The sequence below is a fragment of the Lutra lutra genome, chromosome 15 (assembly GCF_902655055.1).
Source record: "Lutra lutra chromosome 15, mLutLut1.2, whole genome shotgun sequence".
Lineage (NCBI taxonomy): Eukaryota > Metazoa > Chordata > Mammalia > Carnivora > Mustelidae > Lutra > Lutra lutra.
In genome coordinates, this window is record NC_062292.1 from 1,932,586 (window position 1) to 1,998,098 (window position 65,513).

The following is a 65,513-nucleotide window of genomic DNA, read 5'->3' on the forward strand; positions in this document are numbered from 1 at the left end:
ATTTCACAGCACCTGGTGGCTCAGTGGGGTAAGCATCTGACTTCAACTCAGGTCATGATCCTAGGATCCTGGGATCGAGCCCCAGGTCTGTCTCCATGCTCAGCAAGGAGTCTGCTTCTCCCTCTCCCCCTCCCTCCGAGCTCCCCCCACACATGCTTCTGCTCTGGCATGTGTTGTCTCTCTCTCAAATAAACGAAATCTCAAAAAAAAAAAAAAAAAAGGATAAAAAGAAAGAAATTACAGGGTAGGGACAAGCAGTGATTTTTAATCTCTGGGCCTTAACTACCCTTCAGGCAAGAAGTCTTTTTTTTTTTTTTTACATCATCCATCCATACATCTGTGTTTTCTGAATTATTGGGTAGTAAAAATAACTACTATCTTGCAATTTTGTACCTTCAATGAGTGTTCCTCATAATAGAAAAATTTGGAAACTAGTCCTGTGGTTTTATGCTTTCTAGAGAGATGCTGATTTCTCTAGGAAGTTCATACAATGTTCCAGAAGTAATTAGCACATCATGCAAGTTACATGCCGCATCAAACATGCCTTCTGCCTATTAGGTCTAAATCCACGTGAAACAGGGTTTAGACCACATAATCAAAGTGAGCCCCCCCCCCGTCAGGTATTTTCAGAAACTTCTCAGCACTTTGAGACAAGGTTGGCCAGCCTGCATCAGGGTCTCTATCCAAATTGCATTTCTGAATCTACTTAGATTGCTTTCATTTAAGGAGTCAGAATTGAATCAAACCCACATTTTTAAGAGCTCTGAGTTTGGGGACTTTTCCTATTCTCAGTCTTCACCACTGCCTTTGTGAATCCAAAGCCATTTTGACTGTATCCTTGACTCAATCCTATATTAACAATAAAAGAGATACGTTCATGAAGGGGAAATATAACAAAGGAGGGACTTTCCTACAAGTTCTTTGAAAAAAAAATTTTTGCATAAACCATATTTAACCAGAACCTTTGTTTTACGTTTTTCCTTTCTGAATGCTTTGTTGCACTCCCTTGCATTTCCCCTCCCTGTCCCTCCACCCCAGCGAGTCAGAGACCAAAAGCTTCACACTGGAATCTTCCTGGCCCCACCCTAATCGTCAGGCTGGAATAATTACATTTACTGACGAGTCTCCCTGCTTCCGTTGCTCTCCACTCTTAAACCCTTGGACGTGTTCATCTTCCCAGAATATCACTGTGGTCCTGTCCCTTTCTTGCTCAAGGGTTCCCAGAAACTCCAGAATAAATTTTGCAAGTTTTCACCTGGGATTTAAAGCTGTTTTGTGCCGTTTTCATTGCTGGTCTTCTGCAAAGCCCATAAAGCCTGTCTGACATCTCTGCCTTCAACACTTTTGCTTTGGATACTTACCTCACCTTCTGGTTGCTAATTAGACCTCTATCAGGATCTGATTCTACCTATAAATTCTGCTGCCCTTTGCCACGTGGTCCCTGCCTCTCTGAACCGCAGCATCTCCTACTTGCACTCTTCAATACCCCATAGCACATGCTGCCTTGACCTGCAACTAGAGGTGCTTTTTCCTTCCACCTGATGCCCCATGTGTCCACAGCCTCTGGTAATCTGTCTTGTAAAATTCTTCTACCTTAGAGCCTTATCAAAAAAAGACAGTTTTTTCCTGATATGGTATGGACTTGGATGTCAAATAAGATAATTGGATGTCAACTAAAATAAATTGAAGATAATTAACAAATTTACAAAATCTCTTTACGAATTTACAAAATTTACAAATCTCTTACCCTACCAGTATCGTCATCATGGCAACTCCTGCTGTTACAACTATTAGTACTGGAAACGCTAACACTAGAAGTGTGGCTTGGACCAAGCTTCAGCCAAGGTCCGGAGTAAAGCTTAGTCCCAATTAACCTTTCAAGGTCACACAGACAAGACTCTACTTCATGGAATGCTGACAGCCTGTTAGATAAGACAAGACTGGTAAGGCTAAAGGGAAGTGAAAATCTCATTATTTCTGCTAATAATTTCCCTGTCCTTTGCCATGGGTTACGGGTTGTTTTGGTTCTAGTGACTTTTATTTCCCGAATGGGGCATGTAAACAGGGGAAGAATCAAATTGCTAGAGTCGAGACGGGGAAATGTTCAAGGAACTTTGTGGAAAAGACAAAATGAAGAGACAGATGGCAGAGAATAGGGTCTGTGAGGGGAAGAGCATAGACGTCTAAAGGATAACTTTACTAATCTTCTACAGTCTGATTTGGATGGGAAGGCTCTTACGGTGACTCATCTGTTTCTCATTAAATCGTTATGGAGCTGGTCTGTTTCAGACTGTGTCAAAGAACACAGCATAGTCTTGGGAAGGTCAAGGGTGAAAACTAGGGCGTATGTGGGAAGTGTGTGACATTCGGGTGACAGGTTTTTTTATATCAGAGCTAAGGTCATAAAATTAAATATCAATTTAAAGAGATATTTCCCGGGATGCCTGGGTGGCTCAGTTGGTTAAGCAGCTGCCTTCGGCTCAGGTCATGATCCCAGCGTCCTGGGATCGAGTCCCACATCGGGCTCCTTGCTCGTCAGGGAGCCTGCTTCTCCCTCTGCCTCTGCCTGCCATTCTGTCTGCCTGTGCTCGCTCTCTCTCCCTCTCTCTCTCTGACAAATAAATAAATAACATCTTTAAAAAAAAAATAAAGAGATATTTCCCTAGGAAACTGAATTAATATGACCCAGGCTCACTGAGCTCTGGTGAACAAATCCAGAGGAATGGGTAATTCTGTGTTTCTTGGACTCCTGTCAATTTCATGAAGGTTGGTATTCTGAGTTATGAAAGAAAGGGGTTATTTCGTTTAATCTGAAGCACAACTATGTGAGGAATATAATGGTAGTCCCATTTCACAAATACATCTGAAATCCAGAGAAGTGAATGACTTGTAGGGTCACCCCATAGAGGTAGAGGCAGGATTCCCACGGAGTGGGGCTCCCCAGCCCGTGAACTTCCGTGTCACTCCAGCAAGGGTGCAGGTAGCAGAGCTGACCTGTGGTGGGAATTTGAGCGCTGGGTTCCGATTTGAACATAAAGGAAGGACCCTCTGGTTTTTAAGCTTAGGACAAGTTCTCAGACCTGCTTCTGCTCAAGCCCATGCATAAGATCCAAAATCCTACACCAAGAAAGCACAGAAGGCAAGATTTTGGTGGAAAGCAATCTAAATTTAAGGTTCCATTCACAAAACAAGTTCCTACCTGACTCAATCATCGCAATAACCCCGGGAGGTAAAGAAGGCATGTTTCATTATGTTATAGGTAAGGAAACAGGAAACTAAGTCTCAGGGAGGCTAAACCCATGGTCTTTAGAAAAATTTATCTTACGAACCCTTATTTATTTTTTATGAGTGTTATGAATCTTTATCTAATAGATATAGCATGACATATTTCCTAGGATCTCATAGTAGCCTTAGGGCTCAACTAAGGACTGTGTTTTTAAGTCTAAATACACCTTATTCCCAAGAAATAGACACTAGGGCCGCTGTGTGAGTTTGTGCAGGTTGTGCACTGTACAACTCTAAAGGATATATCTTAAGCTACATGAATGTAAATAATATAGCCTTTTGTATAGTGTAGAACACAGAGAATTTTTTGGCAACAGCTCATATTGTAAAGCAGGATCTGAGATGGATTCGAGAAAAGAAAATACAATCATTACCAAAAAATCAAGATCATAACATGTATAATTTTGTGTGAAAGCGGTGTTGGCCATGGGGCAAGACGGGATTTCAACTGGCTTTTATCAGGTCCCTATCCTGTTGGAAGAAGTTAGCCACATTGGATGAGGTTCTGCTCGGGTCATCGTATGCATGGAGAGAGGTCCTGCGGCCACTCATACCAGCAGCACACTGTTTGCTCCTACACAATCTGTGCCTTTAAGGAAGGTAGATTGCCACTGGGAGAAAACATACACATGATGACTTTTAGGAATGTTAGGGAAAAAAACAACTAAGCACAAAACTGCATGTTGTAGACCAATCTTGCAGCAGGAGGCCACAGGTCTGGACCAGCTGTGAGAGGACTAGTTATGAAAGGAGTTGGGGGCAGGGGTGACTGAGATGGATCTTAAAGATCCAGAGAATCTCAGTAGATCGCTAAGAAGGTTGGGGTGGGAGGAATCTCTTTCCACTCGTTTAACCTGACATCAAAGTGTTGCCTGCAGCTAGCATTCTGGTGATTTTTAAAAATTAACAATAGAGTGGTCACTAAAAAAAAAAAAAAAAAAAAAAAAGCATCAAATACAAGATATCTTGGGGGGTCCAGTACAAAGAACAACACTGAAAACCAAAGAATAAAAAATAAATTTAAAAAATCAGTGCAGGCTATCTCTCTCTTCTCTCTTTTGATTTGGTCCTCATGAGATGCTCCATGTGGAAGCCAGCCAGCTGGGAACAAGAGACAGAATGGGGGGCAGAAGGTGGGGGGGTGTGGAGGCAGTTAAATAGGACGACCTTCATTTCCAGAAGGTGAGGCTACCGTACAAGCAGGACGTTCTCTGTTTGGAGCTGAACCCCATTACTCTGTTGGAGTTGGAAAGCAAGAACAACATCACTTTTATGAACTTATGTCTAAGAATGCACCCCTAGAGGCAACCGGAGGGCAAGGGAGATAAAACTTGCAACGAACAGAGGCAGTAGGAACACATGGGTCAGATTTCCACTGTATTTAAGGTCAGCAGGTACAGTGCAGAATTAGAACTGGAAATGGAGTCAGGATAGAGAGCAAAACTGGACATCTTTACATTCGATAGCAATCCTCTCCCCCATGGTCCATGAAAAAGAGAATAAAACACTGAGCTATATAATGCACAGCCGTAGGCGGGGCTGCAGGGGTGGGTGAGGGGCACAGCGGGAGCAGAAAGAGCTTGCTGGTCTCGCCAAAATCTTTCCAGATGCCCCGGAACAGATGCACTTCATCTTCAAAGTGGGAGACAACACTATGCGATACATTCTGGGGACGGATCTGAAGGGTCCAGTAACACCTGAGCAGCTGAAGAATTTTCTTCCACGAAGGGTGCTTTAATATGGATCATTGATGCTGAAAGAAAAACAGGGGAACAGAAATTAAAATAAGGAGCTTAAAAATTGCAAAACTGAACCGTGTTCAAATATCAGAAGAGGAGTGAAGGAAATGCCTTTCAGGTAGGTTTGGACAAGACATTCGCTAAAGCAAAGGAATGAGAAGCAAACCTTAGAGCAACGCTTCTCACACTTGCGGGTGCTTCCACCCAGAGGCGGTGTGAAAACGAGGACTGATTCGGTAGGTCTGGGTGGGGCCCGAGATGCTGCCATTCTCACGAGCTCCCTGGTGTTGTCCATGCTGCTGGTCCATGCACCACACCTAAAGACGTTTCTGGGGCACAGCCTTTGTTTTCAGATCGGATGAGTATGAGGGGCATTTTAGGTAGATTCTGAGCAGCAGGCAGTCAAGGAAAAGCGGTAGAAGATTACAATGCTCAAATAAAAAGGGAAATTAGAGAAAAATCAAAACTCACGCAAGGTACGGTGGTGATTCTAAATGCCTGATTCTGGTGGGCCATGAGTTAAGGAAATGGTGACGAATCTAGTTTCATGAAATAAACGACACCTTTGTGTGTGTGTGACACCGTTGTCTCCTTCTTGCAGGGGAGGGGAAAGGGTGGGGAGGAAAAGCTAAACAGAGCGGGTCTTAATAGCACCTTTCCGAGGGAGAACTGGATTCTGGGACTCTGCTCTCATGATGACCCGCCAGGGCAGACCACAGTTCAGCAGCTGCAAAAGCGCTTGCCAACGCAGAAATAAAAACGTTTCTGAAAACAAAATTTCACATATGCCCTCCACTGAGGTTGGCATCATATCTCCCTGCGTATCTTGGGTGTAGTTTTTACCCAGGCAGAATTTAGACACTGGAAACCAAATGAGGTGGTAAACAGAACCAATTTGCAGAACAGTGGAAACAACCCGACAAGAACTGAAACCACAGGTGCCCTAGGAGTCGGTCATTCACCGGTGAAGAGCTTTGGAGGATAAGCACCCAGGGCTGTGTGGGTTGGCGCCAGAGCTCTAGAAAAAAACGCTCCAATGTTTAGTGTGATGGTTCTCATTTTATGTTTGGCTTGTTCGAGAAACACGCTCAGCTTCTTCCGTCCCACCCATCCTCGGTGCCATCACAAATGGCTTCGGGGAGAAGAGTCATCACATCGCTGGGGGAGGAGGGTGTCTGGGACTCAGGACTCTTATCGGTGAGTCCAGAGTTCTAGAAGCATAAGGATGAAGAGCATGACCTTTGGATCCAGATGGGTACAAATCTCAGCTTTGTCATTCATTCGTGACCTCAGACTAGACGTTTTGTTTCTCTTTGCCTCTGTTCCTTTACCCGTAAAATGAGAGTATTAATAGTACTTTTCCCCGCCGGGCTTATAGGCAACACGGAAGGATTTCAGACACCTATAACACCTAGAGCAGTGTGCAGTGTGGAATTAACGCTTCGTAAATGTTTACAATTATCTTAACCATGTCACTAGCTCAGGGCCTATAGGAACGTTACTTAAATAGCTCAGTTATAAAGAGAGTTGGATCATGATGTCCATCAAGATCACTTCAATACCTAAAATTTTATAATTCTATGAATTGAAGTCACCTTGGTCAATAAATGAGAGTTGTCTCAAGGCACCTGGGCAAATAATGCTCCTTTGCTAGATCCTTCTAGAACATCTGGTGATGCATTCAGGACCTACCTTGATGGGGCCAACCTTCCTTTCCAACTTCTATTGACAGCTCCTCTGCACCCTGAACTGCCCCCTGAACACGCTGTGCCAGCCCCATGCCGTAGCATGTTTAAATCATTTCCCTGTAGTCTTTCTGCCCTGCTTCTCGCCATACACCTAAATGCCATCCATTCTTCAAAACCAACCCAGGATCTACCTTCTTTGTAAGATTTTCTGTATTGAAAAAATCCTTTAACACAGAGTTCATTGTCCATCACCATCCTCTGCCTTATATTTTTCTGAAAATATATATTTTTTTATTTTTCTGTCTTCACTACTCAGCTAGATAAAAATCTCCTTGAGGTCAGGGCTAAGGACTTACTCCTGCTGGTGTCTCAGTCAAGCTTAGCATTGTTCCAACACAAAAGTACACCATAAACAACTATTGACTGATTCATTGTCAGAATCAGTGAGCCATTACAATTTATATGGAATTAGCTGAGTGTGGTAATTAAATTAATGCTAATACTCTTCCTGCCAGCCTCTCTTCCTGTCCCCCAAAATCTTCTAAAAAGTTGAACTGGTCTGCTTCTATCTAGTGGCAATTAAAAAACAGGTGGTTCCTGTGATGAGAAAACAGCTCTGGGTAGATTGTGCCAGGAGAGACTTTCACTCAATGGGTGTGAGCATGAAAGAAATCTCTACATCTTGTGGATTTCCTGCCCACAGAAAAAGGGAGCCCAGCCCAGAGAAGGGTCTAGTTCCCCATTTACAGCACTGAACAGAAGATAGGACAATAAAATAAACTAGAATGTAAGAACCTCCACTGACCCCATGTCCTTATCCAGTCATCCACTTCCTGTCTCATCTAGCCAAGCTTTTAAAAAGAGATGGCTTACCTGCTCTGTCTCCACTTCCTCATACCCGCTGAACCCTCCACGCCTGGCTATCAGACTTCGGTCATGACCTCAAACACAGAACAGTCTCTGCACTGATACCCTTGTTACATCCAGTGGGAACTCACTGGTTCTCCCAGCAACCCTGGAAACCATTTCTGCTTCCTTCTTTCCTTGGCATTCATGACCCAGACTCTCCTCATCTTCCTTCTGCCTCTCTGGCAACTTCTCCCCATTCCCTTTCCTTCATCAATCCTTTCAATACAGATGTCCCCCATGTTCCTGCCCCCTCTCCCCCAACCTCTTCTGTTCTCCCACTCCACGTGCTACCCAGATGACTGTACCTGCTCCCAAAAGAGCAGTTAACCTCCTGGAATGTGAGAAACCCCAAATCCACTCTCCTGCCCCAAGGTGGCCACTGTGCAACCAATGAACTGTGGGTGAGCCCCAGACACCTAAAGCTCAACACAGACAGAACCGAACCTGTGACCTTCATCTCCAAAACTTCTCATTCTTCCGTGTTCCCTTCTCAGCAAATAGTACAGTATAGATAGTAACCACCCACCCGTTCCTGACCAAATCCATGATGACCTCTTTGATTTTTGTCTCTCTCACTTTGCCAATTAATTACCACATTCACTTGATTTTACCTCTTACCTCAGAACTCAAACTCACTGTTCTTTCTCTAGATGGGAACCATCAGCTTTAACCTAATAACTTCAAGTGCCTCCAGAACTGCTCTTCGCCTCTGGGCTCATCCAGCTCCCCTATTTGCAGAATGATCCTCGTAAGGTGAAAATTTCAGCACGGCATTCACCTGCTTTACCCCCAAAGACTTCAGAATTAAGTCCACACTCCTTAATAGGGCTTATAAGTTATGATCTGGCTTATGTTGCCTTATATCTCCCCTTTTTCTCATTTTTTAATATTTTATTTAAATTCAATTTAGTTGACATATAGGGTATTATCAGTTTCAGGGGTAGAATTTAGTGACACATCCGTTGCCTACAACACCCCGTGCTCATTATATCACATGTGCTTCCTTAATGCCCATCACCCAGTTACCCCATCTCCTCCCACCTCCATCCCCTCCAGCAACCCTCAGTTTGTTCCCTGTAGTTAAGAGTCTGAGGGTCAAGACCAGGCTAAAAGAAACTGCCTCACTGGGGAAGCCACAGGCAGAATTCATGTTCCCCACCTCTTCCACGTTTCTGAAGGTCAACACTTATCAGAGAAGTAGTCATTTACTTTCCTGTACCAGGCGTGGAGGCCTGGGGTCCAGAATTATACCTTCTTAGGGCCTGGGATTTATTGGTTTTTCAATAAATGCTTGATGAATATTTCACAAACACTGTATTTGGTATTGCCCTTATATTTTTCTAGGACAAGAAGAGACACACCGTCGTGCTTCCAATCCTTACAGAAAATTCAGGGATTATCAGAAAGAGCTCCCTTCATGTAGCTGTCCTTTCTTCACAGGGCATTATTTGTCCATTCATTCATTCATTCATTCTAATCCCTTGACCCTAAAGCAAAAACCACTCACACACATAGAAGCCAAAAGCACAGTTTTTAAAAGAGGCTAGTAGATTAACACTTTATACAGAAACCGCATTTGAATGAGACCTCATGTAGCTACCAAGGAGTTAACATGCCTGACTATAACGGGAAGTATCTCAAGGAAGGTGGAGAAAAGATCAACAGATGTAGAAACTTCTCGCTGATGAAACTTACCTTTCCCGGGACTCTTTACCTAAAAATAGAAGAAACAGAAAAATGGCATCAGCGAGAGCAGATATTTCCTTTTTTTTTTTTTTTTTTTTTTAAATTAAGAGCAAAAGCAGAGTCCCATTCCCAAAATTGGCTTTTGGGGTGTACTGCGTATTTGTTGGTGAACCCCATCTTTGTGTAAGGGGATTTGAGATGCCGGCTCTATGTGCTAATTCAAACAGTGTTGTATACTCGTGCGTAACAGACCCATTGACATAGATGCTTCTGCATTCCATTTCATCCTCTCTGCTGATCGTAAAGACAGAAGTCTAGCTCCAACTGCCAGACGGGCAGACCTGCTCTGCCCAGGCACATGCTTACCCCCTCCCGCCTGCCATCTCAGCCCACCTTCAGATTCTCCCCTAAGAGACTTGGGGGCTAGAAGTATGTGTCATTACGTCTCACACCACCTTGTCTGTGAGAATCCACAAAGAAATTTCACTCGGGTCCCAGTGGTAGGCATTACTCATTCATCTGAGTAACTGATGTGTTTTTAACCTTACAAACACAGTGACATCATGACCAGTTACACTCCCTTCCTTGATTGGCTGCCGGGATCCAGACCCTTTCCTAGCAAGTGTACAGGATTTCATGACCTACCTTCTTGTGTCCTAACTCCACCTCTTGATCCAACTTCTTTTTATGCCCTAAATTTTAGCCTTCCTTTTCTTACCTACTTTTAAACTGATTTTAACTTACTATGTGGAATGCATTTCATAAACCATCTTACATTGTTTCCAAAGACAAAAGAGTGTAACTAAGTAGATTAATGAACAAACTGCAGAGTTAGACTCCAGAGGAAATAAAAGCAAAAAAAGAAAAAAAAATTTTTGAGAAACAGACAAATCGCTGGGAAGCACTGTGCTTCTGTGGCGATTACGTGAAGCTCTAGAATCATCCAGTCTGGATGCAAACCCTGCTTTATCAGCTGTGCTGTGTGTCCGGATAGCGGCTTAGTCTCTCCGGCCACGGTTCCTCCATCTGTGAAAGGAGCGTGATAATCACATCTTCCACACCGAGTTGGTAAAATAAAATGTATTCCAGGTATTTAGGCCAGGGCCTACCACACACACAGTGCTCAGATGTTGTTTTAAGCATTTAAAATGTTAGACTTTATTCTTTTACACATTTCCTCCAAAATTCAGCCTTCTGATGACATGGGCTGAATACATTTGACCAAGGAGAATGAAATCTGAGCTAACTTCAGGCTCCGTATGTTTACCTTCATATAAATACATTTTCCTTTCAGGACCAATGGCACACATAACAATACGTGGGCAACAATCTGTTACTACTGAGAGAGGTCTGCTTGAAGAAAGAGGAACTAAGGGGCACGTGTTCAGTTTCGTGTCCTATTCTAACCCTGTGGGTTGGTTTGGGTGGGGAATTCTTCCAACCAAGAGAAAACATAGAGCCTCATTAATCTGAAGACTGCCAGTATTGAGGGCCTGTGAGGGTGGGGATCTGATCTCTGATTCTGGCCCCTGCTGATATGGGGTGTGAGACATCTGGCCTAAAATCCCTGCGTCAGTTTCCTTATTTACCAAAGGGGGCAATGATAATGACTCATAAGAGAATGATTATCTAGGGGAAAAACATGTTTCTAGGCAAGCCCATTCAGAGGGACATGCATTTCTGGAGCCTGGATTTATTTCTCTTCCAGAACAATGGAGCAAAACCTGGATATCAAGACAATTAGGGCAGGTGCCGAACTGTAGTTTTAGAAGATTTCTCTGAGGACAGGACAGGAGTCAAGAATCTAGTCGTTTCACTGGGTACTAGGTCTTAAATATTCGCCTGTCTTCTTTTTCCAGCTTGCTGAACCCCAAACACCTGTGACATCCTTGGAGTTGATAACTACTATACACATGAGACTTATTGCATTTCACTTTTTTCTTGTAAATGTGTCAGCTACACTGTCAGAAAAGCTCTGGGGGGTTAGCCTGGAAACCTAACCATCCTCCTAACACCGTTTCTATAGTAAAAACATTCTTCTTGTTGCAAAAAACTAAGTGACAACTACAATCTTTGGAAGATGAAGTCACTTGAAAATTGGAGCTATCAGAAGACGTTCCGCAGATGAAGTCTATTAAAATGCTACATTAAAGGCACCCGACTTCCCTACAGAGTGAGTGATTTTTGGGGCTTCTGTTCTCTTTGCTGGCATACGTGTATCTAGCCTCACTGCCCGTTATCTGTTTCCTGTTTGCCCCACACTTAATCCCACAGCAGGGGCATGTAGTTTTCACGTTATCAGTTTGAGATCTTGTACAGAAATGACACCAATGTAAAAAAGTGTAAAAACAACCCCACTGCTGTTCTCACCCCTGCTGAGAGAACCACCTTTGCCAGCCAACCCCCACCCTGCACCCCACACCCTGCTACTGAATGCAAGTGACTTCACTCTGGTCTTTTGATTCTACTAACAGTTATTAAAAGACTTTGGAATTTGGGACTATGCTCCTTACTAAGGTGACTCACAGCCCCCAAATCCTTAGAGGTTGTTTAGAGAACAGCCCCCGTCTCCCAGAGGGCAGTGTGTAATGGGCCACTGCATTCTCTATCCCTCAAGAGGACTCTGGGGTCAGGCTTTGGAGTCTCAGTGGAAAAGATCATCAGTGGTGGGAGGAAAAAAGCCCTCTTTCTTCCCATGCCTTAGAGTAGTACTTGAGTGTGTCATATCGCACTGTATGATGATGGGATCCAGTCTTAGCAGAACTCCCAAGAGCAGGAGCAGAGACATTCGAACTGCTTGGTGCCCTCCCTTGGCCCTAAGGAGGTGCTTGCACGTCAACAGTGTCCCTTCCATCATCTTTCTGGGTTGGTTATAAAACTAATCTAGTGTCATTCTTAAATTGGGGATGAAAGATCAGATCACAGGAGAAGACCATTAGGGTTGGGTCGATAAATATTCCTGCCACTGACGGTGAGGATGGGTGAGGGGCAGCCTTTATAGACCGCACTCACTGAGCAGAATCGAGTAAATAATCGATGGAAGTAAAATGAAAATGGCGATGAGCTGACTCCATAGAAAGGCAACACAAACGGCTGGTTAGCAGTTATTTCGAGGTCACCGATGGCCTCTGAACTTAAAGCAGGGAGAGCTCAAAAGCTGGTCTTGTCCCTGAACTTCCTAGTCTTAAATGTTTCTGCCAGGTAAGTTTGGCCAGATGCGGCAGTGCACACTCAGGGCCTGCCACACACGGTGGGCCCATAACCAGCAAGTCGGTCCCAGTTTAGGGTTTGGACACACTTGGGGGGAGGTGAGGGGAGTGGGGCTGTTGTTTTTCCCCGGGGCTGTCCCATGTGTTGTTCCAAGCAGCGGCTCCTCAAACAACCCTCCTTATTCGCTTTTCCTCTCCGGGCCGGAGTCGGGGGTGGGTGGGGGGAGAGAATGCTGTGCATTGGGTTAAAGCTGTATCCTCAGTGAATAGACACTGGGGAGAAAACGTGAGGCTTTCTTTCCAGGGACGATGCAATTCCCACACGTCAGAAGCCAGACAGGTATGTGACTCAGGCTTTGGGGAAGAGTGCCTTAAAAACCTTATTGGTCATTAGATTCCTCCTCTAGTGGAATTGTAGCACTGAGATCAAAGGCATTTAGGGTCTTAGAGGACAGAGATGATGCATCCTTTGTTCAGAATTTAAGAAGAGCAAAGAACCGTTAAAATATCTCACTTGTCTGTTATCACCCTGGCACGGTACCTTGAAGACAGTAGGTATTTTAAAGGTTTGTCAGAGGATAAGCACAAATCAGCCAACTTGTTGTCACGGACGTGTGCATGGCTGTTTCACACATCCCCAGGAATGCTGGCGACAGGACACAGAACTTGGTATCCCACTTCAGTTGAACTGACCATACTTAATTTCCTGTGGGTTTCTGTGTTGTTTTCCACTTTGAATTGTATTACTTTCTACGAAGGTGAACTCACATACCTTTCTTTAATCTTCTTGCCAGCCAAATGATAAATGCCAGCCCAGCAAAAGCAGTAACCATGACTGCCACCGGAATGAAGACAGGATTATAGTCGCCTTCCTTGATCATTGAGAAGCTCCTGTCCACTTCTGAAAGAGAGATACAGAGCATGAGACCACGGCAGTCCTCACTCAGAGCATCTCATGACGTTAGGCTTTGTTCCTCCCCACATCTCCTAGTAAGAGCCCACATGATGCCATTTGACAGATGAGGACACTGGCATGGGAAGGACCAAGATGAGTCTACAGCAGAGGTAGAGACAAGACAAGCTTTTCTACCCCAATGCCTATAAATTCTTAATCTCCAGATTTGCAGTTCGTGGAACTCCCAGAAGAAGTACCTAAAAATCTTGGCAAAAAGTGGTCATCGTTGTATTTATTTCCATGGTCTTGTTCAATAGTTGGGACTTGACGATGCTGAGAAGACCTAACATGTCTAATATGACTTTAAGAAAAATAAAAGCCAGTGATCTGAACCAGGTAACCTATCAGTCAATGGAAACTATTAATGCTTTTATTTTGAAACAGCTGTGCAAACAAATGTACTTGTTTGCATGGCAAGTACCTACACTAAACGATCTTTCAAGTGATGTGGCCTTACCAGGTATTTCTAGTTCCTTTACATATAAGTAGATGGATACAGCTCTATCCTCTTGAAAGAGTGAGCTAAGTTTATTTGGGAACTTTTATTGAAAAACTACCCATATGAAAAAACTATGTTCTGTTACCACCAATCAAATAAATGTACTTTTATATATTAGTAGAGGGTCTGTGTCCCTTATTCTTCGTGTTACTTTGATGAATCTTTCCAAGGTGCATCCACCTTCACACCCAAATGTATAATAGAAAATAGGCTCAAGTTCCCAGATGACCCAAACAGAGGACAACTTTTTTATTCACCTTATTTAGCAAGGGCACTGTGTCGAGTGGGGGGGGCCTCCATGGAAACGAGGAAGACATGGTCCTTCTCATACACAGATTAGGAAGGCATCAGCTTAGTGATAACGGAGAAATATCTGCTATTTTGGGAATTAGGGGGTCACTGGTGACCTTTGTAGAGACATTTAAATGGACTAACAGAAATGATTTAGTAGTGGAATGGAAGAATGAGTAAGAAATAAGTCCGAGACAGTGCCTAGCTGTTAAGATAAGAACATCTAACACTAAGCATCTAGTGCCTAGCTGTTAAGATAGGAGTTGAAAATCAGCTGAAGAGAGAAAAGGCTGCCGTTGAAGAACAGCCTAGGATCTTACAGTAAATTAATGTGTACAAATTTATCTTTAGGCCATACACACTTAACAATGAAATTTAAAGGTTTAATCTATCTTCCCCACTCTCTTCCCATTCACCAGTTCCATTTTTAAATATTCATTATATCAGGACAAATTTATCCACTTTGACATTTTGGACTAGGGCTTGACCAGATTCCAGATGATCCACAAAGAGTTTTCCTCTCCCCAATTAACTCCATTCCTTCTGAGCAGCTGAGGGTGCACGTGAAGGTAGAGCTGAAGTTCCCCAAGGGGTGACTACCGTCCATGGCCCCCAAATTAGGGGCCTCCAAAGGCTCACACTGAATCACTTTGATGAAAAAGGAAAGTTATTTCTGAGTATTTCTGAGCAGAGACCCTCCCTTGACCAAAAGTTTTTAACCAAAGTCTCTTGACTCAACTGTGGAACCACCTGGCTGAATCTAGACATTTATTATCTCTAAAAAGTTAGTTCTGATAATGCCGCTCCCAGACTTTATTTTCCTGATGGTGATGGAGAGTGGTGAGTCAGAGGGGAAGCCAAGGGCCCTGACAGCCCTTGGTGGGGGGAAGGTGGCAGAGGGTAGAGTTGTTGCTGCCCCAGTCCTGGTAATTCTCCAGCACTGCTGGAAGGGTGCCATGCTACATGGCCTTGGACATGACATGGAGAGGGACGAGAGCAGTCAGGGAATGTGCTCAGTGAGGGCACAGCATTCCCACCCTGTCACTTGATCTAAAGCAAGCAGTGTTGAAAAACACCCCAATTCTCTGAGGCGAGTCACTCAACTTTTATAAAATTCAGCAGGTCGCTCAACTTAGTTCTATGATTTCAATGTGATTTTGATAACTTTTTGAGAATTAAGCCAGTTAAAATTGTGACTCCATTGCATAAATGTAGAAAATGTAACCAAAACTTCACAAGTTCAGACGCCACCAGTTTTCTCCCATATAGGGATAGTCTTCTTGACAGTTAAAAAGAAAAACCCACCATATTTCAAATGAAAAAAAAAAGAGAGAGAGAGAGAGATCAAGAGACTGTGTTTTTGTTTTTCACAGCAGTTGTTATTCCCCTGAGAGTTCAAAGAGGAGGAAAGGTAAGAATGATTTTAAGAATAAACCAAATAAAACAATCAAAAACCCTACTGAGGCACCTGGGTGGCTCGGGTGGTTAAGTGTCTGACTCTTAGTCTCAGCTCAGGTCTTGATCTCAGTCAGGGTTGTGAGTTCAAGCCCTATGTTGGGCACACAGGGCGTGGAGCCCACTTTAAAACAACAACAACAAAACCCCCCAAAACCAGAACACCAAAATTGTCAACCCCCTGGGAAGGAATTTGGTTGGTGTTCAATAAGATGACACATAAAAAGGGTTACTGAGAGGACAGAACAACCAACATTTAACTGAGGTTCAACAAGACTGACTATTTATGCCATGACAATGAGAAAACTAAAATAAAACAGTATAATTACACCACGTATTATTATTTTTATTAACATATACTGTATTATTTGCCCCAGGGATACAGGTCTGTGAATCAACAGGCCTACACACTTCACAGCCACACCATGTATTATTGAAAATTATGTATATACTGTGAGATGGTTTCAGAGGTATTTGGCTGTTTTTTTGTTTGTGGTTTTTCTTTTCAATTTAAGCAACAATAATCCCTTTAAAAAACATCACAGTGTGATCTAAGTTAGATTAAACTGTGTTCCAAAGAGGACAGAGACTTCTTAGCAAGTCTCTACTGCATTTTCTTAGTCCGTAAACCCAAGGAGGCCATGACAAAACCTCTGGCTTGAAGAGTTACTCACCTTCACAGTTTGGTTCTTGAGATGACCAGTTTCCAGAAGGTCCACAAGTGGTTTCCTCAATCCCAACAAGCTCTGTTCCCTCAGGGCAGTTGAAGGTGCACCTGGAGGAATAGCTGAAGTTCCCCAGGGGCTGATGACAGTCCATGGTCCCCAAATCAGGGGCTTCCAAAGGCTCACACTGAATCACTGCAGTAAGAAAAGAAACAGCACTGGCTGGTGTGAAGAGGACTTGATGTCTGGGCTTAACTCCTAGCTCTGCCTTGGCACAAGGTGAATTAACCCTTCCAGGTTTGGTCTCTTTATCTGTGAAAGAGGAATCATGGGCACCTGGGTGGCTCAGTTGGTTAAGCCTCTGCCTTCGGCTCAGGTTGTGACCCCAGGGTCCTGGAATCAAGTCCCACATCAGACTCCCACATCAGGCTCAGTGGGGAGCCTGCTTCTCCCTCTCCCTCTGCCTCTCCCCCACCCCTGCTCATGCTCTCTCTCACTCTCTCAAATAAATAAATAAAGTCTTAAAAAAAAAAAAAAGGAAGGAAGGAAGAGGAATCATGATGACTGTATTAACTTCCTAGAGCTGGGGTGGAAATTAAAAGATCTAATGTAAGTCAAGGACTTAGAAGAGAACCTGGCTCATAGGAAGTCCTAATTAAACACTAAGCTAAGTCTTTTTATTATTGTTGGCATTATCTGGGGAGAGAATGTTTAAACCTACATAGGTTTAAATGGGAATGATTAGCTCAGTTTGGAAATAGCTGTCACATCAGAGTTCCTAGGTATATTAGAATGCTGGGAGCAGGAGATGTGGAAAAGAGTGGGGAGGCTTTAGGAAGCATCAGTCTTAAGTCTGTCTTCACCCTTTCTAGGTCCTACCTTCAGCCCCTCCAGAGTCTATGTCCCTGACTTGTGGTTCACAGTAGATCAAACTGATTTGTGGTTCACAGTAGATCAAACTGAGCCTTAGAAATAGTGATTTCACATTTGTAGGACCTGCCATGCCATTTGAGGAAGTACTTCAAGTCTTGTGTCCTATTGATGATCACATTTGAGCCATCATTGTGACCTTAGTTTTGAGATTTCAATGAAGAATGGACTAGAGGCATTAGAAAATTTTTATATTTTCCATATACAGTACAAGTCCAAATTAACTTACTTTCTCCAATTTAACTCATACCTGTAAGCACATGCCTAATATACTCCAGGCCTAGTCTCAATCTGCCATAGGAAGCAGTAAATAGTACTTACTGATCTCAAGCGTCAGTCTCCTAGGGACTATAGACAAGCGCATGGATGACTCCAACGAAAGTGGGGCAAACAAGAAAGAAACATGTGCAGCAATTGAAACAGGGAATAGGGAGACTTAGTTTGCCTTAGGGTCCAAAGAAAGCTTTCTGGAAAAAAAAAAATGGTTCCTGAACTATGTCTTAAAGATGAACAGGTGTGTTAGCCATGTCAAAATGAGAGAGAAAACCATGAGCAAGTCAGTGAGATACGAAGCACACATGAAAAGTGTGGAGAACGACAAGCTTTGTGATGTTACTAGAAGGAAAGAGGATGCAGGGGATGATGTAAATGAGATTAGAAAGAAAGGTGGAAGGGGCGCCTGGGTGGCTCAGTGGGGTAAAGCCTCTGCCTTCAGCTCAGGTTATGATCTCAGGGTCCTGGGATCGAGCCCCGCATTGGGCTCTCTGCTCAGCAGGAGCCTGCTTCTCCTCCTCCTTCTCTGCCTACTTGTGATCTCTGTCTGTCAAATAAATAAATAAATAAATCATAAAAAGAAAAAAAGAGAAAGAAAGGTAGGAGCTAAGGCAAAATGCGGTTATCTTTTTTCAGGTATTTAATGAGTACCTATTATGTATTAAGCATTTCTCTAAGCTTGAGAAGTTCAGGTTTCATCCTGTAGGACAAACGATAGTTTGATAGTTTTTGATTAATCAGCCTACCTATAGTATGAACAGTATTTTTAAGGGGAGCTAATTTAACGTTGTGGAACTCAACTAAGAAATTAAAGCAATAATCTAGGAGGAATGGGGGCACTAGTAGCAGCATTGATAAATAGGAGGAAATTAAAGAAACAGTAAGTTATAAAAATGAGCATTGTGTTCCTTTGCATAAATGTAAACGGAGGTGAACGAGTTTCATACCAGAGTACTCATGTAAATGGTGGTGTGCCCCATAATGAGATAGAAACACAAAAAGGAAAGCTGGCCTGGACAACTGATTTTATAATCTTTGGGGCATCGCAAAAGATATGCTTAGCATATCTGGAATTCAGGGCTGGACAAAGATTTGTCAGTCCAAAGCTCACATGAATCTGTGAGTCCACAGAAGTTGGTAAGTTTAACCAAAGTGGGGTCATGTAGAATCCCTGGACGAAAGACAGGATGACATAAAATGAGAAATAATGGTAGCATAAGGGCTTGGGTAAGTAAGTGCCCATGAAGAAACGCAAGGAGAAATGATTATAGGTAGAAAGAAGGCCAGAAAAGAATGGTAAAATGAAAGCAGAGACCAAAAAAAAAGTAAAACGTTTGAAAGAGAGTGAAATGGGCATGCCGATGATATAAGAATTAAAAAAATAAAATATAAAAATATTAAGGATACATAAATAATAAAAATAAACTTCAGCAGTAGAGTGAAAGTACTGGGTAAGAATCGAGTGAAATGAGTAAGATCTATTCCGGTTGGTTGACATTGAAATTTATTTGGGCTTTAATTCTTTACCCTTTACAGACATTGCTTTTCTCTTCTTATAATTTTCTATACTGTGCACCAGATGCTTCAACCATAGTTTTGAAACTCAATCAATATCAATCAAAGGATTTGATGTTTCTTTCAGTAGTGAGTTGACTGGGTCAAAGACTCCTTGACTTTGAGTCTATGTACTCTTTGCTTTCTGTTTCTATCACCATGACTGTGAATGATTTCAGGAGACTCCTACTGATTCTCTCCATCTTCTCTTTCTGTTCTCCAGTCCATCTTACACATTGCTTCTAGGAATAGTGTCCAAATGCAGGTGTTAAGATACTAAGTGGCCTCCTGCTGTCAAGTAAAGGCCAGATTCTTTCATTAGGTACTTAATTCCAACTTACCTTGCTTTCCATCAAATGAAATTATGAGCATATATAACTTCCACTAGCTGATTGCAAATCCTTTATGGGCAGAATCTATAATAGATTTCCTTTTCTATCCCCCCAAAATACCTAGCCCAAATAAATGTGTTGGATTTATTACCATATTTCTCTGACCTATATTTTGTATCATTATGTATGTGAACTTTTCTTTTCAGCCTCATCCTGTCATAATTTTGAGGACTACATAGAAATTAAGATTACCTAATAGGTAATTTACCCTCCTAACTATAAATGGCAATGTTTCTTTCAAGCTTTCAACTTCTAATGAATCTGACAAGTTGGCAGGATTGAGTCCCCTAAGAACAGGAATCTACCAACTGCCTTCTTTGGGCGGTTTGCTAGAAGTGGACTGAAGTTTCATGCTGACTTATGAAACCATTCAGGAAACATAACCACATTGTGCAAGTATACTCTTCTGATTGAAAGTTCTCATTTCTCGGAATGGCTAGTATCATTTTGTCCCAGTCAACCTCCACAAGCTACAGGGACCCCTGTGACTATACACAGCAAGAATCAAGTCAGGAAGGGGCTTACCAAATTGACACTGAGACCCGTAGAAGCCCACATCACAGTTGCAGGTGGAATTATTGATGGTTTCCACGCACTCTCCATGGTTGCTGCACGACCAGGGCTGACAAGAAGCTTTAAGGGGATGCGGGGGTCAGAAATAAATTATTTTAACATGATTACTTCTTAGTACTCATAGTCATTTCTTCAGGTATAGGTAAGTTTTTGGCTGCAACTATTTGAATGAACAGGAAAGGTTTATTTGCACATTCGTAGCTGCTTTGCAATAAAACCAAATGCTAGAATCTTTTAATTTATGGGATATACCGGCCGTATAGCCACAGACATATGCATAGAATGAATTTGCCAACACCAATACTCTATAGCATTTTGGGGAAACTTAGTGTCGTACTCTGAAACCCTTGGAATCACTTTGTTTTAAATGTTACAAGTAGGTTAGTGATGACCTAGCCTCAACCATTTCTGTAGTATGCCTGACAATCCCTTCCTTTATAGAAAGTACTAGAGAAAGAAAGAAGTCTACATTTGCTAAATCAGTAGAGAGCCCAATATACAAGAGAGCAAATGAACTGTGTTTCACTGTTGACATATGACTTGGGAAAACGCCGGCTGTTTTGGAACTGAAAACAGAAATTTCCATCCTCCACAAATAATGAAACACAGCAATGTTTTGTGCTATGGAATGATATAAGATTAAGCCAAGAAGGAGGAATGAGCATAAAGCCCCCGACCTTACAGCAAGGAAACAGAGGTCACGTGAGCCTGAACTCCCGGCCAGATCCATCTCTGCTTCCACTTTCCTGCCTTACTTCTTACACACACTTACATACTGACAGAAATGGATTTCGAGGTGTCATTTCTGGGTGTTAGGAGCAGCCTCACACACCAAGAATGCACAGAGATGACCTGATTTTTATTTTATTATTCTTTATTTAGAGGACTGGATTTATTTTGGAATGTGCTGGAAGCTGCTGCCCTCCCTGCCATCACTCTGGGATGAGGCCCATCGCTCTCCACACTTTGGCCCCTCCTTACCTGTGTAACAGAGGGCTCTCTTTTGTTTGTAGCAGGAGTCATCGTTCCACTTTCCTGCGTCTTTGACCCTCTTGATGTAGATCTCCACACAGTCCTCTTTGGACTTCCTGTTGTTGGGCTCTCCATTTCCCCAGTTCTCTGCTTCTTTGGTAAGAGACTTGTTGGTTCCCACCCACGTCCATATCCCTTCTACCTTCCGGATTCCTATCCAGTAGTAAGTGTGGATGAAGGGAAGTGTCCTCTCCAGGTACTCAATCTCCCCCTTGTTTTGTATGGCAACTAAATCCGTATAATTTTCCTGGCAGTACCTTCTCGCCTTTGCCCAGTTCATGGGCTTTTCAGAATAGTGGTAAGTCCAGCCTTCGGTTCCATCACGTGCAAGGAAATCTGCAAGACATGAGCGTGAATTATACGGCCTCACGGTTACAGCTGAAAAGAAGCGAGAAGTAATCCAGACTGAGCCTACCACTTAAAGATGGCAAAACCAAGACCACAGAATCAGTCATTTGCAGATTTGAGGTAGAACCTAGACCTTTGGGTCCTAATTACTTTTCACAGTAACATGTAATACTTTCTGCCCATTGCTCTATTTTAGACAAATTTGGTAGCTTCTAAGATTTTATTTCATAACCTCATTTTTCCCCAAAATTCTTCCAAGTGAAATTTAATCACCATATTTTAGAAATTCATATTTCTTTTTCTATTTCTGCATAATTATATATCCTTAAAATGTATTGCCCACTTCTTTTTATCATGGGATAATTTCCTAAAAGCCAACATTTATGTTTCTATGGGAGAAGTAATATAAGGACAGGAATAACAACATACTTTAAGTATTCTCTTTCATATCAAAAAGGTAATCTTTTACCACAGGAAGAGCTGCTTCTGGGAAATCCTCCATACATAGCTCAAGCTATAAAAAAACCTATTTTTTTAAAAAAAGAGTAATTTACAAAACTAAATGCTGCAGGATTATGAAATTGATTTAGATTGTTCTGTACACAAGGATACTCAGCTGATGGTGTTTAGTAATCATAGGATGCTTCAGATATGAGGGCTTTAACAAGACTGAAACAAACACATAATTATGCAATGACCTCATGGTATTATATGCCATTCGAAGCATGGTATGATCTATGTGAAACACTGTGCTCCCATTAAGGTAAATGTTTTTGTGGCCATCAATATCTATTGAGTTTCCATCGTGTAGCGCAAAAGCCATGGAGAAATACCAAAGAAAACATAGATCCAATCTTCACAGTCTCCTAAAGATTCTGAACAAGGAATAACAGATGTAAAGAAAACATAATTAATCTTGATCCAATTAAACATACCAGAAGTGAACAGAGAACTGAGAAACAGATATGATTAATGAGTAAAGAATGTAACAAAATACACATTTGGAACAGAGTTTTGAAGGAACATTCTACCAGGATATAAGTCCTTTTTTTTTTTTTTAAAGATTTTATTTATTTATTTGTCAGAGAGAGAGAGGGAGAGAGAGCAAGCACAGGCAGACAGAATGGCAGGCAGAGGCAGAGGGAGAAGCAGGTTCCCTGACGAGCAAGGAGCCCGATGTGGGACTCGATCAGGACCTGAGCCGAAGGCAGCTGCTTAACCAACTGAGCCACCCAGGCGTCCCAACCAGGATATAAGTTCTAAGAGGGAAGAAACTGTTTGGTTTGGTGTTGTATCCCCAGGGCCTAGAACAGTGTCTCGCACATTAGAGGGACTTGTAAAAACACTTGTTGAATGAAAAGAGCACTAGCTTTGCAGGTGACATGAGGTAGACATGGTGTAAGGAATGTGTCAGGGGCAGAGGAAAGCACATTTGCTTGGCCAGAGCTCAAAATCTAAGCTGGGGGTAAGAAGCACCAGCTTACTTAGGAAGGGGAAAGGAGGTTCAAGACAAGTGATGGAGAATCTTCAAGAATCAGACATAAAAACTCACCACACCAATAGGAGCAGAAATATATATATGCATATATATATTTAAAATAAATATATATATTTAAAATTACATTTATATAAATTTATTTATAAATTTAATATATGTTAATATATTATATAATATAATATATTCTATATTATCACTATATTAATTAATATATTATTAATATATAAGAAATACATTATACATTAATATGTATAAATTTATAAATACATTCAAAATTAAATTTAAAGGTTAATTTAAGTGATATATATATATATATATATATATATATATATATATATTCTGAGCTTCAGAAGCTCACACTTCCGTTGTAGAAATGACGCTGATGTGCACTAAACTACTGAAGGAAAACAAGAGCACCGAGCGCCCAGCTGGCTGAGTTGGAAGACATGTGATATTCTTGACCTTGACCTTGGGCTTTGAGTTCAAACCCCATGTTGGGTGTAGAGATTACTTGGAAATAAACTCTTAAAAAAAGAAAGAAAGAAAGAAAGAAAGTTCCCTGCTAAATATTTGGTATGGATTGTAAGTGTCTCATCAGGTATTTCTTAATTGACTTTATTTCTTCATAATTAAGACTTTTGTGGAATTATCAAGATCTAGACAGTCCAACAAAGGTGTGTCAGGGTTAGGAGGTTTCTGGGGGAGGTACTAAAAGTAACAGGAAGAAAAAGATGTTCATAAAAAGGATAGAACTAACAACTATCTACTTCATAATCTTCCCTGCGATTGCATGCACTCAGGGGATATTTAAGGAAACTAAGTAAGGTTAAAGAAGGGCTTAGCAATAAACAAATACCGTCACATACCACAGCAGAGCACGGCCCAGACCCACACCTTGACGGAAGTCCGCGAACCCCTCTGAAAGCCCTGACATCTCCATAGAAATATCTGCAAAGAAAATACAGAATTATAGTTAGATTTATATTCTTAAATCACAAGTTTACAGCACCTTAAGGAGGGGGTTGCAACCTTCTTAGAATTCAAAATAAAATACCTCTGCTCATGAACCCTGTCTGAAGTGAGAGGTTTCTTAGATGTGCATGAAAAAAGTAGCATTAAATTTGCTTCAAAACCGTTACAAAGTTGTAGCTTTTCTTTTGTTGCTTTTTTTCTACCCTTACCTTTTAGCCTCAGGTTGCTGATTATTACTACCCTGATTCTTTTCTACATTTCAATATTTTTTGTACTTTCTGCTGAGTTGTTAGATGAAACTATTTTATATCTAACATGTATATTTTTAAAGTGTTCTCTTTTTTTTTAAATTTTATTTATTTATTTATCTGACAGACAGAGATCACAAGTAGGCAGAGAGGCAGGCAGAGAGAGAGGGGGGGAATCAGGCTTGCTGCCAAGCAGAGAGCCTGATGCTGGGCTTGATCCCATGACCCTGAGATCGTGCTGAGAGCTGAAGGCAGAGGCTTTAACCCACTGAGCAACCCAGGCGCCCCTTAGAGTGTTCTTTGTTGTTTAATGAACTATTGATGTCTGAGATTTAAATGCTAAAATCTTAAACTAAATTACAATGGTTCAATGCTTCAAATACTTAAAAGTATTAGCTAGCCAGGCACCAGTAAAGAAAAGCAGTTCATTTCTTTTTCAATTTAAAAAGAAATACATTTTGCAGAATCCAGACCATAAGTTCTCTGCACACCTTAAAACCATATCTTCTGAATTTATTGCCTTTCAGGTAGCCCCAGTGTTTTAGCTGCAAAACTGCCCATTTCAACAAGATAGAATTTCCTCAAGGATCTCACCAGAAACAAGTCAATGAGGAGAAATCAGCACATCTGAGAAGAAAGATTCTAGAAGCACCCTTTAGACTCAGCATTTTTAATTCTTGGCTTTGTTAAAACTAAAAATGAAGTGTCTCGTTTCTTGTCCTTTGCCACCTGTCTTTGCAATCCCAAGGGGGTTCTATCTGAGCACCTGGAAATCTTTGAGGCTGAGAAGCTCACCATGGCTTTATTTGTCCTTCTTTAGTTCTTCTGGAATGCAGCCTCTCCACTCAGCACCAGGGTGTCTGGGTCCTCGCCCACAGCTGGGTGTGCTGCGTTTGGGGAGGCTGCGTGGAGGCCACCAGAAAGGGTTGCTTTTTTTTTCATTTCTCAGGCTGAGTCTTACATCCTCCTTCCCTCCCCTCATCCCCCCCCCCCCCCCCACACCGCCTTCTTGCTCCCCTTTCTCCACCCCTTTCCTAACCTGGCTTCTGTCATCACCCTGAGAGAGGAAGAGCTGCTGACTGGGACATGTTGTTAGATTCTCACCTCCTTCCCTCCTTCCCTCCTTGTTTCCATCCTTCCTCCCTTCCTGCTTTCCCTCCCTCCTGCCTTTCTTCCTTTCTGTCTCCTCCTCCTCCTTCTCCCTCTCTCTTCCTCCCTTTCTCCACTCCACTCCGTTCTCTCTCTCTCTTTCCCTCCTTTCTTCTTGGATAAACCCTGCACTACCTCTTGGCTATCCATGGTAACGGGTCCCAGATAACTGCAAAAAACACACGATCAAAACAGCATTTGGCACCAATTCCCGATGCCGGCCCAGCTTCAGTAGACGGTTCCTGCGCCCTCTTTCCTTGTGTGCCCCCTCCTGGAGGTCCCTGGCAATGGCACCTCCTAGAGTTCGGCCCTAAAGAAGGCAAAGCCCTGGGGAAGTGTTTGCCCTGGGAAATTTGGGGCCCTAGAGCATTTTTTATTTCTGGAGTGTAAAATGTGAAGGAAATAGACTGCATATGAAATTAGGACCTATATGATGGAAAGGAAGAGTGATGACAAAATTAGATTATATATATATATATTTAACATATAATGTATTATTGGTATCAGGGGTACAGGTCTGTGATTCATCAGTCTTACACAATTCACAGCACTCACCATAGCACATACCCTCCCCAATGTCCACGCAGCCACCCTATCCCTCCCACCCTCTTCCCCTCCAGCAACCCTCTGTTTGTTTCCTGAGATTAAGAGTCTCTTATGGTTTGTCTCCCTCTCTGGTTTCATCTTGTTTCATTTTTCACTCCCTGCCCCTATGATCCTCTGTCTTGTTTGTCAAATTCCTCAAATCAGTGAGATCATATGATAATTTTACCTCTCTGACTTATTTCGCTTAGCATAATAATCTCTACTTCCATTCATGTCTTTGCAAATGGCAAGATTTTGTTTTTCAGATGGCTGCATAGTATTCCATTGTATATATATACCACATCTTCTTTTTCCATTCATCTGTGGATGGACATTTAGTTCTTTCCATAGTTTGGCTATTGTGGACGTTGCTGCTATAAACATTGGGGTGCACGTGTCCCTTTGGATCACTACATTAGTATCTTTAGGGTAAATGTCCAGTAGTGTGATTGCTGGGTCATAGGGTAACTCTATTTTCAACTTTTTTTAGGAAGCTCCACACTGTTTTCCAGAGTGGCTGCACCAGGTTGCGTTCCCACCAACAGTGTAGGAGGGTTCCCCTTTCTCCACATCCTCACCAACATCTGTTGTTTCCTGACTTGTTAATTTTAGCCATTCTGACTGGTGTGAGGTGGGATCTCACTGTGGTTTTGATTTGTATTTCTCTGATGCCAAGGGATGTTGAGCACTTTTTCATGTGTCTGTTGGCCATTTGGGTGTCTTCTTTGCAAAAATGTCTGTTCATGTTCTCTGCCCATTGGTCTTGGCTGGACCTTCTTGCTGATCTTCTGCAGAAGGGCCTGCTGTGATTCTCTAATGTCTTTGCTGGAGGCGGAACCGCACCGCCCTTGCCAGGGGCTGGGCTCAGCAATCTGCTCGGGTTCGCGCTCGGGGCTTTTGTTCCCTGAGCGCTTTCCGTACCGCTTGGGAGGACGGGAATGAAGATGGCGGCCGCCCAGTCTCCCCCGGAGGAGCCCCGAGCTCGGCCAGCTCCTCAGTGCGACCTCGTAGAAAGGCTGTCAGTCCCTCCCGTCTCCGGGTCTGGTCTCCCGCCACGCTCCGAGCTCCTCCGGGCTGTGACCCAGCGTTTCTGTCTCTGGCGCGCGGCCCTGTGTGGAGTCTCCAAACCCAGCGGATTCGTGCCGCGCAGCCACGCTGTTCCTCCTGCGAGAGGACGGAGGGGGTCTCCCCGGATCTGCCCCTTTTGGGGTCCCCGCTCGAAGACCAGTGGCCCGACTGTGCCTCAGACCACAGTTTATGGCAACCCCGAGCTGAGAGCTCCCTCCTCGGCCTGTCTCCGCCCCGGCTGCCCCGCTCCGACACCGGGAGCTCTGCCGCCCTCGGACACGCCTGGTCCTTCTGTGGCCCTGAGGGTCCTGGACCACACGGTCCCCCGCGAGGGCTCCACGCACAACCCCGTGCCTGCTTAGCCTCTGGAGCGACGTCCCGCCGCGGCGCAGACTTCTAATCGGTCTGATTTCACCCCGCTGCTCTCTCCCCTGCCGGTAAGTGGATGACGGAGGCTCCCTCCACCCCGCGGTCTATCCGCCCAAATATCACCTCAGGTTCACTTCTCCGCGCGTCCGACCCTCCAGAAAGTGGTGCTTTTCTGTTCCTGGAATTGCTGCTGTTCTTCTCGTCGATCTCCCGTTGGGTCTGTAGGTGTTCAGGATGGTTTGGTAACTGTCTAGCGGAGCTCCTGGGACCAGAGGAAATTTAAGTCTCCCACTCCTCTGCCATCTTGCTGCTCCCCGCCCATATTTAAATTTTAGAAAAATGAGTAACAACAGCGGTAGCTGGAGAACTTGACCAACACAGTCCACGGGTCACCTTACTGAACATTCCAGAAGGCTAAGCACTGCTGCTCCCCAGCAGGCACTATCATCATCCCCATTTTATTTTATTATTTTTTTAAGATTTATTTATTTGACAGAGAGAGATCACAAGTAGACAGAGAGGCAGGCAGAGAGAGAGAGGGAAGCAGGCTCCCTGCTGAGCAGAGAGCCCGATGCGGGACTCCATCCCAGGACCCTGAGATCATGACCTGAGCGGAAGGCAGCGGCCTAACCCACTGAGCCACCCAGGCGCCCATCATCATCCCCATTTTAAAGCAGTCTCATGGAGCTTCAGAAAGTTGTGCTTGGTCACAAAGCTAGAAAGAGGCACAGCTGGGATTTTGAACCCAGGCCAGTCAGCTCTGAAGCCCATGATCCCGATGATTAGGGGGCACATCTTCTGCCAGGGCTCTGGAAGACAAATTGAAGCGGGGACAAACCTGGAGCCAGGGAGCTCCATGAAGTGCCTGTTCCTACTATCATACCCTGAAGGAATATCTACACTTTTATTTCTGAGTGTCCTCCTTCAAGTCTCTCTTGACCCTTGTCCAATCAGGCTTTCAATCACACTGATTCCCTGAGACTATTCCCACCAAGGTCCTCCACTTCAGAAAAGCCAGCAACCAATTCTCTGTGCTCACGTTATTTGTCCAGTCAGCCCCTGGCTCTCGTCCTACTTCATGGACTGTTCCTTCTCTGTGTCATTTGTTGGTCTGCAGTCGTCTCTCCACTCTGTAAACCTGCAGGGTGTTCCAGGGATCACCACGGATTTCTTCTTTTCTGACTTGGTGGTCCTAGCCATCACCTTGAAGAACATCTAAGTGTTTGATGACTGCCACATTTCTATTTTCAGCAAGGACTTCCCAGCCACAAATGCCTACCTGATCATCTCCATTCAGTAGTTTAAAAAGCCTCTCAAATTTTACACATGCCAAACTGAACTTCTGAATTCCTCTTCCCAAGCCTCTTGCCATTCAGTAATTATAATTCCATTCTTCAAGTGACATAAGCCAAAGCCTTAGAGTTCATTGAGATTCCCCTCTCCTTCTGACAAATTATACCCAAAAGGTCAACAAATTTTTTGGGGTATGCCATCAAAATATCCAATCACTTCCATTCTAGTATACACCCAAACAACCATCATCTTTCACGTCTATTATTGCAAAAGCCCCCCATCTAGATCCCATGGGTCTACTCTCTTCCTCTTATGGCCTATTTTCAACAAAACAACTTAAATGATTCAGTTAAAATGTGTATCAGTCAGGGTCCCAGCCAGAAACAGAATTCACCCCAGATGAGTTAAATCTTCACCCATTGAAGAGCCTTTACTAGAGGGACCACTACCACAGATTGGGCAGGGCTAAGAAAACCAATGAGAGGACAAGGCAACCAGAGACTGAAAGTAGCCAGAGGAAGTGGTATCCCCGGGACTGAAGATTCAAGGGAGGAGATGGTGTTATCAGGATCCAATGAGAATTGCAACCCATTAAGAGTCCGTAGCAGAGGAGAGATACAGCGGCTTCTAGAAAGAACACCTGCACAGGGAGAGGGTGGGTGACCGCTCTCTTCTCTTGCTCTTTGATCTCCTGTACAAGCCTCTTAGTAGTCAAACCAATCAGACACCAGCCCAGTGAGGCACTCTGCAGGGTTCAGCCTCTGGGGCACAGGGCAAGGAGGCCTGAGAATGGACGGGTAGCGAAGGAGGGTAGCAGAGGGGAAGAAAATAACTAGCATGAGAGAGCACAAGTGAGACCCTGCAGTGGCCTCTCATCCTACACAGAGTAAAATCTGAAGTCCTTACTCTGGCTCACAAAATCTTACATGGCCCAGCACCTTCTTCCTAATCATTTTTGTCCTCTGAGATTTCCATTCTTTTTTGTATGCTCAGTCATTTAAACAGGGTATTATAATCCACCTAGAAATTAAAAATATTACAGCAGGTGCGTTTTCAGGATATTCATTCTCTATATTTTCAGAAGCAGAAGGTCCAGCATTAATAAATGTCATTGGGTAAATGGGTAAATAAACCCCTTTTGGGTCATAAACTGCAAATATCCTTTTCTTTCTTAAGGAAAGACTTAATCTTTTTTGGTCTCATTATTTTGTTGGATATCTTTTTGTTCTATTTGTTTGTTGGACATTCTTATTCTTTGAAAACCAAGATCCAGGGCTTTCTTCAGAAAGCTGGTCTAGGTCATCTGACATTCAAGCTCCAGACTCACACCATGCTTATATGGTGCACCAGCAGGTCCTAGAAGGAGAGACCTTAGGTCCATCCAAAGTTGGATTTTAGAGGGAGGAGTTATTTAGTGACATTGTCAGATAGACAACTTTTCTATACATTTTTAAATTCTGGCCTTATATCAAGTTAGATTTCTAAAGGACTTAGGGGGCACCTGGGTGGCTCAGTGGGTTAAGCCTCTGCCTTTGGCTCGGGTCATGATCCCAGGGTCCTGGGATCAAACCCTGCATCGAGCCCCGCATCGGGCTCTCTGCTCAGCAGGAAGCCTACTTCCCCCTCTTTCTGTCTACCTCTCTGCCTACTTGTGATCTCTCAAATAAATAAATAAAATCTTCAAAAACAAACAAACAAACAAACAAATAATAAAATAAAGGACTCAGACCACAGCTTCGCCTCTCTGAAGGTCCTCTCACCGAGTCCATCGGTTCTGTGGGTTTTGGCTTTTATCAAGGCATTTTTCATATGGATGCTTTTGAGTCATACGGATGGATTTTTTATTGGTTAAAAACATTTTGAAGCTACAGTGAGAAATTTGGCTTAAATTTACTGCACATTCATCTATACCATGGAATATGATTCATCCATAAAAAGGAACAAAGTACTGATACACGCTATGGTGTGGTTGTACCTTGAATGCCTCACACTTAGGGAAAGATGCCAGACACAGAAGGCCAGATATTGTGCAATCTGTTCATATGCAATACCTAGAATAGGCAAGTCCGTAGAGATGGGAAACAAACTGGTGGTGGCCAGGGGCTGAGGGGAGAGTTGAATGGAAACTGACTGTTACTGGGTTTAGGGTTTTCCTTTTTTTTTTTTTTAAGTGATTAAAAAAAAAAAAGATTTTATTTATTTATTTGACAGAGATCACAAGCAGGCAGAGAAACAGGCAGAGAGAGTGGAAAGCAGGCTCCCTGCTGAGCAGAGAACCCGATTCGGGGCTCGATCCCAGGACCCTGGGATCATGACCTGAGCTGAAGGCAGAGGATTAACCCACTGAGCCACCCAGGCAACCCTGATGAGAATATTTTTAACTAGGTAGAGGTGGTGATTGTACAACACTATGAATGTACTAAATACCTCTCTGAATCATACACTTAAAATGGTTGCTTTCATGTTATATAAACTTTACCTCAATAATAAAATTTTAAAAATAGTGCACATTCAGTCTAAAGAGAAGGTGTGGGGTAGGCAAGGTCATGGGACATGTTAGCAGCCACCTGAAAGGGTGATCAGGAGAAGAGTGGTTATTTGGCTATTCTGTGGTCCCCAAAGGGCAGAACTAGAATGAGTAGGTGAACATTATAAACCATTGCAAAACCCCAGAGAGATTGAAACTAATGCTGGAGGGCTGTTTGCCACCATGGGATGGTTGAAGCAAGGGTCAATGAATACCTTCAACAGAAGAAGCCTTAGGTCCTTAGGAAGGACCACTGTCCTTCCCTTGTGCCCATCCCCATCACAGATGACTGGAAAGCTTGCTCACTGCTGCCAGTCAAGGTTGTGTTCACTGCAGTTTCCAACACAAATTTATCATGGGTAGAAGGAACACCCAGTCTCACACAACGACCAGGAACCCCACAGCCAAGGTGCCTGTTCTCCAATAGCATCCTCCTCCTCTCCTCCACTTGAACTACCTTCTCCCCTGGACACAGCCTCAACCTTGACCTCACCCCAAACTGTATCAACTCTGAAATCACATACTCCAGCACCCCACCCCCGTAGTTCACCCCCTCTTGTAGACCTAGTGCTCGACTACCTCATTGCAGCACTTGTCAATTGTACCTCGTTGAACCTCCAGGCCATTAACTAGCTCCTTCATTTCTTCTTCATTTCCATTCTGTTCTGTACTGTTGTCGAACCTATCTTGTCTCTATGACAGGATTTTGAACCTTGCCTTCTGAGACAACTCATTCCTTTTAAGAAAAGTGGATCTGCTCCTTATCGTGAGCACGTCTGCCTTTGTTTGTCCACTTATATTCGTTCATTCAAAACATATTTGTGGAGTATCTGTGGCATATCAGGTATATATTAAATCCCAGAAACACAGCAATGAACAAGATAATTTGCTCCTACCCTTAAGGAACTTAGAATCTAGCAGAAAAGACAGATATTAAGCAATTACTCAATAATTAGTTAATTAGAATTAAAGGAAGGAAGAAAAACATGGGCTGTGAGAATAGAATTTTTTTTAAAGATTTTATTTATTTATTTGACAGAGAGAGAGAGATCACAAGTAGGCAGAGAGAGGCAGAGAGAGGAAGGGAAGCAGGCTCCCTGCTGAGCAGAGAGCCCGATGTGGGGCTCGATCCCAGGCCCCCGGGATCATGACCTGAGCTGAAGGCAGAGGCTTTAACCCACTGAGCCACCCAGGTGCCCCTGAGAATAGAATTTTTAAGAAAGGACCTACACACAGAACTAAATATAAACATGTTTATTATCAAACTTTGTACTGCCATGCCAAACACAGAATAGGTATGGCATAAGCTTAAATAAATACATACTTTAAAAACTATAAAATATTTTAAATCATAATTTAAAATACTTTGTTAAACCCAAACACAGACCATATTTACATTTCACACAGCTATTTCCACTGCAGTATATATAAATATTTATATGTACAACATTTGAGCAATTTCAGAGAAAATAATAAGCTATTCCATAGGTAGCCTGCTTGCAGAGTTGTTTATTTTTTCTCTCCCTTACTCCCTAGAGTTCTTTTGCCCTGTCAAAATCTCTGACCTTCTGACCCTTAGCATGCCTCCCTGTTGACTTTTGTCTTTGCGTTGGCCAACATGCAGCCAGCACTTCTCCAAAACTGATTTTTCAGCACATGCCAGATTAGTGAATCTAGCTAGATTAGAGAGTTTTGATTCTCATATCATTGGCAAGATGGAGTGAGAAGCTCTGGTGATGGATGGGCCAAGAATTTCTCACTGCCAATGATCAACTGATAACTGAAGATTCCATAGGAATTTTAACTTCCCTCATAAATAAACATAAGTATTCATTCATACAGACTGTCCTTTCTTCATGAACACTCTAACAAACAGAATAACACAATTAAGGAATTAATATTAAAAACCTTCACTTAAAAAAAAATCCACTGGATAAATCCTTTTCATGGAGAGTTCTCATCACGAATTTAAAATCTTACGTCATATGCAAGAATGATATGTTGATGCATCGCATCTGATAAACATCTTTGTAGGAATGGAAAGCACATCCATTTTCTACCTGTTTTTTTTTTTCAACAAAGATATTCATGAAAGTGTACTTTTATTTGTTTGCATTTATGCTTTTTTCAAATCAGAACACTTGGCCTAATGGAAGTTTTTGTCCTAGAAAGCCACATCCTTCTGAAAACAAAGCTGACACTGTACAAGTGTATGCCATTGGGATTCTACTCTCCTGATACTACTCCTGTTTTTATTTATTTATTTTTAAAATAGGCTCCACGCCCAGCACGGAGCCCAATGCAGAGCTTAAACTTGTGACTCTGAGACCAAGACCTGAGCTGAGATCAAAGTCAGATACTTAATGGATTGAGCCACCCAGGTGCCCAGCTACTCATGTTTTTAAAAGTAACTATAGTAAAAATCTCGACTTTATACTGGTTAACAATATACATTGCTGGGGGACAGCATTTGCCCTTTTTTGAAATAAATTTACTACAGAACCTATTAATTAATAAATAAAGATCTAGTTTAAGTAACATTTACCCTAAACGTAGTCTTAACCTGCACATATTTTAAAGTCCCTACAATACTTACACTGAATTAAGAATTAGGGAAGGTTGTTCTTTAGCCAATGCAAATAAAAGAACATAATCTCTAGGAACACTTTATAAAGCACTGAATCCCACAGGGATAAAAGTGATTAAGACTGCTTAGTAATCTTTGCCCAGAGTATTAAATAGGATTTCCCCATGCACTCGCCTGTGGGCTTTTAAAAATGGTCATTTTTTGCACATTGGTAATAGAGTATCTTTGGCCCAGTTGTTTTGTTTTCCCTAAACTCCTGACGGTTATTCATCCCGACGACAGCAGCCATGTAATCAATCAGTAGTTGAGACACAGAAAGAAACAATACCACAAAATACCATGTTTCTCCACTGAGATCTCACAGTGAGCAGGGAGACAGTTAGAACAGGAATCCTGAGACGCTGGAGCCGGAGTCTCTTCACTTTTGTCCAGAAGAAAATATGCTTTTCCTCCATCAGCACTTTCCAGATGCTGAGAACAAGAAAGAGAAAGCTGAGTCTTGCTGGTGACAGGCTGGCCTTGCCCACTAGAGTCTGGGCCTTTGAAGTCCTCATGGGGTCCATGCTCTCAGCTGTCAAGGTGGCGGATATGGGAACTGAGAAGCACCAGAGACCAGAGGATCCCCTTCTGTCGCTGCCATCATCAGGCTATTGGTCTAGTCCCCTGGAGGTACGTGTGTTCCTGCAGACGAAGAATGCATACTGTCAAGGACCCTTAATATTCTGCATTAATAGCAACAACAAAATTCACCTTCTAGCCCAGACCACTGTGTTCTCTCTCACTGGAGAGTCCAAGCATGAACAAAAAAATTCTATTTAGTTAGGGCAGCAAAACTATTCTGTATGATACTGGAATGGTGGGTACACGTCATTATACACCTGTCAAAACCCATAGAATATACAAAACCAAAAGGAAACCCTAATGTAAATGATGGACTTTAGTTAATAACAATGTGTCTATATTGACCCATCAATTGTAACAAAATACCCCACTAACACAAGTTGTTACTAAAAGAGGACATAGAAGGGTCAAGGAGTATGTTGGAATTCTAGTTTCTGCTCACTTTTTCTGTAAACCTATGACTGCCTAAAAAAAATAAAGTCTATTAACTTACAAAATATATTCAGGGGAGAGCTGACCCTTCCAATTCTCAGAAAGCACAGCAGAGTGGCTAAGAACACAGATTCTGCCTGAGTTTGAATTCTGGATACGCCACTCACTAGATTTAAGATTTTAAACAAGTTTATGTAACTTGTCTGTTCCTCACATTCTTACCCACATGATAAGAAATTGGCAACAGTCCCTATCTCATACAATTCCTAGTTAGGACGTGGCACTTACTATCTAGGAGATAGTAAGTGCCACATAAGGGTTAACGATCATCATCATTATTATTAACTTTCACAAGTGAAATGACTCTAGGCCAAATCTTGTTTATGTTTTCTTTTCCTTCTGCAAAGAAATGAAATAACTTTTCATAAAACACCACAAAGGTGGTGATTCTCCCCCAAAGAACCAGCAGGTTTGGAGGGCTCAGGGAGCAACAGAACACGAAGAAAGGTTATGTTCTTTCAAAATCATATGGGATTTTAAGTCTTACCTGATTCCTTTGGACTGAAAATGACTACAAAGCCATGTGGAAGGATCCGTCGGATTCAAGGCTCTGGCAGCTGCTGTGGAACACACAAGAACACTAGATTAAGCTCTGTTTCCCAACACGAACAGAGAAAAATGTGTAGAATATTCAGTGGCATGCTTTGGACAAGAATGCAACTTACCTGGCAGGAACAAATTTCTTTGCTGCAAGAAAAAGAAGACCATTAATTTGGACTAATGGACTTTGAAGGACATATCACATTCAGAAAAAGTATGGCTCTATTCACCAGGGACTACAAGCTCCAAGCCTTCAGGGCTCCTGTGATAATCAGAGCACAAACACAGCTTGGGGCAAGGCGGGGATGTGCAAAGCACACACTCATCCTAAGGGCCCAGCAGCTTCCTAATGCTAGCGACAGCCGCAGGCTCAGCTTGCCGAGTTGATCTGCCAGTTTTTCAAGAGAAGTCCCAAACCTAGATTTTATGGGAGAGTTCTCATTTTTATAAATGTCAGAACTTGATTTTAAAAAGTGTTAAATATTTCATAAGCCAAACGAGCTGTGAGTGTGGCTATATGTGTTTGCAGGGGACAGTCCCCAGGAGATACTCCATATTTAAGCCTGTATTCCAAAAGAATGTTTTGGAAACATTTTAACCATTTCCTGGAAGCACAAACCCAAAGCCTCACGGCACAACGACCAGGGGAGATGCAGAATTCCCCGTGAATGGTATCTCTTGGAGTTGTCCACTGTTCAATAATGTGTATTTCCTAAAAATCTTCCTCTAAGACCACAGCTCAATTATACTGTTTATTAGTGTTTATCTGGTAACTCTAGTCTAATTATTGTTTAAATGTGCAAGAGAGAACATGACTCATCAATGAGAAAAAAATACATTTTTCAAAAACATTTTTGGAGTATGCTCCCAAACTCCCTTACCCTTCTTCCTCAGGCGTTTCAGGAGCCAGAGGAGAAACGAGGCTAATGTCAAGAAGGAGGTCCCAGCAGCAGCAAGTCCAACTGCCAGGGGAGCGCTGGACTCAGCGGGAGCTAGGGAAACCGAGAGGGAGGAACTGTCACGAGAAGGAACTGAATTTCAAGTCTTTCTGTTCTGTCCATTTGCCCTTTCCTTTGCACACTGATGAGCTACTTCAGTACACACAGAGGCACTAAAGTCCTCTGAGACAGACCCAAACCACCTGCGACAGCTTGTCTCCCACCACTGTCGGGAGCTCTCTAACCTGTCAAGCCCTTCCCAGAACCCACTGCACCTTGGTCAAGACTGCATGCCTGCTCTTTCCCTCACCTGTCTTCTGTTTCCCGACTTTGACCTCGAGCTCCCCTTTTTCCACTTGTCAGAATTCTACCCATTCCATCCACATGTCAGCTGTTCTGTTTTCTATCGCCATAAAACTAAATATTCACCAGCTTCTCAACCTTAAGAACCTTTCTTGTTTGAACGTAATGAATGGTTTGTTACTTTCCCCCTCTTCTCTCTAGCCTCCCAGACAGCCAGCACCAGTCAGGGCTTCACCTTCACAGGTCGGTGGGATCCCAGACCAGTGTCCTGTGGCATCACAGGTCAGAGCTGTAGTCCCATTGAATGTCCATCCTTCGGGACATGCAAACGTACACACAGCTCCAAACACAGGCTCCCCGCTGCAGCTCATGTTCGTCTTTCCGGAAACTGCCAGGCTTGAACATTGTACCACTGCAAATGATGGACACATGGGGAGAGGTTAACAAAGGTCTCCTGGAAAAGGTCTAAAACTGGCTGAAAACTCTTCAATAGACGTAACTTATAAGCATTACCTAATTTTCAGTGTGTAGGAAATTAGGGTCAAGCCCCATGGGCAATCTAGCTTCAGACACACATGAAGTATTTGACCTAACTCCTTAAAGTCTAAATTCAGCCCTACCTTGGCAGGAGGGGACCTTCTGCGTCCACTGTCCCTGAGAGGTGCACTCGAGCTGAGCTGACCCATGTAACTCAAAGCCGTCCTCACAGCTGAAGGCACAGGAGGACTTGTAGGTGAACTCTCCAACAGAGGAATGGGCACACCTCACCGAGCCATGCTGGAGATGCCGGACAGCGTCGCATTTCACAGCTGGAAGACACAAGTGAGCACATTAGAAGTCTGTATCAGAAAGCAACAGTTTTCTCAAGTAATCTAGTCCCTAGGTCTTCAATAGTTTTTATCTTGAAGTAAAAACAAAAACTGTACCTTCACATGTGGGCTCCTCACTGTCCCATTCGCCTGTGGGGCCACACTGGAGTTTTTTGGATCCTTTCAACACGAATCCCTTCTCACAGAAGAACTCACAGCTGGACCCACTTTGGAAACTTCCAGAAGCACTTGGAAGACAATTCATGTAGCCTTTCTCTGGGATGGACAAGGCTTTGCACTGAAAAGCTGAAACACCAAAATGATGGTCAGAAAATACTGCAGTGGAACTGGAGAGTTCATTCACTTGATGAATGAACCCCTTCGTTTTGGGCAAAACAATGTTTAGAGACCTCAAGGCTCTTCATTCCTCCCTGGACAGTTGGGAAGATGACTGTCTTCTTTGAATGCCAGTCCCTTCGTTGATAATGGCATTCAGTAAAGGACAACCTTTAATAGAACCAGTGTTTCCTGAGCGCTGTCCTGACATTTGAAAGAAGTTACATAGGGGATGCCTGGGTGGCTCAGTTGGTTAAGCAGCTGCCTTCGGCTCAGGTCATGATCCCAGCGTCCTGGGATCGAGTCCCACATCGGGCTCCTTGCTCGGCGGGGAGCCTGCTTCTCCCTCTGCCTCTGCCTGCCATTCTGTCTGCCTGTGCTCGCTCTCTCTCCCTCTCTCTCTCTGACAAATAAATAAATAAAATCTTTAAAAAAAAAAAAAAGAAAGAAGTTATAGTCAGGAGAAAGATTTTATGTAGTCAGAGAGCAAATTTTGGGTCCTGCATGCTAACAGATGATGCCAAAACACAGAAGGAAGGTAAGAAGACAGCCCATAAAATGTGTCTGCTTTGCAGTTTGGTTTTGGTCTTGTGGCTTCTTAACACTGGAAATCATTCTGTGCTATATTTGGTGACAAAAGTACCAGTATGTGATAATGAAAACTCCTTGTTTTCAGCATCGCTACTCTTGCTTTAAAGTGGGTTAAATTTTAGTGTGTTTATATATGACACCACACTTCGTACATTCTCTTCACTGCTAGTTATGAGCCGTTTCAGAAGAAAAGTGATTATAAGAGTTTTAAAATCATGTCATGTTCTCATAATGCTACTTTTAAGTGTTCTCATGTGATTTCCTCTTAGATTAGGGTTTCTGCCTACTCCATGCCAATGCCAACGAAACCATATTAGCACAGCACAGTGAAGAAACCAGCAAAACATCCCCTCTTAGTACATATAATCCTTCCCCTGGATAAGCAGTGGTTCTTTTATATGAAACTCAAAAACATAAGAAGAATGTTGCCCATCAAATCTGATTACTCTAGTTAAAGTGGGCATCTGGTTTCATTTTAACTGCCCTAGTTTGAAGACTGCTGCCCTTTAAGGAAGGGGTGTAGAAAGGAGATGCTCTTGGGCTTACCTTCACAAACTGGGACCTGCTGACTCCATTTCCCTTGCGCGGTGCATTGAAGTTGGGCTGCTCCCTGCACCAGGAAGCCTTCCTCGCAGGTGAAACTGCAGAAGGACCCAAAGGTGAACTCGCCCTCAGGGGAGTGGCTACAGCTCACAGACCCGTTCTGAGGATGGCCGATGGCCTCACATGTCACAGCTGTAACACAGACACCCATGAACATTAGCAGGTCTGGCCTGACCGTTTCAGGTACAGATTGAGGAGAAGAATGTTTACAGTGAATCTTGACATGGAGCAACTGTACCTTTACATGTTGGCTTCTTGTTGTCCCAGTTCCCAGATGAGGTACACTGGAGGCGCTTGGAGCCCATTAGTTCAAATCCTTCTTCACAAGCAAAGGTACAAGTTGTGTTCCATGGGAAGTTTCCAGAGCTTTCGAGACAGTCCACAGTGCCATTGGTGGGCTTTGTCAGTGCACTGCACTCAACCACTGGGGATTTGAACGAGTACCATGAATATGTTTACTTTCTACTGAGCTGGAACTTATAACAGGCAAAGGAAGCAGCTTTCAAACGGTAGATCCCAAAGTCCTAAATTAATTACTGGGGATATGCACACACATGATAAAGCTTTTATGCCTTTTTCATACTTCCATCTTCTCTGACTGATTTATACTTTGGCTATGCTAAGTGGTCTCTGATCTATGTTATCACATCTCTCTCATGTCTCTGATCTATTTTATGGAAGGCAAAAACAGAAAAAACCAGATTCTCGGTCAGGATTTATGATCGTTGTAATAACAAAAGTACTGACATACACGGGACATTCATTGATGTCCACCCAGCAGGACTTGGATGCAAAAAGTTTTCATCTCCAGCCTACAAAGATAAGCCTGAGAGAGAAAAAGCTGCTGGGACTGCTTGACTGCCATGGTCTTATTCTTCTGCTGCACGGAGAGAGGCCAAGTGGGAGAAGTCATGAAGGTTTCTCGAGTGTGGTCCCAGCACCATGGGCACTCTCTTACAAATCACAGAGCCTCAGAAGAACCCATCTCAAACCTGGTGGTTTTTCCAAAAAACCTCTCTGAAACCGAGCAGGCACTCTACTGACCACACCTGTTGGCTGGGAGAATCTTACTAAAAACAACAACAAAAAGAACTTTCCCTGGAGTTTTGAAAGTGCTGTTAGTTGCATTAAAAAAAACCGAGGCCACGAGGGACAAGTCAGAAGGTGGTGTGCGTTCAGAGGCATTTACCGTTGCAGGCTGGAAGAGGGGCGCTCCAGTCCCCCACAGAAGTGCACCGCGCAGCCTCTGTGCTGCTTGGGATGTAACCCTTTTCACAGTGGACGGAGCACGAGGAATTGTAGCTGAAGAGTCCCAGAGGGTGGGCGCAGACCAGGCTTCCGTGCTCAGGGTCTTCTTGCGCTTGACAGGTCACAACTGAAAGGAGAGACCGCATCAAATCTGCTCTCTGTGGCCCAGCATGAAAGGAAGAAGCCCTGGAAACTGTCACTACTGTTTACCGAATGCCTCCTCTCTGCCGGGCACTATGGTCACTCAATTAGACCTAACCATGGGGTTGACACCATTATCACCCTCATTTTGTGGCGAGAAAACTGGTACTCGAGAGTTTAACCACCTGATCAGGGTGTCTGAAGTCACAGTGGTCAATCTGGGATTTGAAACCAGGGCTCTTAACCATCACGTGACACTACACGTCCCAGGGAAGGGAGGATGGGCAGAGCGGACACCCAAGCCAGCTGGGCACGGACGGCGCTACCAACAGGAGGGAAGGAACGGGTGAGGCGGGGACTCACCTTGCTCACACCTGAGTCCACTGAAGCCGGGGTGGCACTCACAGGTGTAGTTGTTGACGGTCTCCACACACTCACCGTGGCCACTGCAGGATGTAGGGGTACAGGCAGCTGCAGAAAACAGAACGAGGAAGAGGATCGTCATCGTGCTTACAATGCCGTCCTTTGGGTTCAGGAGCAACAGTGTATGACAGAGAATTCACCAGTTACAGGGACTGCCGGAGATTTTAACTAAAGGGCTTCGCCCAAGGACAAAGCTGGGTTTGAAGCTCAGCTTTTAAACCTTGATGTTCATGTGCAAGTGTCGGGGGTGGAGCCGTTATTGGCATCAAGAACAGAAAATGCCCTTTCTCACAGACTTTCAAGACCGCTCTTCTACAAATAAATGAGTGACTCAAGTATGCGTTGTATGAGCACATACTACATGCGTGTCGACCTACCTCGGTACGTACATTCTTCCCTACACTCACACAAAGAAGCAAAAAGATGTAATTTACCAAGCAGGTGGTTTTAAAATGGTATTTTTTTAGAGCATAACGTTACCATGGTAGAGACCAGGTTTTGCAGACTGTCAATAATTTGGCAAGAGGCCCACAGCCCGACATGCCCTCCCACGGCTGCTGCGAGCCCCGTACCTGTGTAACACAAGGCAAGCTTCTTTTTGTCGCATCTCTCGTCATTCCACATGCCTGTGTCCTTGTCTCTCTTGATGTAGATCTCCACACAATCTTCATTGTTCTGCTTGTTGTTCGGTTCGCCGGGAGCCCAGTTCTTGGCTTCTTCGGTCAGAAGCTTCTGGGTCCCTATCCAGGTCCACTGCTGATTGACCTTTCTTATTCCGATCCAGTAGTAAGTAGGTGAATGGCTGAACACGGAGTTCAGGTATTTAATCTCTTCTTGGTTTTGAATTGCCACCAGATGCGTGTACCTTTGCTGACAGTAAGCGCTGGCTTCGTCGAAAGTCATGGTTTCTGTGGACGCATTGTACGACCAGGCTCCACTCTCTTCAAACAGGACAAGTGCTAAAGGGGAACACGGGGAAGGCAGGAGAGGTTAGTCCTGCTGTAGTTCGACTCTATCCACTGGGCTTTTTATAGTCTTATTTTCATCTACCAGGGGCCTTTGGAAAGATTTGAATTTTTTTCACCTTTTCCAAAGTAAGAAGGGGTCTGGAGGGAGAAACTGCTGTTGTGCATACTTTTGGGGTTTGGGCCTCCCTGCACTCACCCACCACAATCTACCAGGATATCCCTATAGTAGTGTAATCGTCAGAATAAGTAAGGTTACCGAGCACTTGATATGCACTTCCAAGCCCTGTGTGAGGCCCTTTCCATGACAGTGGACCCTCACGACGCCTCTGGGAATAGGCCACTTACGATCAACACTTAACGCATCAGGAAGCGGAGGCACGTGGAGGTTAAACTGCCCCTAACCCACAGCGGACTACACTGCGCAGAGAGGTCAGAGACGCTGCTAAACACCCTAAAACACACGCCCCTCCCCACCCCACCCACAAGGAGGAATTATCCTGCCTGAAATGCCAGTGGTGCCCAGGATGAGAAACCCTGATCTAATGAACGACATTGACTTACCAAGAGTGAGAGCAGAGAGAAGCTGTGAGGCGATCATGACTTCTAGGGCTCTTTTTTATCAGAAGTTCAGTCTTGAAATGCCTTTCTGGGGGGGGGGGGGAGCACAAAATTAATTACAGAAAGAAACCCTAGGCAGCCAGTTACTGAGATCATTCTACATGATGTTTTCAGCAGCATCCTAAGATTTCAGGTAAAGAGTAACAGTGCCGTCGTCTTTGCTTGTTTCAAGGAAGTTGGCTGGAATGAATATATACAAAATTAAAGATTTTCATCATGGAGGTGAAAGAGAAAAACCAGAGTTTAACTCGTCCGGATACAACAAGGAGGTGCACAGGTCTTTTATCAAAGGCTTTCTGCATCTCTCTTTGTACTGACAGCCCTGGTTCAAGGTCAGCCTTGCAAAGGCTCTTTGCACTTACTGTTCTGTGATGTCCTGGCTTCGGTGCCGCGTTGGAAATCCTGCTTTTGTTCCTGCTACTTCTGTCTCCTTCGGTCAGCGGTTCTGGTGTGAAGTCAGCCGAGAGCCGCAGAGCACCGCTCCTCCTGGAGCGCCTTTATAGGGAGGCTGGTTTCCTGTGAGTAATAATACAAGGATGTGTCCAAACCCAGTGAAGAGGAATTCCCCAGCAGCATCCAAAAAGTTTCCCGGGAATATCCACGACTCCAAAAAATTTCAGTGATGTCAGACTCTAGTCCTCCAAGCTAATTCTCCTTTGTTCGTGTCTTTTAATTTTACATCAAGGCTACTAATATGGCACAAATGTGGGGTTTTAAATTCTAATAACACCAAATCGATGTCTTTAAAAAGTTTGAAAATGTTGCTTATTAGTAGCATCTCTCCTGTAATTGTAATAACCAGAATTTCATGAACATAAGCTAACTCTGCGTTGGTTTTAGTAACTGTGGACTGCCGTTCTTCGTTTCCCATCTGCGCTGTCAACAGTGCACCGCAGACAGTCTTCTGTTTTTTCTCTCTCTCACTTACCAGTGCAACCCATTTTAAGGAATGCTGTCTCACAGGAACGGGTCAGGAGGTGTAAGCTAATCTTCAGATTCTGTGCATGGCTATAGCTAAATTACTAGAAATAACATCTCCCAGATAAATGTTTGAAATAATGCCTTCTTTCTTTAAAATAACAAAAATGGGAAACAGACTTAGTTGCCCATGTCTGGAAAATGTTTTTTCATGATTTGTTCAGTGAAAAAAAAATAAGGATGAAAACTCTATGTACTAATATTTACTTGACTCCAATTTTACTTAACAGTTTTAAAATATGAATGCACAAAGAATAACAAAACTGAACCAGGATGTTAACTGTGGCTGTCTCTGGACAGCAAGACTTGAGGCAACTTTTATATTTTTCCTGGTTATTTTCAGCATTTTCCAACTTTGACAATGGCCCTCTGTTACTTTTAGAGGAAAATTACACAGTTTGAAGAATCCTGAGTCGAAATTCAAGCGAAGGAGATATATATAATGTCACTTCTTCTGTTCTTCATAGTGACATTTCCTTGGGGTGATAGCCCCAAACGTGCCTCTTGTCGTTCTCTCTGTGGCTAAATTTACACAGAGAGAGCCGCGGGGAGAGAACCCAGCACATGAAGGAGGGTAAGAGAAATAAGGCATGGGAGGAATTTGAAAGTGAAGATAATTCATCTTTATCAGAGGTGTGACATTCCACACCCCCTCGCATCCTCCCAGAATATGCCCCTGAGGTGGGGCCGGCGAATCAGACACGTGGGGACGGGGAGCTGAGTGGCTTTCTTCAGGCTGCAGGCCTTTGGCAGCGGCCGTGAACAGACCCGTCGGCCTCTCGTGGAGAGACTCAGCACAGTGAGGGGGGGAGGGACGACAGTGAGGGGAGGACCTGGTGAGGCCCCACTTGCTGGAGGTGCAGGATAGTTGAAGACACGGAGTGAGAACTAACTATTTGGGGGTGTTGAGTGACTATCATCTCCCCCTCCTCAAATAAACCTATGTTTTCTGAGGAACAGGCTGAGGAGAAGTGCCTCAAGACCCATAGAATCTTCCAGGCTCTGAAGATGCAGCCTGCTGTCCCCAGAGTGCTGGGTTTCAGCTCTGGCTTCATATTTGCAGTTTCCACTTGGGGGAGGGGGTGCTGAGGGAAGAGGAAAGATGGTGCAAACGGGTTCACCCCCAGGTGCCACCACCAGAGCTCTTTTGTCTGTGAGCGCCACACTTCCTGGCGTCTTCATCCCTTTTCCTGGAAGTCGTTTGTCCTCTCCTCTCCAGCCTTTAATGGGCATTAAGGACTTTACCCACCTTCCCTTCTGTGCCCAGGTCCCCTCGGCATCCCCAAGGGAGTGAGAGATGGCCAGGAAGAGGATTTGGGGGTTGCCGAGACAAATGTCCCATTTTTATCCAAAGCCATCCTGTATACTACCAATAGCTAGGGACAAATGAAAGCTACAGACAGGAGACTACTGGGTTTAACGGGAGGTAGCACCAGCCATAACCACAGGGGCAAGACCAACGGTCAAGGTGTGAATCTGGCTTTGGTTCCTCACTGCTGAAGGGCACTGCGAGGTGGGGCACCGGCCTTCCTGAGGCTCTTGGTTTGGTTCCTTTACGTCTGAGCAGTTTGACTGGGTGTTTTGTTTTGTTTTTTTTAAAGCCTTGATAGCTTCTGCCAAAGTTCTACTCTGCCAACAGCTACTGTACATCTGCAGAGTCTACTGTAGGGAGAAGAAATCCCAATATGGATATAATTCTATCTATAGAGTAAAAATGTGGTATGTCTCGCACACCCAAAATGGTGAAATGAAATGAACAGTATCATGGTATAAAATGGCATTTCTTGTTTGATCAGAGCATAAGACCATTTGATGGAAAACCAGTCTGGTCCCCTCTGAACTAACTCTGCGGGAAGGCATGTTCACTCATTTCACATTTGTAGCTGTCTCAGAACACCTGGGTCAGGCAGGAGCCCCAGGCTGTCTCAGTCTGAGCCCCCATCCCACAAGCAGGGAGCTTGTTTAAATGCAAACCTTCAGGTCCAGCCCTCAGAGACTCTGACCCAGGGGGTCTGGGTGGGCCCAGGAATGTACAGTATCATCGGACATCTCAGGTGATTCTGAGACATAAAGGTGACTTTGAGATGTAACAGCCCAGGCCCACCGCATGTAGGAGAGGATATCAAGAAGGCCCTATAGTTGTGCTCAATTACAGGTACCTTATTTTGACCAAAATGTCACTGTAGGTAATCCTGAGATCCTCTCTGCTGGAAGGCTTGAGGCCCCACTGGTAGCAGTGCTGGGCCCAAACAAGGAATATTTGGGATGAGTGGAAGCTTTGGGTTCTTAGACATGAAAATTAGGTGGGTTTTAGCCAAAACTGCTAAAGATGTGATATAAGTATGGAGACATTCAGTGAATCTCTTATCTCCCTTCCAAAGGAGCCTGCAATTCCTCTGATTCCCCATTGTGAACTTCCTAAATGATTCTGAGACTTAGACATTGATGTGTTTCCTCGCTTCCTCTCTGGCAGCGCCTTACCCTGAAGTTTCCGTTTTCTGTTTGGGGATCTAAGAACGAGCTAATGGGAATATCTCCAAAATGAGCCAACTGCGGTGAATTCCCACAGCGGAAGAAACAAGTGTGGGCAGCCCGGTGGACTGACAGAGCTTTTCCTGAGTGTAGCCAGACTGTTTGCCGACACTGGGTAACTAACTGCAGAAAATGTCCCTGGGTTTCAGAAAAGTACCCTCACTTGTTTTCCTTGGACCCAACGCTGCTTATTCCGTAACACAGAGGTTTCCTAAAGGGCTATTCTTAGCTTTGCTCTCCCGGCTTCATATCAGAAAAGTTGGGGTCTGGTCACTATTTGCATACCCAGGATTGCTCTCTCACTCCAGTTAGCCCTCTGGCCTGGAGCAAGATGTTTGTGTCTCTTAAAGCCCCAGATTTCCCATCTGAGAACCAAAGGTGCTTCAGTGAAGTCCTTGCTGCTGTAATATATGACACCATTCTGCGTAAATCTAGGAAAAGGCACCAGTTTAAACCCATCTGTTCATTATTTTTCCTAGCTGTGACGCTATTAGGTACTAATCAATATTGACACCGTATATAAATCACCGACTGGATACCAAGTGCTTCACATGCATCACTTCGTACAAACTTCACGAAATAAAAGGAGACATTATTAATTTCATTTTAGAGGACAAAACACAGACCCGGAGAAGTTAAACAATGTGTCTGTGGTGTTTTTGAGTTCCTTAAGTGGTCAGCAGGGACTCAGATCCACGTTTGTGCTCTACTAAGGACCACGTCCTTTGTGTTCATTCCATGCCTGCTCAGACAGAGAGCCCAGCAGGAAATACACCTTAGTTTTTGCGGTGGGGGGAAAGAATGTTAAAGCAACCTCTTTCACTTCCCATACCCCAGCTGGCCCTGTAAGTTCAGTGTCTTTGGTTGGGATCCTTTCAAAGTAGATCCTAAGACAAGGATGTGGGTGAAAGTCCTTCATTTGGGAGATGATCCCAGGAAGCACAGCGGGAGAGTGAGGAAGTTAGACAGGGAGAGGAAGGAGCCTGGTAAAGGTATGCTGATAAGCAGGTTACCACCGTGGGATCACAGCCTCAGCCCTACCAGGGAGCTCTGGAGATAGCTAATAGCCCCAAGGTGGGTTCAGGAGCTGGGATGGGCCCACCCATTCCAGTCTGTCAGGGGCTAAGGGCTGACCCTGGGAGGACGTAGTTAATCCCCCTGCCCCTGCACTTCCGGGTGGATTTCTGCGGCCGGACAAAACCCGCCACAAAGAGTGTCAGGTGCTTGCAGGTGGAAATGACATGACCTGAACTGTCTGTCATGTTGGGACAAGACGGCTGTGTTCGTTTCCTATCGCTGCTGCAACGAATTACCATAAATTTGATGGCCAAAACAACCCAAATTTATTAGTTCATAGTTTCTGTAGGTCAGGAGTATGGTAGGTGGTTTCTGTGCTCTGGGTTTCACATTGTCAAAATCAAAGTGTGAGCTAGCTGGGCTCTTCTTGGGAGACTCTGGGAAGAATCTACCTCCGAGGTCATTCAGATGGTCGACAGAATCCAGTCTTTCGTGGATGTAGGACTAAGATCGCTGTTTCCTTGCTGGCTGTCAGCCAGGAGTTCACTCTCAGCATCTAGGGGCCACCTGCATGCCCTGGCTTATGACCTCTTCACCTTCCAAACTCAGTGGTGGCTTGAAGCCCTCTCGTAAATCTCTCCAACTTCTTGGAGAGCCTTGTTGCTCTTCTGTCCACCACTTCTGCATAGGTTTGAAATAGGGGAAGACAGAAGACAGAAGAACCAAGATCCCAAGGCCATGTTTTTTGTTGTTGTTGTTGTTGAAAGTACTTTAAATGGGGTGCCTGGGTGTCTTAGATGTTAAGCATCTACCTTCAGCTCAGATCCTAGGGTCCCAGGATCGAGCCCCATGTCGGGCTCCCTGCTGGAGCTGAGAGCTTCTCCCTCTCCCTCTGCTGCTCCCCCTGCTTGTGCTCTCTTGCTCTCTCTGTCAAATAAATAAATAAAATCTTAGGGAAAAAAAGAAAGTGCTTTAAAAAAGGAAAATTATAATTTTTATTTATATTATATATATATATATATATATATATATACATACATGTTGTTAGAGTTCAGCCATTTTTAAGGATATCAGATGACCTAACCAAACGTGTGCGTGTTTTTTTGTCCTACTTCTGACTCTACTTATGGTGTGACCATATTTGCTGAAATCTCAAAGGAGAAAAATAAAACATATTTAAAAAAGCAAACACAACAACAACAACAACAAAATCTTATTCTGAGCATTCCGTAACTTTTTTGTGTGTTTATACTTAGCTGTCCTATCAGTAGTGGTTTGTATAAATGGTTAACAAGGCTGAAGATAAAAGTTTCTTTTTCTCTATGATCTATGAACTTGCTGCTTATTTTTTGGCCTGTGTGATATGTGTGTGATGTTGTTGTCCAAAAATAAACTGGAATTTTATTTTTGCTGAGTTCTAAATAAGAGGCATATGGAAGGACTGACTGACTCAATAGAGTCATTTTCTAACACAAAATGTTTGCTGTAACCCAGTTTTATTTATTGCCCATTAGTGCTGGTGTTCAAATTTTTACTGAAAAAAGGGGGTGGTTCTGGACTTCATAACGATGCCTTCTCATAGAGTATTTTATTTGTTGCTGCATTCCCCAGCTCCCAGCTAGGCTGGCTTTTACTAAATGACCATAGATATTTGTTGAATGAATGAAGTCACTTGAAATGTAAAACACTTGCTTTTGTGTCCTAATCATGGATTTCAGAATAGTTGACATCCTAAAAAGGAAGTGTTCTTATTTATTAATTTATTTATTTATAACATATAATGTATTATTTGCTTCAGGGGTATGGGTCTGTGAATCATCAGTTTTACACAATTCATAGCACTCACCATAGCACATACTCCCCGCAATGTCCATCACCCAGCCACCCCATCCTTCTCACCCTCCTCCCTTCTAACATCCCTCAGTTTGTTTCCTGAGATTAAGAGTCTCTCATGGTTTGTCTCCCTCCCTGGTTCCATCTTGTTTCATTTTTTCTGTCCCTATCCCCCACGATCCCCTGCCCTGCCTCTCAAATTCCTCATATCAGTGATATCATACGATAATTGCCTTTCTCTGATTGACTTATTTCACTCAGCATAACACCCTCTAGTTCCATCCACATCATTGCAAATGGCAAGATTTCATTTTTGATGGCTGCATAGTATTCCATTGTGTATATACAGCACATCTTCTTTATCCATTCATCTGTTGATGGACATCTAGGTTCTTAATTAAGGACAGTGTAAAGTTAGAAAATCATATGGGAAAAACTGCCAGCCTCAGTATCTCCTAGTACCAAACTGAATGCCAACTTTGAGAAGCTCAGTGAGAGGTTTGATGACGCTTATGTACATCCCTCTTCATGCTGAGTGCTTACCTGTGGTCAGATCATAGGAAAGCAAGAACTCCTTTAGGGGAACATGTCCATACTGAAAATAATAAGGCTCAATTATTAGAAGTGTTTTTATTTCTAAAAAGCAGTAGGAGATTTTTCTCAATAAGGAATCATTCTGAACTATAGCATTTACAAACCTTCTTTAAAATATCCTAAAATCCTGGGGTGCCTGTGTTAAGCATCCGACCCTTGATCTCAGCTCAGGTCTTGATCTCAGGGTCATGAGTTCAAACCCTGTGTTGGGCTCCATGCTGGGCATGAAGCCTACTTACAAAAAAAAAAAAAAAAAAAAAATCTTAAAATTTTACTAGAATATGTGGAACCTTCCCCAACTAATTCTGGGAAGTTGTACGGATCATGTCAAAATGCAACAATGCTAGAACAAAAGTAGGAAACCAATCTCTTTTATGATAAGGATGTCTAGAAAGAAGGATCCTGGTCTGGACCTTCCCACACCAAGCCAGCCATCCTGGCCCTGCCTCTGTGTGTGCACCACTGTGCCTTTCCCACAGACAAGAGCCATCTGTGTATGACCCAGGAGTCGGGTGGTCAGCCTTATCCCCTTCACCTTGCTTGCCAGTGGTGCAGGGGCTAAGTTAATGTTTGTGTGGATCAGAGCATGCAGAGGGAAGAAATAATAAATCTGACAGTGAGAGCATGCAGGCATTGTCCAGAAGGAGGACTGCGGAAGATTTGGGGCTAACTTTCCAAACAGAATTTCCTTGCTCTCTGGACGTTGGCTCCCTTGACCTTGGATGGTTAGAGGTTCCTTTCCTTGTTCAACAATGTTGATTTTGGAGAGAAAATGGAGCTCAAAAACCCACAGGTCATCCCCTGGGGAATGTTACAGGAATAGAGAGGGCCGTTTCATAAACCAGCAAGGCCTCATCTCTGCTTCTAGTAGATAGGAAGAGAGGAAGAGATGAACAATACCTTTTTAAGAAGCTCAGTTTTATCGCTTTATCTTACAGAAAGATGCCTCCAGTCAGTCTGGCTAAACGTAATTAGCATGGGAGCGTCTTTATGATTCTAACAAGTGGAATGTTTCCCTTAATTAAGAGAGCCTCCTCTGACTTAGGGAAATGAAACACTTTCTCCAATGGGAGTGTGAGCCGGCCATAATTCCCACCAACAAAAAACTCAGAGAAATAAGGCAGTTATCTGGAGGATCAGAAATGAGTCACTTTCCTCCCTTGAAATATTCAGAAAAGTGAAGCAAAAATACATTCTTTTGGGTTTTCTGTATCTAATAGATAATTGACTAATGTCTTGGCTTTGCTCAGTTACTGGGAAGCAGAGAGAAGCAGAAGAAAAATCTGGTCATTGTAGTTATGCACATCAGCAAAACAAACATTTTAGATGATGCCACAAACGGGCCGTGATTTTCAGTGAGATATTAAATCTCTGAAGTTCAGGTTCATCATCTGTAAAATAATATGGTATCTGTAAAATGGAAATTCTTTCTACATTGTAATGTTGTGGGTTTTTTTTTTTTAGAGTAAAAATACATGAAGTAATATAAATAAAGCACTTAGCATATATATAGTCACTCAATAAATAGTACCAGGTAAAATACTGCTAGAAATGTTAATTTTATTTTATTCGGGGGGGAGAGGCAAAAGGAGAGAGAGAGAGAGAATCTCATGACCCTGAGATCATGACCTGAGCTGAAATCAAGAATCCGATGCTTAACCAACTGAGCCACCCAGTTGCCCCTAGAAATGCTAATTTTCAGGAGTGGCTGACCTGGCTTTGCCAGATGGCAATTGAAGATTTGCCTGGCCTTTATACCAGGACTAAATAATTGTTCGCAAATGCCAGAATCCTAAAATAGACTCTATCCACCTGGGCAGGCGAGAAATTTCCCCGCTAGCGTTGTGAAGCCCTTTCCTTGGGAAGCAGATCCCGGATGGAATGAAGGAAAAGAAATAGGAAAAACTGCCCGTGGTAGAGCAGTACAGCGGTCTGGAAGGTCTGGAGAGGACGGATTGAACTCTGGAGGGAGACGCTGACCTTCCTGTGAAGCGGGTATCAAGGCCAGCCAGAGTTCCCAGCTGTATACTTGCACCACAGCAAAATATGTCGACAAACTATTCTCCCCAGAACTCTACTTTCCACAGATGTGGAAAAAAATATCACAGGCAAGTAAGTTTGGAAACACTGAATAACGTGGCTCTCTTCTTGAAGAGTCTTGAAGAACATGTTAAAGGCTCTGAGAAGTCCTTCAGAAGAGTGGATGTGTGTTCCCAATCCTCTTGATTATAGATACTTTCCCCCTCCAACCCCATTCTCTGATGCACCTCTAACAGTATGAAAAAAGTATGCACGTGGTTATTCACTATGGCCATAATTTTTAATAGCAGAATATTGGGAACAATCAAAATTAAAACGCACTCCTTAATCTATGTATATATAATTAAAACTCACTGAGCCCTAGAGAGAATGACTCAGCCACTAGCGAGGGGACATTCTACCAATGTGTACTTGCCTTTCTTGTGTGCTGTTAAACCATTCAAATTCCAGTCTTAGCAAAATTATAAATTACCAAATGGCATGTTCATTCACTCAAATCTGCAAATAAATTGCTTTTGTAAGCTAAGGGCCCACTGTATAGACAAGCATTTCTGTAAACATTGGTTCTCTTCTAATGAAAATAATCCTGTTGTTAAAAATAAGGAAAACATTTTGTACAAGAATAAGATTCTCCAACCTCCTACCTACATAAGCAGAAATATAAAATGTTTTCCTATCATTTTTTTCCCATCAGTCTTACAACCTGTGGTGTTGGCTTGGAAACTCATTTTCCCTTTTGTACATAGTCATGTAAAAGTTCAAGGCAGGAGAAACTTATTTTGAGATTTGTTTTGCTGAGTGATTGATACCAGAAGAAATTTGGCTTTGCTTTTGCAAAGTTCAGCATAATAGCGTGTGAATTTTTCAGAACTAGTCATTTTTAGAAGTGTTCTTATTTGTTTGGATGTGCTCAGACTATGCAGCAGAGCCTTCCTGCCTTAGACCAAACTAGGTACAAACAAGCAGACTCTCTCAAATGTTGCAGATGCAAAAATTCCAAGGCAAGTATGATAGACTCCTCAGGTTGTGCTATTTCTGAAGAGTTAACAGAACCAAAGTCCTAACAAAGCAAAAAGGAATTATGGAAGGTGGCAGGAAGAAGCAGAATTGGGACGATATGAGATTAAACTATTTGAAGAGATGGGAGTCTCTCAAAAGCTTGACAACACACTCTTCTGGTGAGGCTGAGGGGAAACATCATTTTCCTATGTTGCTCGTGCAGATGGGACCGCCCTTAGAGAGGGGAATTTGACAATATGCAGCACAACTACACAATGCATTTATTCCTTAATTAAGCAATCTCACTTCTAGGAATTTGGGGTAAAGATACTCTTCAACAGTATAAAAGTATATATGCACAAGTTTGCATGTTAGGGTATAATTTTAATGGCAAAATATTGGGAATATTCTAAATGGACAAAAGAGGAAACAATGAATAGACAATAATACATCTTTACAATGGAGTATTTTTCAATTATGTTGCTAATTTTACAAACTCAAGGTGCCAAGGGGTGTATAGTATGCCACCTTTAGTGTAGAAGAAGGGAAATAAATATGTGTGCATCTACTTTTTTTGCAGTAGTAGTCCAAGAAATTAAATCAGAAACTAATGAGATTGGTCATCTCCTTGTTGTTAGTGGTGATAGAGTGGAAGAGAACGAGGCTTCTTTGAATATGTGTCTACATATGGTTTTGAATGGGAGACCATACTTACATTTGCATATTCAAAAATAAAAATAAACTAACATGAACTCAAAAAAGAAGAAAAAAGAGCCAATCCAATACCAGTGGAACATAGTACCCTGACTGTCCATGCTCAGTGGATATAGTCTAAGGACAAAAAAAATTACAAAAGTATCTTGAACTTTAGCTTGTAGGATTTTATTGGTAATAACACTGATGCACTAATCCAGAAACTGCTTTTTGTGTAGTACAGGATTGAGTAAATGAATAAATGCATTGAAGTTATCAGGAATTAAAATTATCACTGTGGGAGAAGAAAAATATAAATGTGGATTTGACAAATGAGAGAAAGACCCTGTGGTGAGATATCCATATAGAGTCATTGTTTAAAAAAATACATCTCCTAGTTCTATCCACTGATGGGACCTAGACTCAGTGATATCCTACTGGAAATAACTTGATTTCTAAGTTGCATGGAACTTGATTTCTAAGTACATTTCTTTAAACGGAACAAGGTTTCCCTGGGGAAATGACTGACTTCAGGTCTGGAACAAGTAATGTAAGAGGTGAGCCTGGAATTTCTTGCTGTGCCAGAAATAAGAAAGTACACAAAATCTTACGGAAACATGTCAAAAGGACACATGAGACAGCTTGAAGTATTCCTCACTGGTGAAATTTGGGACAATTTGAGCATTAAAAAGAATATTGAGATTAATAAATTATAACACTTTGAATAAAAAAGAATCCAAGGCCCATAGAGAAAAAAGGAAGGGGAAGGTCTCACTTACAGAAGAATATTAAATAATAAATAAAGAAGAAATGACAGAACTGGAGGAATAATTGTTTTGCAAAAGACAATTATATTAATCAACACAGGCATTTTATTTTATTTTATTTTTAATTATTTTTATTAACATATAATGTATTATTTGCCCCAGGGGTACAGGTCTGTGAATCGTCAGGCTTACACACTTCACAGCACTCACCATAGCACATACTCTCCCCAATGTCCATCACCCAGCCACCCTCTGCCTACCCTCCTCTCCCCAGCAATGCTCAGTTTGTTTGTGAGATTAAGAGTCTCTTATGGTTTTTCTCCCTCCTGATCCCATCTTGTTTCATTTTTTCCCTCCCTAACCCCCAGAAACCCCCCGTCCTGCCTCTCAAATTCCTCATATCAGAGAGATCATATGATAATTGTCTTTCTCTGATTGACTTATTTTGCTCAGCATAATCCCCTCTAGTTCCATCCATGTCATTGCAAATGGCAAGATTTCATTTCTTTCGATGGCTGCATAGTGTTCCATTGCAATACAGGCATTTTAAAGACATATGGATACACATATAAAACCTTCTGTTTTGTAAAAAGAATAGATAATACCATATGCCAAGTGTTTTTTGTTTTTGGTTTTTTACGAGAAACCTTATTTGTCTGTTGGTAGATCAGGTCGACCACATTTGAACCCGTTGATTGACAGCTAAACATTCACACACCTCTTGATGTGATGGAATAGGAAGTAAGCGCCATCATGTATGAAGTATTCTTGACTAAATAAATGAACCGGAATCTAGAACAAGCCTCCAGATCTAATCATCAGCTTACAGAAAACACGATCCCATCTCCACTGAGATGATAGAACTTGGTCAGTCTGCCCATAGCAAGCTTGGTGAAGATATGGAATGTTGGAAAGTCTCACATCCTCCTGGTAGAAGTGCAAATGGGTTGAAACAGTTTGAATTTGACAATAGTTAAATGATGGGAAAAAATCACCTCCTTTCAGGCAAGAATACTATTAATGGCAGTATTATCATTGAGTAAAGATAGTTGGGGACAAGGTATTCATGCAGTCTCAAGATATACCCTACAGATAACTTATTAATTATCAATGAGAAAGATGCCTTTTCAATGGAGAAATCTGATGGATACTGCCTTATTCTAATGATCAAATGCAACATAACCAAATGATCAAATTGAATCATGTGTCTCCTAAAATGATACATTGGGAAGAATACAACCCCGTCAATGTAGTTTTTTTTCGTGTTGAACAAGCCACCTAAGGCGAAGACCGGCTTTGTTACTTACTTTTGGGGGTTGTTGATTTTAATTTGAGGATGTTAGATTCCTTATTTTCTTGTCAGGTCAGTAATTTTTTAAAAATATTTATTTATTTGACAGAGATCACAAGTAGGCAGAGAGGCAGGCAGAGAGAGAGGAGGAAGCAGGCTCTCCGCTGAGCAGAGAGCCCGATACGGGGCTCGATCCCAGGAGCCTGGGATCATGACTTGAGCCGAAGGCAGAGGCTCAACCCACTGAGCCACCCAGGCACCCCTGGGTCAGTAATTTTTAAGAAGATAGTTCTCATATTTTATTCAGTCTGTTAGTTACTTTAATTTGGATGTTCATCGTACTGCCAGAAATGGAAAACCGCAGGGTTTCTTTTGAAAATGTCTAACTCTACATTTACTTGCGTGTGTTACTTAGATTCATAAAGGTCTTTTCCCTAGTAATGTGGAAAGGGCTATAAAAAATGTTTATACCCTTCTATTCAATAATAAGACTCTTGAGAATTTATTCTAAGGAAATAATAAAATAGTAACAAAATGCTATTAGCACAAAACATAATAATTTGATTTGGGCAACCAAATACTGGAAAGAACCTAAATGTCCATTAGGGAAATAATTTACTATGCTGCCACTAAAATGTCTACTATGAAGATTGTGATAATGTGGAAGGTAATTCTGATGCTAAATTTTAAAAGCAGAACATAAAATTTGTATGCATCCAATTACAACTTCTAGCAAAATATGTGTACCTAAGGATACACAAAAAGTAGTTGTTAGAATGAGGAATTATGGTTGATTTTGCTGTTTTAATTTTTTCTTTAATACTTGATGCACCATTTTAATTTTAAAATGCAAAAGAATTTATCACTGCAAGGGAGAAAGAGACAGGTTTGATTATTCCATTCTTCCTGAATTCTGGCAGTTTCCTTGTGTGTAAAATGAGGACATTAATTCCAGTTTTGATGAGATGATATTAAAGAATCTAGTTTAGTCACTATCACATGGAAGGTAGTAAATGGTTATCAACTTTTTTTCTCATACCCAAGCACGGTAAGGCAAGGGGTGGGGGGGATCGGTGCGCCCTGGGAGGTCCAGCATGGAGGTGGCAGCACCAGCCACTGGGAGAGAAAGCATCTTAGGAAAGACGGCTGTTCCAGAGCAGATAGCCACGCGAGAATTCAGAAGCAGATGCCTCCATCAGGAAGAGCTGTTGGCTAATTCCTTCCCACCCAAGTTCTCCCTTTTCACTGTACTTTGCTTACCGTTCCAGGAGTGGAGGAAGAGGAGAGGCAGCCAGCTTGCTCCTAGCTGCTCGCTGTGCTGTTTAACCGGCCTTCCCTCTTCCTCGCCCAGTCAACGGAGTGGAGGTCGGCATTGAGTTCCTGTTCTGCCATTTACAGTGTGACTCTGGGCATGTTGTGTTCTCTGAACCTGTTTCTTTGTCTGCAAAATGGGAATATTAATCCATACCCCACTGCCTCTCGAGGGCTCGTAAGGTCTATAGGGCAAACACAGGAAAATTGTTATCATTATGTTGGTAAAGTTATTCGGAGACACCACCGGAGAACTGTTGGTTTAACTCCACTGGCACATTCCAGGTTCAGAGAGTATGGACTTAAAAGAAAGGTCTATCCTGAAATATGACTTTCAGCCTATTGTTTCTTTTCCATCCTGGACCACCGAGCCCACGGGAAGTGCTTGACTTTATACGGTTAAAAAGAAATCTTGCTTGGTGTCTGACATGCACATGTTCACACCATCTCCTGGAAAACCGGTTCTGTTTGTAGGTCACCGGCAAGCTAGAGATTTGGACCTATTATATGCAGAACTGGGGGCTCCCGCTCCCTAGATATCTCATTTTCTGGATTTCACCTTTCCAGCTCCTGTGACGGCCCCGAATTCTGCCCTTTGATTCTTTTTTTTTTTTTTTTAAAGATTTTATTTATTTATTTGACAGACAGAAATCACAAGTAGACAGGCAGAGAGAGAGAGAGAGGAGGAAGCAGGCTTCCTGCTGAGCAGAGAGCCCGATGCGGGGCTCAATCCCAGGACCCTGAGATCATGACCTGAGCTGAAGGCAGAGGCTTTAACCCACTGAGCCACTCAGGCACCCCTGCCCTTTGATTCTTTAGGCAGATAAGATTTTGGATTTTTCTATCTAAATTTTAACTTGCTCTGAGGTAAAAAAAAAATCTGGAAAAAAAAAAAAGGAAATGTTTTTCACCTTTGTGTCCTTCCTCCCTCCCGTTGCAGACTCTGCTGCGATGCCCACCGGCACAGGCCGCTCTCCAGAGTCCGGAGCTATGGTCGTTTTCTGGGGGAGAGTTACTCGGCTAGACCTACAGCTCCGTGGCTGGAAGCTGGAAACCTCTAAATATAACTGGTTTCTGAACAGCATTTTTCTTTGGAAAGGGCTTCCAGCCACTTCCTGCGTACTTCCTTATTTCCTTTTCTCCTCAGCCATGTTCTTATTTCCTTATTTCCTACGTCAGATTCTTCTGTGCTTGTAGACTCACTGACTATGATCAAGTGTCCCCCATGTTGTTAAGTACAATGTCCCCTTGTGCTATTTCTAAAGAGGGAAAATACTGCTGTGTATTAGTAAACAGTGGCCTATAGTATAAAAGAAAAAGCACTGGTCCTTGTAGGCAGGTAGTTCAGGCTCCAACCTTTGATTCTCACTTATTAGCTGAATGGCCTTAAGAAATTGATTTAATCTCTACCCATAACAAGTTTCTCATCCGCGGAATGAGAATAACAATGCCTGTTTTATCGGATGGCCGGGAAGACGAGAGACAGCTCACGTAGCCCAGCCCGGTGTCTGGCATGGAGCAGGTGCTCCGGAAACAGCAGCAATAGCGTTTTTAAAAACAGATTTTATATTTATTTTGTATTTTTAAAAAATATGTATTGTAAGATTTTATTTCTTTCTTCATTTGCCAGAGTAAGAGAAAGCACACGCAGCGGTGAGCAGCCAGTGGCGGGAGAAGCAGGCGCCCCGCAGGACACTAGCCCACACTGGTTGTGCCCTCTTCAATCTGCAGATGAGCTGACGCACAACTTCCGCTTCAATTAAATGGACTTGTGCTCTGCCCTGACATCAAACCACCTTCTGACCTGTACTGTAAGGTCTCAAAGAGCAAAGCCTATGGACGCGTGCGAGCATGACCCCGTGCCACATATGGAAGTTTTTATGTCTTGTTCCGTGAGTTCTTTCTGAATTAAGGATCACTCCCTCGACAACACTCCCACATTACCAGCTCACGTCACACCCAGGCCCTCACCTGTGAAAAGTGAGTCGGATCAGCATGGGGGTCAGGGAAAGATAATCACGCACCAGTACTGTGGTTGTCTGAGGGTCTCCCCCCTCATCAGCTCCTTCCTGGTCCTCCTCTTGTAGACGGCATGAGTACGGCTCAAGAGGACATTCAGGGGGTAGGTTTTCTCAGTGCACAACCTCTCCATCGCTTCTCACAGTTCACTAGTTAAATAGGACAGAACATCCAGTGCCTTGCAAACTGTCTTGCATATAACAAGTGCTAAATAAATATTTGTTGAATAAATCAATGACAAATCCTTTCTTTTAGATAACGTAGAGGCAGAGTAATGGATTCCCTCCTTTCAAAACACCCAGACTCGAATCCCCGAATCTTACATGTTGTTCTGCATGGCGAGAGGGAGTTTGCTGGTATGATTAAGGGTACAGACCCTGACATTGTGAGGGTGTCCCAGAATGCCCATGTGAGCCCAATCTAATCACACAAGACCTTAAAAGCAGGAAACCTTTCCTACCTAGGTTGTAAAGAGATGAAACAGAGGACAAAGGAAGACATTCAAAGTGACAGAATGAGGACACCCACTACTACCGGCCTTGAAGATGAGGAAGGGAATCAAGCCAAGGAATGTAGATTTGCGGAACTGGGAACAGTGCTCAGCTGACAAGCAAGAAAGCAGGGACTTCAAAAAAATGAATTCTTCCAACAACTCCAATAAGCAAGGATATGGATCTCTCTCTAGAGCCTTCAGGGAGAAATGCAGCCCCGTGACACCTTGATTCTAGCCCGGTGAGACCCTGTCAGGCTTTTGACCTGCAGAACTGTAAGATAATAAATTTGTGTTATAAGCTACTAAATTTGTGGTGACTTATTACTGCAGCAATGGAAAGCTAGTATAGAAAGAATTCAGATAGTGAGTTCTTCCCTGAAAATTTTGCAGATCTCCGGGCCTAGGGCAGGGCAAGCTTCTCAGAGGATTAGCTGCCTCTGTGGCAAATATTACGTCCAGACCCGTAGCCTCACTTTCTTAGGCTCACTCTGTGTGCAGTCTACCCACAGGAAACTCAGAGCTGGACCCTGAGTGGCTAGGAAGAAAAATGGGACTGAAAATGAGTTATGCTCAAGCAGGAAGACAAGAGATAGGAAACTGGCTTCATTTCCTACATGTCTTGGACTGCGGTCACAGCAGCTTGGTGGAACCTGTTTCTAAGGAAGGACATAACAGTAATAATGGCTGCAACTTCCAAGGACTTCAGTGTCCCTTAGCTCTAGTTGAGCAAAACCGGTTGGAAATGAGCTTAAATGGGGGATTTCCTGAACATATTCCCTATTGTTACGAAGCTGAGTTGGCTTCCTCCTCTATAATTATGCCAAGCAGTCACACTATACAGTCTCTAGGGACATTGGATTGGTGATTTCTCTCAACATAAGCAACTTCTTTTTTTTTTTTTTTAAGATTTTATTTATTTATTTGTCAGAGTGAGCACAGGCAGACAGAGTGGCAGGCAGAGGCAGACGGAGAACCAGGCTCCCGCTGAGCAAGGACCCCAATGGGACTAGATCCCAGGATGCTGGGATCATGACCTGAGCCGAAGGCAGCGGCTCAACCAACTGAGCCACCCAGGCGTCCCCATAAGCAACTTCTTAATAGACATTTATACTAAGAGCAGAAGAGTCGATGGTTTTTCCCCTAGGAGTGAAAACGGTTATGCAACTAGGAGGGAGGACTGGAAGAGAGGGATCTCTAGGAAGCCGCTACATGGATTGCCACCTGACTCCGTGTTGTGTATTTCCTTATTTTACATCTCAGCAGGACTTTATTTCAGATTATCAATTTGATTAATATTAAGTCATGCCACTGAGGCTTGGTCCAAGGATAGTTTGTTCCCTGGACAAGGAAGATCTAGTTTGGGGTCTGGAGTCATGCGGTCGACTCCAGGTAAGGGTAGCTAGTAACAGCAGTGAGTCATGACTCTCAAATTCTATTGAGCACCCCAAGTGCTGAGCAGGAACAAGCATGTTCTGGCCCATCTCACAAATCACTTGAAAATTTCCTTCAGAAATCTTAAATACAGACACTTAGTATCTATGTCACCAAAGCACAATTGTTATTAACTAAACTCCTGGGCAATTATTTTAGGGACTGTTTTACAAATGATCATAACTGACAGTGGACCCAAGTCCACAGACTATCCTATAAATGCTTGATTATCCACACAGCTAAAATAAGTTCTTTTATAAATATAATTGTATTCATTTGCAGTTTTACCCAAGTCTGAGGCTAGAGCTCTGCCAAGAATAGGTCTGTTTTCCAAGCTGCTACCGTATGGAGGGATTTGAGTTCACCTGGCAATTTAGACCTACTTATAGGTGACCAGCTAGTCTTTTTCACTTTCTCTGCTTCAGGCATTAATATAGATACCAACTGTAAAGATACCTGCTCTTAACTTGACAAAAGTACCCCAGTGAGGACAACCTAATGTGAACACAGGTAATCATGATTTCTGGTCGACGATGGTCTGTCTGAGAGGTAAAAGATAAAATCGAGGGGCGCCTGGGTGGCTCAGTGGGTTAGGCCGCTGCCTTCGGCTCAGGTCATGATCTCGGGGTCCTGGGATCGAGCCCCGCGTCGGGCTCTCTGCTCAGCGGGGAGCCTGCTTCCTCCTCTCTCTCTGCCTGCCTCTCTGCCTGCTTGTGATCTCTCTGTCAAATAAATAAATAAAATCTTAAAAAAAAAAAAAAGATAAAATCGACCAACCCCAGTGGTGGATTTGGCACAGGTAATTAGGTGTGAGGGAGGAATCCAGATGGCTCTCAGTGTTTGGTTTGGGTAGGAAAGGGTTGTTAGTCCACGCAGCAAAGACGGGGTTACTGCTCTGTAGGGGAAGGTAATGAGCTCAAGTTTCAACAAGCTGAGTTCGAGCATATGAGACATCGAGGTAACTGGAAGCACAGTTCTGGAGCTTAGGAGAGCAGAGTAACCAAAGGCTGACAGGACCGCAAGATGGTAAGGACATCCTGGAAGTAGCCTGGCAGTTTCTTAGTCTAAACATGGACTTACCATGCAACCCAGCATTTGAACTTTGAGCACTTACCCCAGAGAAATGAAAAAAAGATCTGTTGACACAGAAACTTTGTATATGAATGTTTGTAGAAACGTCCTTCATAAAAAACTGGAAACCGCTCAAATGTCCTTTAGCAGGTGGAGGGTTAAACAAATGTGGTACATCCTTTCAATGGAATGCTACTCAGAAATAAAAAGAAATGTAGTTATGAGCTACAATTTGATTTATACATGCAATAAATACATGCAATCTCAAGGGAATTAATGGTGAGTAAAGTTTAAAAAAGCCATCGTCAAATGGTATATATTGACTTTATTTATGAAACATTTTAAAATAACAAAATAATAAAAACAAAACAGATTAGTGGTTGCCTATAATTTGGGATGGAGAGTGAGATAAGGTAGAGTATAAGCATTAAGCACTAAAAGAGAGCCGTATGGTTGAAGAGTTCTGTTCTTAACTGTGGTGGTGGTTACATGAATCTATCCATGTGACAAAACCGCATAGAACACACACACACGCGCACGTATATAAAACTGGTGAAATCTGATGAAGCTGTGTATTGTACCAATGTCAGTATCCAACCTTTAGAGCTGAACTATAGTTATACAGAATCAGTTGACTTTAAGTAAAGGAAACTACCTTCGATAATGTGAATGAACATCATCCAATCAGTTGAAGGTCTTAAAAGCAAAAACTGTTGTTTCCCAGAAAGGAAGAAATTCTGCTTCAAGACGACAGCATTAGGTTCTGCCTGAGTTTCCAGTCCACCAGATTACATCTGTTGTACTACAAAGAAGAAAGGATGGAAAGAAGGAAGGAAGAAAAGAAAGAAGGAAGGAAGTAAACTCCTAATCTTAAGGATTTTAAGGTCTTGATTTAGAATTGATGAAGGACACTGAGACTTGTTGCATATAAACAATGCAGGGGGAGAGGTCCACAAAGGCCCCCAGGAATTCAAGCACACAACTACTTTGAAGAAAAGGACTTGTGGATCCTCTCTTCCCTAACCTGCTGTATCACCACCATTGGCTTCCATCTTCTCCAAGCCATTTGCCAAATCTAAGCCTTCCCTTCACACCTCTTGGGAGACACCAAACTACTTTCTTTCTGCCGTACTTTCTCCTCCATCCAAAACATTCTGCATTCCATGTCAAGATAAATTTTCCTTAAATTGAATTTGCAGCACATTACTTGCACAGTTAAATATTTTTAATGTTTTCTCATACATAGAAAAAAGGCTCTGACTCCTTAGCCAGGGCATCAAGCTCTCCCTCATTATACCTCAACCTGACTGCATGGCCCTAATTCCACCCCAGTGCTCGTCCACGCACTGGTCCTGTGCCTCTTGCCCAAGTCTTCTCTGCCACTGATTGTTGCCGGAGCAGTATCCTCTACTCAGCTGTGTCCAGTCACTCAACTGTAACTCAGCTCTACTTGACCATATTCAACATCCAATGCGACGTTCTTGTCCACCCCCTACAAAGAAACCCGCAACTACTTTAGCCCACGGTGATTTCTGCCTATTCTGTTCCTCAGGACATTCTTCTGACTCTAATTCGCACTTGTTCACAGATGAGCTTGCGATATTCCATGCTGACTCACTTACTTTTAATTTTCATTCAATAATCCAGTCACTCAACAAATTCAACAAATATTTATTAAATGTCAAGCAGAATAAGATGATTGCCTTTCAGTATGTTACAGGCATGCTTGAGATTTCATTTGCTAACTGACAAGTAGAAAAACAATTATAATGCACTGTTTTGTGGTAAAAAAAAGAATTAGTGCACAGAGCAGGGGAAACTTTATCCTGTCTGAAAGTCCAGGAAGGGTAACTTGCAAGATCACAGGGAATGTGTAGATAGGAGGACACTTTTTTCCCCCCACCTGTTTTCTGCCCTGAAGAAAGAAATAACTTTTACAAATGACAAATTCTCAGTTTCAAGGGTATTGCCCAGTTTAAATTAATCAGACATCTGACTCTGACTTAGAAATATTCTCATGAAATTTGGTGATTAGAGACCGATTCCCCAACATGATCACTTAGGAAACATGCCGGGAAGAGCTGAGGTGCCCATGGGCAGAAGGGTAATAAAACAGAATCGGTTGGTGTGCGTAGGAAACACCTTGCTTAACCTAACCTTTAAAATTGTTTTTTACTATATTAGTCACTAGGACTATTTTCTGATTGCTATGGTAATAGACTATTTTAAAATAAGTTTTCAGGACGCCTGGCTGGCTCAGTCAGTAGAGCATGCGACTCTTGATCTCAGGGTCATGAGTTCAAGCCCCACACGGGACATAGAGCTTACTTAAAAGTAAATAAATAAATAAAGCACTGTTTCATCAGAAATCACCAACCATTGTCTCAGTCAAAGTCACCAGCATTTGTCTTGTTATTGACATTTAGGGAAACACCCAATTCCAAGAAGACAAGGAGACCTCTGAACTTTCTAAATGTGGACTCCAAGCTTTCTGGTCTGAACGGAAGCAGTTTGGTGAAATTATCAACCATGACCACAGAGCAAATGGAGTCCCAGCTAAGACCTAAAAGGTAAGCGGAAATGAGGCTAGCAGAGATGGATACAGAGGCGGGAGAGCATCCAAGGACAGAGAACAGTATATACGGGTGCTGAACGGTGACAGCCCAAGTCAAAGCCAAGAAGAGTTCAGAGAGGTCTGGGCGGTGAAAGGTAAGGCAGCAGGCAGCAGCTTGTAAGCCCTGCGGAGCGAGCCCCTGGACATTCCTCCATGAAGTGGAACAGCCGAAGGGTTTTTCACTCACCGTTCAACGAGTACAGATAGAGAGCCTTTTGCACACGAGGCTCCATTGTAAGCACAGAGGATATAGCAGTGAATGAGATAGCTGAATCCCAGACCACACAGACCTGACATTTCAGAGGGGGAAAGATAGACAATAAATCGGTAAGCATGTGATTGAACAGAGTCATTTCAGGCAATGATAACCTGTTGCGAAGAATATACAGGTTATGGACACCGACACAATGAAGGCAGAATATTAACCCCAGCTGGGATGGTTAGAAAAGGTCTCTGCAAGACGGTGAGCACACTGAGCTCAGACTGAAGGCCACCAGGAAGCTGGGTGTGCAAAGATGCAGGCACAGATGTTTAGAGTGAATGACTAAGTACACGTTCCCTCAGGTGGGAGCAAGCCTGGCCTGTCCAAGCAACCAGAAGAGTGACAGTGTGCCTGTAGTGTGTGTGGTGAGCAAGGGAGGACATGGACCGTGCTGGGGCTGGAATTACAGACAGGGCAGAATATTATAGTCCCCGCAGAACATATAGAACATAATAAGAAAATTTACACAAATTTATCATGGATTGTATTCCAGCAGCGTTTGAAAACCATTAGAGGTTTTGATTTATATTTTAAAAAGATAATTATATAGTATTAATTATGAAGATGCAGGAATGAAATAAATTAGGGCCCATTTCAGCATCCTAGACTAGGACTGGAATAGGACTGTAGCAACGGAAATAAATAAAACTGGCACATACTTAAAATCTCTTTCGTAGGCAGAGCTCACGTGATTTATTTATGGATCATATGTGGGAGTAAAGAAAGGGGAAAAGTAACAGTGATTCCTATGTTTGTGCCTGAACTGAACGAGTGCTATGAGTCCAGATAATGAAGTTGAGAAGAATAAGAACCATAAGCTTGTTTTGCCAAATTTATCAGGAGGGGCCTTTTAGACATGCAAGGGAAGATTTCAAGAAGGTGCTGGCATACGATCAGAGCTCAGTAGAAAGGAAAGGGCCAAAGAAAATAACGTGAGTGTCATTGGCTCATGCATGGTATTTAAAGCCGTGGGAGTAGATGAGATACTCAGAGTAGTGAAGGCAAGAAGGTGACAAAGGCCTTAGAGTTGTGGGAACACTTAGACAGTTATCAGAGCTATATGAACTGACAAAGGAGGTTGAGACTAAGCAGTCAACGAGACAGGAGGAAAACCAGGAAGGTGCAGCATCATAGAAGGCAAGAGGAGAGAGGGTTTGA

At 43.0% G+C, this 65,513-nt stretch overlaps 2 protein-coding genes across 2 annotated transcripts; both read right to left on the bottom strand.

Annotated features, from left to right (window-relative positions):
• Window positions 1–4,649: 4,649 nt before the first annotated feature.
• SELL (selectin L) lies at window positions 4,650–25,158 on the bottom strand. Its single transcript, XM_047705240.1, has 8 exons — window positions 24,997–25,158; window positions 23,848–23,929; window positions 21,085–21,471; window positions 20,056–20,163; window positions 16,391–16,576; window positions 13,289–13,417; window positions 9,317–9,335; window positions 4,650–5,038 (listed from the first exon to the last, which is right to left on the bottom strand). Exons 1-8 carry the CDS (start codon window positions 24,997–24,999, stop codon window positions 5,020–5,022), a joined length of 933 nt encoding a protein of 310 aa, XP_047561196.1. The 5' UTR covers window positions 25,000–25,158; the 3' UTR covers window positions 4,650–5,019.
• A 7,273-nt stretch (window positions 25,159–32,431) lies between these two features.
• Window positions 32,432–42,873, bottom strand: SELE (selectin E). Its single transcript, XM_047705708.1, has 14 exons — window positions 42,773–42,873; window positions 42,354–42,438; window positions 41,397–41,783; window positions 40,765–40,872; window positions 40,202–40,387; window positions 39,251–39,436; window positions 38,956–39,144; window positions 37,600–37,788; window positions 37,294–37,482; window positions 36,909–37,085; window positions 36,314–36,424; window positions 35,558–35,579; window positions 35,380–35,452; window positions 32,432–34,460 (listed from the first exon to the last, which is right to left on the bottom strand). The coding sequence occupies exons 2-13, from the start codon at window positions 42,388–42,390 to the stop codon at window positions 35,404–35,406; spliced, it is 1,830 nt and encodes a 609-aa protein (XP_047561664.1). The 5' UTR covers window positions 42,391–42,438; window positions 42,773–42,873; the 3' UTR covers window positions 32,432–34,460; window positions 35,380–35,403.
• Between the last annotated feature and the right edge of the window lie 22,640 nt (window positions 42,874–65,513).

Bases quoted from the DNA above. Each gene is read 5' to 3' on its own strand.
- SELL (XM_047705240.1), bottom strand. The intron at 21,472-23,847 runs GTATGTGACGGT...CATGTCTTGCAG, and splicing joins CTGGGCCGTGCTCTGCTGTG to ATTTCCTTGCACGTGATGGA. The intron at 16,577-20,055 runs GTAAGCCCCTTC...TTCTTACTGCAG, and splicing joins CGGGTCTCAGTGTCAATTTG to TGATTCAGTGTGAGCCTTTG.
- SELE (XM_047705708.1), bottom strand. From the start codon at position 42,390: ATGATCGCCTCACAGCTTCTCTCTGCTCTCACTCTTG. The intron at 40,873-41,396 runs GTACGGGGCTCG...TGTTTTCTGCAG, and splicing joins GCTTGCCTTGTGTTACACAG to CTGCCTGTACCCCTACATCC. The intron at 36,425-36,908 runs GTGAAGCCCTGA...CGGTTTCCCTAG, and splicing joins GATCCCACCGACCTGTGAAG to CTCCCGCTGAGTCCAGCGCT.